The following is a 52,602-nucleotide window of genomic DNA, read 5'->3' as shown; positions in this document are numbered from 1 at the left end:
ATCCAGCATCTCCTCACAGTGAAGGTTGGAGGATATGACCTGCGCGGGGTGGCGTGGGGGACGGAGGAGTCGGGATGTGGTAGAAAATAGTAGCCTGGGGTTGTTCTTCGCCGACTTGGCCGAGGCTAGAGTGGAGCGGTAGATTTTGAGGAGGTCCAGCCAGATTTGTCGGTGGACCGTTAGGCCAGATTTGACGCAGGTGCATTCAGTGGCCCGCACCTGGCTCTTCAGTGAGCGGAGGTGGGTGGTGAACCAGGGGGAGGAGCGAGAGTAGGAGACAGTACGGGAGGTGATGGGGGCAAGAGTGTCGAGTGTGGAGGAGAGGGTGTTGTGGAGGAGGGTGAGAGGAGAAGAGGGGTCAGTGAGGGTTGAAGGCCAGAGGGAGAGGAGTTCAGAGGACTCCAAGGCAGCGGTTAGTGATTATGGGGGTAACTTCTTCCAGGGGCGGTAGAAGATGGTGGTGAGTCTGGTGGAGGTGGGGAGAGGGGTGGAGGTGGTGAAGGAGATGAAGTGGTGGTCGGAGACGGCCTTGTCGGTGATAGTGACATCCGAGACACTGAGGCCCCGGGTGATCACCAAGTCGAGTGGATGGCCGTGACTGTGAGTGGGGGAGTTGATGTGGAGGGAGAGGGTGAGCGAGGAGAGCAGGGAAGAGAAGTCTGAGGAGATGGAGCAGGTGGGGGTGAAGTGCCGGTTGAAGTCGCCCAGGATGATGAGGCGATCAGAGCAGAGGCAGAGAGATGTAAGAAGTGTCGAAATATCGGAGATGAAGGTGGGAGAGGTTTTAGGGGGCCGGTAGAGGAGGAGGATTTTGAGTGAGAGGAAGGAGGGGTGGGAGAGGGTGAGGTGCTCGAAAGAGGGGAATGAGCCAGAGGAGTAGGGGGATAGGCCAAGTGGTGTCCTTGAGATAAGGGCTACACCACCGCCACGGCGGTTGGGGGAGGGATGTGGTGGGAGGTGTAGCCAGGTGGTGTGGCCTCTCTGAGGGGGAAGGTGTCGCCTGGGGTGAGCCAGGTTTCCATTAAGGCCATGATGTCAACGCTCTCATCAAGGACCAGTATAATCAGCGCAATCTTTTAAAATTAAAATCCAAAGTGGCCTTTAGTTCCAGAATAAATGTGACACAGACACAGGTACAGAAGCAGGAAAATTAATTAATTAATAATTTTTTGGCAGTCTATTGAGAACTCTCTTAACCACAGTGATTCTGCAAATGTAATAAGGTTGCCCTTTGCAAAAAAAAAAGAAAAAAACAATTTATAGTTGAGGTCCAGTCAATAAGGTACATGGTAATCACAAACACATAAACAGCATTTCTCATTGTGTTTAGAATGGATTGCTCATTATAAACATGAAACTAAAAGTATTTTTAGTTTTAGTAACATGTATTGGACCCAAATTTTTGATTCAATATCTGTAATTCATTCAAAAGTCAGATAGGGGAATTTGCAAACATTTTCTGCAATGGACAAATGGTTTGAGGGCTGCATAGTGTGAGCTTGTAATACAATTCCTGTGTCTAAAGAGCAAGTGAAGATGCACTTATAGGGCCTACCTATAATGTTAATAAAGCCATTGGTCCCAAATTCTTCCCTCTGAGGCCGAGAACTTCCATTTCATTTGAATTCAGAGCTTTGACTCAGAGCTTGATTTTAACATGACAGTAATTATATCTTGTGGAAGATAAAGAACACAGTACCCTGAGCTGAGCAATACACTATCTGTAAAGGCAGAAGCAACTAAAATTGGAGAGATTTGATAGATTTATTGTAACTTTTTAAAAATTTTAATTGGTAGTCTTTCACCTTGTAAGGCCCATACATCCAGAGAGCAGTGACTGAAAAGAATACATGTTATTCACAATTAGGTATTGTGCTCAGCCTATTTGATTTGGAGAGGAGGAGCAGACCACTTATTTCAAATCAAAAAAAGGCGTCAATTTTTCAGTCTATGTCACATATGCTAGAATTGTCTTCATTTTTCTTTGAAATGAAATGAAATAGATTTTACTAAAAAGCTACTGTATTCCACAGTTCGAGTGGGTGATTTTAGGATGATAGTGGACACCTTGTCCTTTTGCCACATTGGAAAAATGAGCCAAAATATTAGATAAATCATGATTGCATCCAGCTTCAGATTTACGGATAACAAGAATAGGATAAATTATTTAGGATTACATGATTGGAGAGGCTGGGTCTGTTTTCCTAGGAGCAGAGAACGTTGAGAGGGGATCTGATTGAGGTGTATAAAATCAGGAGGGTTTTTGTTAGGGTAGACAGAAGTTATTTCCACTGATTGCGGAGATTAGTAACAAAGAGACACAATAATAATAAATAATAATAATATAATCCACTCACTCGTGGATTGAGTGACCAATTTTTATTGGCCCAACGTTTTGTCCTGCCCGGGAATCAAACCCAGGTCTCTTGCTTACGAGGCGAATGCTCTAACCATTAAGCTACAGGATTCCATACCGGCATAATAATACTAATAACAATAATCCTTGCATTTGATATAGTGCCTTATCATGTCTTCGAGGGCTCAAAGTGCTTCGCAGAATATATACTGTAAAGAGAATTGACTGTATATTTTATGGGAGAAATGTGGCAACCGATTTGCGCACAGCAGTGCCCCACAAACAATCGTGGATTGAAGTGACCAATTTTTTTTCTTTGTTATGGAATTATTACCCCAGGAAAAGCGATCTACCAATCGATCAACAACTGTGTTCCTACTTACTGCTACGTAAACAGAGGTGTGTGGAATAAGGAAACTTGCCCAACATTTCACCCTGCTGGGAATCAAACCCAGGTCTCTTGCTTGCGAGGTGGGTGCTCTAAGCACTGAGCCACAGGACTCCAAGACATAGAAATGAGATTGCCGCAAGAACAACAACAACAACAAGATTCCATTTATTGAGCACCTTTCACTTCGGGAGGACGTCCCAAAGCGCTGTACAGTTGGGTCAGGACCCGAGCAGGGGGGAAATGGTCAGGGTGAGGGGAGGGGAGGGAGCGAGGAGGGGGTAGAGAGTTGAGAGGGGAGCTGATGGCACGGTCAAAGAGAAAGGTCTTGAGACTGGCCTTGAAGGAGGAAAGGGAGGAGGCGGCGAAGGCACTGGGGATAGAGTTCCAGAGCCTAGGGGCTGAGAGGCTGAAGGCCCGGCCACCGATGGTAGGGCGGTTGGGGCGGGGGGTGTGGAGCAGACCGGAGCCAGAGGAACGGAGGGTACGGGCAGGTAGGTAGGGGGATAGTAGGTCGGAGAAGTAGGAGGGAGCAAGGCCGTGAATGGCCTTGTAGGTGACGGTGAGGATCTTGAATTCGATCCTCTGGGGAATGGGGAGCCAGTGGAGGCGAGCGAGGGTGGGAGTGATGTGGTCACGAAGCCTGGTGCGGGACAGTACACGAGCTGCAGAGTTCTGAATGACCTGCAGCTTGTGGAGGGAGGAGCCGGGAAGGCCGACGAGGAGAGAGTTCCCATAGTCCAGCCTTGAGGTGATAAAGGCGTGGACCAGAGTTTCAGCAGCGTGAGGGGTGAGGTAGTGCCGTAGTCTGGCGATATTCCAGAGGTGATGGAAGGCGGTGCCAGTTGTGGCGCAGATATGAGGGAGAAAGGACAGCTCAGGGTCGAACAGAACACCGAGGTTCCTGACTGGATTTGAGAGGTGGAGAGTGCAGCCTTGGATGCTGATGCTGTCAGCGCCTGAGGTGCGAGCCAATCAGGAGGGCCTCAGTTTTGCGCACATTGAGCTGGAGAAAGTTATCTCTCGTCCAGGACTCGATGTCGGACAGGCAGGCTGTCAGGACATCGGTGGTCGTGGAGTTGAGGGTAGAGGAGGAAAGGTAGAGTTGGGTGTCATTCGCATACATGTGGAAGTTAACCCCATGTCTGCGGATGATGTCACCAAGGGGGAGCATATAGAGGGTGAAGAGGAGGGGACCAAGGACAGAGCCTTGAGGGACACCGCACGAGACAGTGCGGGGGCCGGAGGAAAAACCATTTGTGGAGACAAAGTGAAGACGTTGGGAGAGGTACGACCTAAACCATTCAAGGACAGGGCCTTGAAGGTTTAGGTGGGAGGACAAGCGGTGGAGGAGGATAGCGTGGTCGACCGTATCGAATGCTGCCGATAGGTCGAGGAGGACGAGGAGGCAGAGGGAGCCCTGGTCATAGATGGTCAGGATGTCATTGATGACCTTGACCAGGGCAGTTTCTGTGCTATGGGCAGCACGGAAACCCGACTGAAGGGGTTCGAATAGTGAATGGTTGGAGAGGAAAGAGCGCAGCTGGGAGGCGACAACTCGTTCCAGGACCTTGGACAGGAAGGGGAGGTTGGAGATGGGCCGGTAGCTTGATAAGAAGAGCTAAAGGGGAATTTAGGAGAATTTTTTTCACCCAGAGTGGTTGCGATTTGGAATGCCCTGCCAAGTAGGTCGGTGGAGGTGCAAGAAGGAAGTAGACAGGTATATGAATGAGACGGTTTGAAGGATTCCTGGGCAGGGTGAAATCTTAGGCAAGTTTCCTTACTCCACACACCTCTGTTTATCTTGCAGTATGTAAGAACTCGCCTGTTAGTCAATTGGAGGATCGCTCAGAGGTAAATATATAATAATAATATATGATTGACATAATAATAATTATATGTCAATCATATTGTTTAACAGCCATGGAGATCACTATTAGGTCTACAGGAGGGGATATGGATGCTTGAAATTACATTTCAATGAAATGTGAAAAAAAATAAGATGAGAAATTCTCATCAATGCCTTAGAATATTTTTTAAAGCAAAAAAAAAATTGGTGGCTGTTGTCATGGGTTTGAGAGGATGTTTGAATAGGTTAGTTTATTCTCCTATTCACTGGTAACTGCTCGGTTACCGAGGGAACATTTATCATTTATCATTTAACATTTACTGCATGAGATTCAATGAAATGAAGGGAGGTTTTTTTAAATGAGGTTAAGTCTGCTCCCCCCACGTTAGCTCACCTCCTTTTTATATTTAAAAAATATCTTATTTTTCTTGAATATGTCGAATTCAAGATCCTCATCCTCAACTACAAGGCCATTCACGGTCTTGCTCCCTCCTACCTCACCTTGCCTCCTCCCTTTCCTCCTTCAAGGCCGGTCTTAAGACCTTTCTCTTCGACCGTGCCTTCAGCTCCCCTCTCGACTCTCTACCCCCTCCTCTCTCCCTCCCTTCCCTCCCCTCCCCCTGACCATTTCCCCCCTGCTCGGGTCCTGACCCAACTGTACAGCGCCTTGGGACATCCTCCCGACGTGAAAGGCGCTCTATAAATGAAATCTTGTTGTTGTTGTTGTTGTATTTAGTTTTTAATTGCAATTATTTTTTGGTTACATAAATACATCCCACATTGATGGTGAGGTGAAGTGTACAGAGCAGGGCATAAGGTGATAACGACCAAGCCTTACAAAGTGCTGCAGGCATGTATGGATGTTTCTATTTTGTTTTCCCACTAAGCAATTTTTGTGAGGTCATTTCAGTCTATGGGTTACTATGGAGACAATATTATTTAAAGGGAAAGCATGGACTTCAGTACCTAAGTGAGATTCTCTGAGGGCAGCAGAGCCAGTAGCAGCACTGCTAAAGGTGTCATTTACCTACATTTAACATCTCATTGAAATGACTGCATAACAGTTATGACACTGGAGTGTCACCCTAGATTAACACGGACTATTTTATCTTAGACACAAGAAACTGGTGGACATTGGTTTAAAGATTTAAATGAGACACAAACAATTGATGCTTCATTGATTAATTCCTTCAATGGATTTGATAAACTTGAGTGTATTGGAGGTTAAATAGACAGGTGCAAAACGAGAAACACCAATGTAAAAACTGCATGGGCCACAGTGATTGCAAGTTTTACATTGGTGTGATGTACCCAGAATGTTATAAGTATTTTTCCTGGATTCATTGCATTTTGATTTATATTTGGGATTAATATGAACTTCTTGGTTCAGATAAAAATCAACAACCTCACCCAGATCTGAGTATATAATGACTATGGGTAAACTCACTTAAACAGTAAACGTATTTTATATTATTAGGCAACATTCGCTATTTAAGTCAGTGTGGTCCAATAGGTGGCACGTGGGCGGCCAGCGGCTCAGAAGGTGATTTTATGCAGCCCACGACCATTTCCACCATTCCAACTTCTACTCCCTCCCTCCCTGGTGAATGTCCTCCCAGGGCAGCGGCAGGAGCCGGTGGTTGGGAGGATGTAGCTCGGAGAGCCTTTACTGCAGTATGTCAGGAAGGCAAGCGCGTCTCTTACCAACCGCGTCCTTAGCAACCAACCTCCAGCTCCTGCTGTGGCAGCCAAAAGATTGAACCACCCTGATAAGCCCACATGCAATGATTTGCCACTGAGTAACATGCCAGAGTGAAGGCAACGCCTGCTAAAAGCGAACTCCAGCAGAGCCAATGCCTTCAGCAGTGGAAAGAAAAAAAAATTGGGGGAGTCTTTCTGCTAATGAAAGCAATTATTTTAATGGACGATATCCAAATTCTATCATTAGCCTGGCTTAGATGGAAGTAGACTCACTTCTGGGTTTGTAAGATTGAAGGTTTAAGTTTCATTGTTAAATTTAAACTCATAATGTTTTTGACAGTCCAAAGCAGAACTGCGGAGTACAGCATTGTTGGATGTGCCATCTTTTGGTTGAGACGTTAAAGTGTAATCCTCTCTGCCTGTCCAGGTCATTAAAGATCCCAAAACAAATGCTTTTCCGGATAGTTATTACACTTGACGTTTGAAATGTTTTAATGAGGTAAGTAGTTGTAAAAAAAATGCAACAGCTTTCTTTATAGATTCCTCCCAGTTCAGTGTCTCCTGAATGTTACCTACAAGTAAAATTTCCAGAGAGGGAAAAGAGTGATACTTTTCACTAACTTCCAAAGGCAATAGCTGAAACCTCCAAGACATCAAGGCATATTATTATTGACATTCAAATACCAGTATAACAAACCAATGAACTGAAATCAGTGCTAGTATGATACCCTGTTCATAGTGTTGTCGGGCTGAAACAGACATCTCTGAGCCCTTCCCAGAGATGCGAGTAGGGCTGTGATCAAAAAAATTAACATAGCAAGTTTGTTCATGTGCAGTTATCTCAATGTTGCTTTGAATCCTGTCCGTAATGCAAACGGGCACATAACCTCATGCAAGTAGCCCTCAAGGATACTTCTGAGTTAATGTAATTGAACAGATTCTTTCGGCAAGATAAGTGGATCACAAGTCATCCAATGGTTCCAATTCTGTGACATATTGCCAACTAGCTGTACCTGTTGCAGCTTCGCTTGCAACCGAAGGATCCAAATGGAATGTAGATTGACACACAGACAGACATGCAGACAGAAATGTCACCTTTATCTATACTCATCTGGAAGGATTCCTGTGGGAGGAGTTTGTTCTTCAGTTTCATTTAATGGGCCTTCTCTTTTTTGTCTAGCATTTTTACTTATCCTTGAAACGTTTGATATTTGCTTAGGCATCTTTATAATGATAAGTATAAATGTATAATTTATAATCACTGGGAAATCCGCCCGACGTGAAAGGTGCTTTAAAAATGTAATTTTGTTGTTGTTCCCTAAGCTTAGCTTCGTCTGTGTTCTTTATTTTGTTCCGACCGCCGCTTGGCTACAAGCGTGCTCTGTGATGCAGGGTTTACGAGATAACAAATAGCTTTAAATATTGAACTTGTCGATAAATCTCTTCACATTTCAACAGCATAGAAACAGTCAAATTAAATGAATGGCTTTATTGAAATGTTCCAGTCACTAATTGACAGAGCAAGGACTGAAGAAATCTCCAAATAAAATTCGTCTCTCACTCCATGATTGTTTGTGGAACACTGCTGTGCACAGTTTGGCTGCTGGGTTTGCCCACAAAATACACAGACACTACACTTTACAGTATACGTAGCTCAGTGGTTAGAGCACTCGCTTTGAAAGCTAGAGTCCTGGGTTCGATTCCCGACAGGGTGAAACCTTGGGCAAGTTTCCTTACTCCACACGCCTGATAATAATCCCTCAAAAAAACATTGGTCATTTCAATCCACGATTGTTTGTGGGACACTGCTGTGCACAATTGGCTGCCGCATTTCACCCACAAATATACAGTCAATTCACTTTACAGTCTATTCTGTGAAGTGCTTTGAGACGTCTAGAAGACGTGAAAAACACTATATCAAATGCAAGGATTATTATTATTATTATTGTTATATGGGGAGAGGTGGGGAGGAGGGAAGAGATGAGGAGGAGAGGAAGGGTGGCGTAGGGTAAAGGAATAAATTAAATATATTTACAGTACCTTACAACTTTAATGTCAAGGATGTTTGGTTGTGACTCAAAGACTGTGGTAGCAATTCAGAATTCTCATGCTACTGTCCTCCTATTACAGCAGTCAGCCGTTTCTAAATGTCCAGTATCTTGACCTTAACCACCTGGTAATCTGTTCCAGTGATTAGTTATATCCTCTGTGGAAATAGTCCGAATTGTGGCTTCTGTGAGGTCTCCCACTGATACTGAACTACAAGCAAGTTCGTACATAGTTTTATCTCCACTACCCGACTGGCTGGCATAAGATAAACAAGATTTATATCAGAACCTCAACATGCTGCTTGAGAAGATATTAATCCAGGATTCAAACAGATCATACAAGGGAATAGATGTTGTGGGTGTTTTACAGTGTACAGTAATTAGATTGTAAATTGAAAAATACCTGACAAAAAATACTAACATTTAACTGTCTATGATGCCAATCTGAAAGCAACACATAATAATACAGTATGTCTATCAAGTTGGATGTTCTTTGAATCTCACTTTCTGTTGGGAGTTAGGACAAATAGTTAATATTTAAAATACCTTCCAGTTCTGGTTGCACCCCACCCAAGCAACCTTACTGCTGTAAGATAATTTCCTGGTATGAGCCTGCTTGAGAAATTCTACACGATGATTCATCAGAAGGTTGGTTCAGAACTCTCCTGAAACCTGCCCTCCCAAATTGCCGGTGATTGCAAGGTTTACGTGCTCCAGAATCATCCAAGTACAAAAGAGGGGGTGGAGCTCACATCAAGACATATCTTGTGATACCATGATGCAAATTGACTAGCAGGCAACAAAGAAATAACCCTCTCATGTCATCATACACAATTAAAACAAACTAAATGATTGTGAAGTCCCTAAATCAGTGATCTGTTAGCAGTTTGGTTCAATTCTCTAGGTATGCATTTATAGAACTTCAGGTTAGATGTAAACCACATAAATGGACTCGGTTGGTGATTGGAGACATTTTAGGTAGCCTGAGGTGCTGAAGCAGCCTTACTTTGGAGTTTCTTGTCATCATGGGCACTTATTGGCCACTGGAAACGTCTCCGCTTAGGAGATAAAATATTGGCTTTGAGTCAACTACTGTATTGATTTGTGTTGTTCACAGGAAGCAATTTTTAAAGGAATATTATAAGCAATTATTTTGATTTAGCGCTGACAAAAGTATATTCAATGATGAGAAGGTGTAATTCATATTATATCATTCACAACTGATATGTTAATCATACTATACATTACAATACAAAATTACATTTGTAGACACCTTTCACATCGGGAGGACATCCCAAGGAGCTGGCATCATTTTACAAAGATACAGACAAACACGATTGACTGGCCAGTGTATGATGAGAGACATTGACATTAAGTAGTCTTATAAAAATACCAGGTCGCCCCCTTCCCTCCCACCCCATGCAACTGAAGTCAATCAACACAGCTATTTTCTTGTTACACAAAAAACTTTCATGGCGATCTGAATGAGTTCCATACAAATAAATGAGACCAAATCCCAAATGAACCATTTGAATCTGATAGAAAAATAAAAATGTGTTGAATCATATAACTCATGGAAAATAAAATAAAAAGCTCAAATAGATTCAATATAATTTTTTGCGACATTCTTTCTGCCAGATCTTTAGCGCAACATACACATTACTGCATTCAGTAGTCATTTTCTGATTATATAGTAAAGCAAAATACATTCACAATATCAATCTCTCAAATACATTTAAGCATTAGTCATACAGACTTCTTCAGTCCTTGCTCTGTCAACAACCCGTTGACTCTCAATAAAATTTATTGAATTTGGCTTTGAAAACGTGTTGAAATTCCCCTTGAATAATGATCCACAATCCCACTGTTAATCTTGCTCTCTGACAAATAAAAAGCTCTTTTAAACATGTGAAACATATTTGTCAGCCTGGCTCAATGGTAGCATTCTTGCCTCTGAGTCAGAAGGTTCTGGGTTCAAGCCCAACGTCAGGACTTGGAATTACAAAATCTAAGCTGACACTCCAATGTATCACTAGGTATGGGGGGGTGGGGGTTTGCATTTTCAGAGATGCCATCCTTTGGATGAGGTGTTGAGCCAAGGTCCCATCTGCTTGTTCAAGTGGAAGTTAAAGACCCCATGGCACTATCTAAAAAGAGAAGGCAGTTTCTCCCAGTATCCTAGCCAACAATCAAATAAAATTGATTACTCACTCCATCGCTGTTTGTGGGACATTTGCTGTGTGTAAACTGGCTGCTGTGATTCGCCACAGAATACACGTTCAAACCACTTACCACTGTGAAGCACTTTGAGACGTCACAGCGCTGTGAAAGGGCACTTTATCAAATGCAAGGATTATTATTATTATATCAGAGGCCTGAAATTCCACCTCTTCTTAAACTATCTAAAATTTATGATAGCTCAAAATTGACACCTCATTGTACTTATTTTCCTGCAATCTTGTCCCCTTCTCTTTTGAAGGAGATTGGTGATTCAGGCAATTATACAGATGCCAACTGCCCTTTACTGCAGCCAATGGACTATTCTCCATGTGCAAGCCAAGACATAAATTATGCAAGGGTAGAAAGCATCAGACCAAAGCCCAGTCCAGTCCTGATCTGATGACCACACAGCAAGGGTTGATAGAAAGGTTTTAGGAGCAAGAGTCCGACCTGATATTTCCCATCACTAACCTTAGGGCACTGAGGCTAATTGTAATGCTATTCCCAAAATCAAAATGTAACACAAAGATGGAAATTAAATTTGGGCATGTTCCTGTGTGTCTTATTTTGTACATGCCAATTTAAGATTTAAAAGCTTGTCCAATTTACATCTCATTCACATTATTTCAGAAAGATAAATCCACATCAAATATAGTGGAAGTTTTATTTTATAAAAAACAATATGATAAGATCACATATTGAACCTCTTAAGATCTACCAAAATAGATCTCTTAAGACCTCCTAAGATCTATCTTTGGCACCTTGGGACTTGTTTGTTTTTCATAAATGCACCTGGAGGCCAATTTATTTATGATTGAATTGAATAATCTTGTTTTAGGGGGTAGGTGAAGATAATCACTAGATACATTGCTGTTTCGTTACTTTCAGTGTGGCATTTGAATGGGGAGTAAGGTACCAAACAAAGATGAGTCAAAAGCTAACAAAACACAACTAGAAATACAGTCCAAAGACAGTTCCACCCAATTAAGAAATAAACCCAAACAACACTTTTCAGAATTTCTCAGCAAAATTAACAACACATAGAGTGAAGCTTTCTTGGCCAACAAGTCCACAGACCAATCAATAAGTCAACAAAGGTGGTGACAACACACTAATGTGTTCCAAGCCACGCAGAATGTTTGGCCATATTATGAATCATGGCAGTAAAAGAAAGTGTGGCGCCAACTCAACATCCCCTTCAGTGTGTTTGCAAACTGCAGCAAAAAACACTGCTCTCAATTCTTACCTTAAATGATCAGGCAATCCTTTAGAGGCATAAAATCGAGATTATAGGTCTAATTTTTAATGAAGTAATGTTTCTCCTCTCACAAAGAGAGCCCCTCTTTCAAAAACCGTTCGACATATGCTGTTGCCAACTCTTTTTCTAACAGTAACTAAACATTGTCTGTGTTTTGTCATCTGAAAAAATGGATGGGTGTTCTCTTAATGCTCTGTATCTCTGAAGACAGGGACCACAAGGTCTCAAAATATAGTAGGACTATAAAATACCTTCAAAGAGTACGATTTGCTTATTGCAGTAGCAAATTTAGCAAAAAGGACAACAGCTTACTTTAAACGTAAGCCTCAAATCCAATTTATAAACTAATCACAAGTAAAATGGAAGAAAGAGTGGAACTTAGTCACCCCCAGCCTCCTTAAACAAAGTCAAATGTTAAGTGTGTTCTCACTCTTACACAGAGAACAAGTACCTGCAAAGAATTACAACAAATTGATAAGGCAAACTATAACAGCAAAAAATTTGCAGAAAATCAACCACTGTAGTACATCAGTTAATATTTTCATATAATGTGTGGAAATATTGTGTTATTCTCAATATGTTGCATTATACCAATATGGCAAGGGTAATTTTTTTNAAGACAAAGCTCTCCATCACCTTTTAAGTGTAACTAGGTATAGGCAATAAATGCTGGATCTACCAGCATCACGTCATCTCTAGAATCAGTGAAAATATTAATTAATTACAAGCACTTTTACAAGCCCAAAATTAGGAACACATTTTCATTTGAAAAAGCTAAACTTCAAAAGTTCAAAATGTACCATTAAATTTTATTTGGTCTCAATAAAACATCAAGCATTGGTTGTACATGTACATGAAGCATTGGCTGTAAAATGCAAAAATAGCACCTGGAGTTATTGCAACAAACAAACCACAAAGTTGTGTCACAACACAAGTTTCACCCTACTGAGATTTTAGTTCATAATACATAATATTAAATTGTAAACTATGCATTAGATGAACACTAACCATGATAGGGATGGAAGTCTTGATCTAGTACTGAAGCTTAAAAATAAATCATTTATGTCAGGAACCCAAGACACCATGCAGTTACACTTCAACATTCTTTCGATCATAGATCACCTGGGAACACCAGTGGTGAAGCTTCACATGCTCCCTTCCTCTGGAACTCTCTCCAATCTGCACAATCATCTGGATGTCTCTTGTGCACAACCCTTCGATGCAGTTATCCATACAATACAATATACATTCATATAGCACACTCACACATCGGGAGGACAGCCCTAAGCACATAAATCCATCACCTGCTGGTGCATGTATTCAGCACGTCAAAACCCTGGTTTGCCCATTGACTTATCCAGTAAAAAGTTCTTATTGCCTTTGCCTCATCTTTAAAATATAATGTCTGAGACAATTCCATGGAACATCTATAATAAATAATAATAATCCTTGCATTTGATATTGTGCTTTTCACGTCACCCAGATGTCTCAAGTCACATTGTGCCAGTCTCCAGCTACACATTTGTGAAGGATAGGTCATGTCTGATGAATCTAATTGCATTTTTTGAGGCGGTCACTAACATGGTGGATAATAGAGTATCTATGGATGTCATCTACATGGCCTTTCAGAAGGCATTTGATATGGTTCCGCACAACAGGTTATTAGCAGAAATGGAAGTGCATGGAATTGGAGGTATCTTGTGATATGGCTTGGAAATTGGTTGGGAGGCGGAAACCGAGAGAAGGGATAAAGGATTGGCAGAACGTGACAAGTGATGTTCCCCAGGGGTCTGTACTGGGGCCTTAGCTTTTATCTCAAGGGGGCTGGAATATAAAGGAGAGAAGATTATGCTTCAACTGTATAGAGCCTTGGTCAGACTCTATCTGGAGTACTGCGTTCACTTTTGGGCACTGCAAGGAAGGATATATTGGCTCTGGAGAGGGTGCAGCTCAGATTCACTAGAATGATACCAGAGTAAATTATGTGGACAAGCTGCATAAACATGATCTCTATTCCTTTGAGTTTAGAAGATTGAGGGGTGATCTGATTCAGTTTTTTTTTAAATAATAAAGGGATTCGATAGGGTAGACAAGGAGAAACAATTTCCTCTGGTGCGGGAATCCAAAACAAAGGGATATCTGAATATTAGAGCTAGGCCATTTAGGAGTGAAATCAGGAGGCAGTTTTTCACAAAAAGGGTTGTGGAAATCTGGAACTCTCTCTTCCAAAAAGGTTGTGGATGCTGGATTCATTCACATTTTCAAGACTGAGGTGGATAGCTATTTGTTAGGTCAGAGTATCAAGGGATATGGGGCAAGGCGGGTAATTGGAGTTGAGGTACAGATTAGCCATGATCTTATAGAATGGTGGAACAGGCTTGAGGGGCTGAATGGCCTACTCCTGTTTCTATGTTTTTAAACCCTAGTGTTATGGCATCTAAAAATAGACAAGCTGGACAAAATCAGGCAGATGCAGTCACCTAATGCATTGATGGTTCACCAGCCTCTATGACTTATCAATAAGGCGAGGTAGGAAACATAGTATGTTATCGATTTATGCAAGACAAAAAATCCCATGAGCTGAAATTTCTGTCAGCATTACAATCAACACCTTTAATGATGTGTGATTATAACAAGCAAATCCCATTAGTGCCCCATATTGCCAGCAGCAACAAAAACAAATTGCATTTATATAGCCAAAATGCAAAATACTGCAGATGCTGGAAATCTGAAACAAAAACAGAAGTAGCTGGGAACACTCAGCAGGTCAAGCAGCATCTATAGAGAAAGGAAGTGAGTCAATGTTTTGAGTCCACAACCGTTCGTCAGAACTGGGGCATGTTGTGAGGGAGAGGCTTTTAAGGGCTAACGGAGAGGGGAGGCAGGGCTAGGAAGACAACAGAGAAAATGGGGTAGAGAACAGGGGATGATGGGGTAGAGAACAGTGGATGATGCCAGATAAATGAGGTGCTGTTCCTCGAGTTTGCGGGGGCTCATTGGAACACCCTATGCTCCCAACATGCCCCAGTTCTGACAAAGGGTCGTGGACCCGAAACGTTGACTCACTTTCCTTTCTCCATAGATGCTGCCTGACCTGCTGAGTGTTCCCAGTGACTTCTGTTTCTGTTGCATTTATATAGTGTCTTTCATGCCAAAGGTGCTATGCATAACACTGAGTAGACTTGCAACCCTCTCTAATGGGTAGTGTGGTCCTAGCTGGTCAAGTAGTTTCCAATTGTTTGGCATCCCACAAAATATACAGTCAATCCACTTAACACATAAGCAAATCTGTGAAGGTGGCAGGACAGGTAGATAAAGCTGTTAAAAAAGCATACGGGATACTTGGTTTTATAAATAGGGGCATAGAATTCAAAAGTCAGGAGGTTATGTTGAATATTTATAAATTGCTGGTTAGGCCTCAGTTGGAGTACTGCATTCAGTTCTGGGCACCACACTTTAGGAAAGATTTTAGGGCATTGGAGGGTGCAAAAGAGGTTTACCAGGATGGTACCAGGAATGAAGGACCTTAGTTATGAGGAGAGTTTAGCGAAACTAGGATTATTCTCCCTAGAGCAGAGAAAATTAAGAGGGGATTTAATAGAGGTTTTCAAGATCATGAGAGGATTTGATAGGTTGAACCGGGAAAAACTGTTTCCACTGGTGGGTGAGTCAGTAACCCGAGGACACCGATTTAAGATAGTTGTTAAAAGAAACAGAGGGGAGGTTAGGAAGAATATTTTCACCCAGCAAGTTGTTCGGATCTGAAATACATTACCTGAAAGGGTGGTGGAAGCCGATTCAACAACAACTTTTAAGAGAGAAGCAGATGGGTATTTGGAGAGGACAGGATTGCAGGGCTATGGAGAGAAAGCGGGCCAGTGGGATTGAGTTGGATAGCTCTTTTCAGAGCTGGCGCAGACACGATGGGCCGAATGGCCTCTTTCTGTGCTGTATGATTCTATGATTCTAACAGTATATTCTGTGAAGCACTTCGAGACATCTCAATGACATGATAAGGTGTTATTTCAAATGCAAGGATTATTATTATCATTATCCCAATATCCAAAAAGGCAATTTTGACACTGTGGGCAGAGTAAAAATCGATTTTGTAGTTGGCGACAGAAGTTATCAGTTAAGCCTCAATACTTACCAATATTTTGAAACAAATAGCATTGAACATAGACTTGTGCTTTAATGTTTTAATTCTTGTATAGGTAAAAACTGCTAAAAAAAATATCTTTAGGCAGCGAAATGAGACCATAAATTTGGCTGACCGGTGAGGTCACTTGCCCAGTCTCTAAGGTTCTAGACTGGAAATTATAAATGTGTTCCTGCATTTTGCAATTTGTTTACCTTCATTGGTTCATGCCAAATAGCAGACAGATAGTCACTTGGACACGTCAGATGCTGACATCTGTCCAAAGTAAACACAGGAGAAGCCCAGTGTGTTTCCACTAAACGCATTACGTATTAATAAATAAAACACTGGAAGAACACAATGGACTCACCGACTTTCCCATGTAGCACATACAGTGTGTGTGGCTGTCAACACACAGGATCGATGACCCAAAACCCCGGAATTGGCATCCATTCAGCCCAAACACAGCGAGTGTTTGCTTAACCCGAGACGTCCAGAGCGGATCCACAAAACGTTGCAACAATTTTGAATGAATGACTCTCCTTATCCCAACACAGAGACCAGGTCTGTCTGTCTGTCTCTCGCACTCACTCTCACACACACACACACACACTCACACACACACACGCCACTCTTGGAAAGGGGAGGGGTGGATTCTATATTTTAAATCATTGCATCGTATTTCTCTGCCAAACGTGCATCAGATCTACCTCTGCACTCCATATGTGCTGTGCTATATTCCAATATCCCGGAACTACGGTCGGTGTAAATTATTCACCAGAGGTAATGTTGGAGCTGCTACTACTGTACTACCATTTGAACGAAGGCTTTTGATCAATATTCCCTGTGTTGACGAGAGATCTCTTCTCTTCACCAGTCCCACACCAGAACTGAACTGCAGTTCGATCTTCTGGAAGAACTGGTCACATTACACAGTATTTCAATTGGTAATGAATTTGCGCGTTAGCCCCTTACCTGGGGGGAGCCTTGTGCCGATTGTAGGTGTGGATCCCGATGGCAGTGACTGGGAATGAGGTTTTCGGGCTATTTGTACCAGCCGCAGATTAACCTTTCTCTCCTCCGTGGCTCTGGCTTCAGGCGGGTCTGAAAATAAACCTCGGGTTTGCCTGAAAGGGGCGGATCTTCACTCTAACGTGGAGAAGCTGAGACGTGCATGAAAATGGCAAACCCTTTAGTCACGAAACTTTCGCCTCTACTGTACTCGTTCGTGCATTTGAGGGAATGCTGTTCACACCGAACGTTTTAACGTAAACCGAGGATGCATTCCCTGAAACAGGCACGAAATTCCACTTCTGAATGTCCCAGGGAAGGCAATGCACTCCAACTGGGTTATGATTTCTCTCTTTGCAATCAAGTGTATGAGAAAACTGCTGCTTCTCTGTTGAGTTATTTTACAATGCTGCGATTATACGCTGATGGGGTCCCAGTTGCACACGAGTCATCATCATTTTGTTTCGCCATTTCAAAGAAGGCATGGGACTGAAATGTACACGTACCCTATTTACTTTGAGTTTTGCATAACAACTGGGAGGGACGAGACAGTCAACTTGAATGATTACTGACTGTACTGACTCAAGTTGGATCAACTTGTCCCAACACATTGCTTCAAAAGAAAGTCCCTTTGCTGGTGCCGTTCTCCAATCACTGATGACTGGTGCTGTCTTTGTGTCTATTGAGGGACAGATCGATTTTTTAACTTTAAAAAGACATTGGCTTTTATAAAGTTTCATTGTCGAAGCTCATAACCCTATTTTGTGAACATACAAAGGCACTGATGTACATACACTATGATGTTTCAATGTTCCTCCTCCCCCGTGAAGTGGCAATGATCATCCCCTAAATTAATACAGTTGCTTAATAACCATCCCAGGTGCTGTTTTTTTAAATTAATAGTACAGCATCATGATATTTGGTCCAGTGTTTAAGTCAATTCACTTTACAGTGTGTTCTGTGAAGCGCTTTGGGACGTCCTCCCGACATGAAAAGCGCTATATCAAATGCAAGGATTATTATTATAGGTTACAGCTCATTGAACATGGATTTCAGGGCGTTGACCATTCTATCATCTTTTCTGGCTGTAAAGATTGAGTCAGGAAACTCCCTTTCAAATCATTTAATCATTTCTGCAGAATTATACCAAGAGGAGCCTCCAATCCTCTAAACATTGCACTGGTTTCTTAACTGAAAATCTATAATGCAAATTGAGCATTTTATGTCCAGTAATTACTGTTATGTGCAGGTAGACTGATTTTTGTAGGCAAACATAGTGGCCATTTACACCATCAAGGTCACACCAACATCTTATAAAGTTTATAACTTTAAAAATACATTATAAAGTTTAATTGTCAAACCTCTTAACTCTATTTTGTAAACATACAAAGGCACTGATGTACATACACTATGACACGGGCCGCACAGTTTCAATATTCCTCTTCCCTCCATGAAAGTGGCAATAATCATCCTCTAAAAGATCATTGTTTACCAAGGAACCAAGAGCTGTTCCCTTTTCAAATAGTGTCATAGGAGCTTTAATATGCACTGGAAGAGGCAGTTGGAACCTTGATCCTGGTTTGACTATGTCGATGCCCTGCTCGCCAGACTTTGCAGCTCTTCCCTATACAAGCTGTACTATATCCAGACCTCTGCACCCCGGATCTCTGCTGCACTAGCCTCTGCAAACCTATCATCCTCATCCTTGCTCGGCTCAACTGGATCTTCACACCCAGTGGATTAAATTCAAGATTCTCACCTTAAAATTCCCCAAGGTACCTCTATGACCATCTACCAACTCCCCATCTCGCCACTTCATCCACTCAAGTCAACACTGGCCTATGTATGTGTGAATGCATATCCTTCTCTGTCTGTGCAATGTACAGAACTCAGTTTTGAGGTTTTAGTGACAGAAAGTGCATTTGTCTCCCTCTGATGGTGTTGGACTAAAATCACAGGTGAGAGCTACAAGGAATATTCATTGGCTTGTGGAATTTATTTTGGGGTGAAATTTCATTTTTCCAGTTCTATTTTTCTTATTAACATTCAAGTTTTTGCGTTTTAAAAAAGTTACAGTTAAATGTGCCAGGTTTCAATAATAATAATCCTTGCATTTAATATAGAATCTTATCACATCATTGAGATGTTTCAAAGAGCTTCAAAGAATATATTGTAAAGTGAACTGAGTGTCCCACAAACAGACATGGATTGAGTGACCACATTTTTTGAGCGGATTATTACCCCCAGAAAGCAATCCACCACCATCAACAACAACAACTTGCAATTACATAGCGTCCTCCACGCAGGATAGTGTCTCAGAGTGCTTAATAGTGGCAGGGCCTGACTCTGAGCTGGGGTGGGGTTGAGGGGAGATGGCCGTAAGACGGTCAAAGAGAAGGGTTTTCAGGAGGGACTTGAAAAAGGGGAGAGTGGGGGCAAGTGGAAGGATTCAGGGAGAGTGTTCCAAACCAATCAATTAAAACAGAGGCGGTATTGGAAATGGTATTTCAGATGATGGATAGCAGTGGTCCTGGAGTCGAGGGTGGAGGCAGAGATAGAGTTGGGTGTCATTCACATACTGTAAAGTGGATTGACAGAGTATTTTGTGGGTGAAACAGTGCAATAAATGAATAATAAACTATTATTATAAATTATTAATACCTAGCTGTGCCTGTTGCAACTATGCTTACAACCAGTTTCATTTAATCTGCCTTCTCTCTGGCATTTTTATTTGTCCTTGAGAGGCTTGATCTTCACTTCTTCGTCATTTTTGTCCCTTAAGATTAAGAAAATGTGCTATTGCATTCGTTAGCATCCCTTGCTCACATATTTGCGCACATATCTTTTTGGGAAGCCTCCTGTTGGGAGGACTCAGTGAGAAGACTTAGTGGGAGGACTCCTGTTGAGAAGACTCATTGAGAAGACTTAGTGGGAGGACTCCTGTTGAGAAGACTCATTGAGAAGACTTAGTGGGAGGACTCCTGTTGAGAGGACTCAGTGGGAGGACTCCAGTGGGAGGACTCCTGGTTGGAGTCCATCCATTTGTGATAAGCCTGTTTTGGTCCCCATAGGGAAAAAAAATGCCCACAGGACACTCCTCCATACAAAAAGTCGTTCAGTTCCAAAGGGCTTCACAGGATTTACTGTTAGGGAATAAGTATCTGTCGATGTTGTGGAGAATGAAACATCACAGCAAACCCGAAACCTGCAATGCAACGGTGATCTCCTCCTTCACCACAATGAACCGCTCATTAAGTTGTGAACTTCTGGCGTTCAGAATCGGACGTAACCAAATTCGATCCTAATCTACACATCTCTGGGCCTGGAAGTGAAACAGTCAGTCAGTTAGTGCCGGATCAGTCCTGGCTCTGCCCACAGACAGCAACTCTCCAGGGACCCAGCCCTAAAAATGCAATTTAAAGGAGGCACCACAGCCCTGCAGGCGGCGCTGTGCTGGGCTGAGAGCGCTCCTCCCGCCTGCAGGCGGCGCTGTGCTGGGCTGAGAGCGCTCCTCCCGCCTGCAGGCGGCGCTGTGCTGGGCTGAGAGCGCTCCTCCCGCCTGCAGGCGGCGCTGCGCTGGGCTGAGAGCGCTCCTCCCGCCTGCAGGCGGCGCTGCGCTGGGCTGAGAGCGCTCCTCCCGCCTGCAGGCGGCGCTGCGCTGGGCTGAGAGCGCTCCTCCCGCCTGCAGGCGGCGCTGTGCTGGGCTGAGAGCGCTCCTCCCGCCTGCAGGCGGCGCTGCGCTGGGCTGAGAGCGCTCCTCCCGCCTGCAGGCGGCGCTGCGCTGGGCTGAGAGCGCTCCTCCCGCCTGCAGGCGGCGCTGTGCTGGGCTGAGAGCGCTCCTCCCGCCTGCAGGCGGCGCTGTGCTGGGCTGAGAGCGCTCCTCCCGCCTGCAGGCGGCGCTGTGCTGGGCTGAGAGCGCTCCTCCCGCCTGCAGGCGGCGCTGTGCTGGGCTGAGAGCGCTCCTCCCGCCTGCAGGCGGCGCTGCGCTGGGCTGAGAGCGCTCCTCCCGCCTGCAGGCGGCGCTGTGCTGGGCTGGGAGCGCTCCTCCCGCCTGCAGGCGGCGCTGTGCTGGGCTGAGAGCGCTCCTCCCGCCTGCAGGCGGCGCTCGGCCGCTCTCGGTTTCCGCTCATTCACGGGCTGAGTCGGGGAGTTTGGTTGACGTCGGGCGGCGGGAGATGGAGGAGTATCAGCACAGTACCGACGAGGTGGGTGAGCGAGATGGCGCTGGCGGTGTGGAGGGCGCGAGGAGAGAGGCTCTGACCCTGATGGGATGGGATGGGATGGGCTGTGACCGCAGCAAAGCCAAGTGGGGTGTCAGCCTCTGGGCTCGAGGCCGAGCCCTGTCTGTGTGTGTGTGTGTGTGTGTGTGTCTGTCTGTGTGTGTCTGTCTGTGTGTGTGTGTGTGTCTGTCTGTGTGTGTGTGTCTGTCTGTGTGTGTGTGTGTGTGTCTGTCTGTGTGTGTGTCTGTGTGTGTGTGTCTGTCTGTGTGTGTGTGTCTGTCTGTCTGTGTCTGTGTGTCTGTGTGTGTGTCTGTCTGTCTGTGTGTCTGTGTGTGTGTGTGTCTGTCTGTGTGTGTGTCTGTCTGTGTCTGTGTGTCTGTGTGTGTGTCTGTGTGTCTGTGTGTGTGTGTGTCTGTCTGTGTGTGTGTGTCTGTCTGTGTGTGTGTGTGTGTCTGTCTGTGTGTGTGTGTGTGTCTGTCTGTGTGTGTCTGTGTGTGTGTGTCTGTCTGTGTGTGTGTGTGTGTCTGTCTGTGTGTGTGTGTGTCTGTCTGTGTGTGTGTGTGTCTGTGTGTGTGTCTGTCTGTGTGTGTGTGTCTGTCTGTGTGTGTGTGTGTGTGTGTCTGTCTGTGTGTGTGTGTCTGTGTGTGTGTCTGTCTGTCTGTGTGTGTGTGTGTCTGTCTGTGTGTGTGTCTGTCTGTGTGTGTGTGTGTGTCTGTGTGTGTGTCTGTCTGTGTGTGTGTGTCTGTGTGTCTGTGTGTGTGTTGTCTGTGTGTGTGTGTCTGTCTGTGTGTGTGTCTGTCTGTGTGTGTGTGTCTGTCTGTGTGTCTGTGTGTGTGTGTCTGTGTGTGTGTGTGTGTCTGTGTGTGTGGCGTTGGTTGATACCCCCCTCCCTCTCCTGCCCCGCGGGCATCTCCCGCTACCGGTTGTGGGGGTAACGAGGAGCTCTCTAACTGCTCCCCCCCCCCCCGGTGCATGTAAACACAGTCGGGCTGTGGCGCCCCCTCCCGCGGGCCTGAGGTCAGGTGACATAACTTCTGGGTCACTGCATCGCACAGCTGCTCTCACTGCTGAACCGCGCCCCCGCCCCGCCCCCGCCCCCGCCCCGCGCCCCCGCCCCCGCCCCCGCCCCGCGCCCCCGCCCCGCCCCGCGCCCCGCCCCCGCCCCGCCCCGCGCCCCGCCCCCGCCCCCGCCCGCGCCCCGCCCCGCGGGAGCATTAACGCCCATCTGAATCACAGGGCTCTCTCAAGAACATAACATTCATAACAGAAAGAATGAGATGATTGTCGGGAACGAATGCTAAAATTGTGCATTACAGCGCCCCCCCCCCCCCTCCCACTCCCCCCCACTCCCCCCTCCCCTCACTCCCCCACTCCCACTCCCCCCCACTCCCCTCACTCCCCCACTCCCCCCCACTCTCCCCCACTCCCCCCATAGCGTTGCCCTACTTAGAGCACACGAGTCTGATGTGGACACATTCTAAACTTGAAGAGCGGTACACTTGGCTTCGGGCACTGACGCGCTGGTATCTGGTGCTATGCCTGGCACAGGGTGGCTGGTGTGTGGGTTTTGTCGTCTGATTGCTCGTGATGTTACTCCTGGGCTCTCTCCGCCTCCTCGTCCTTCTTGACCTCTCTGCAGCCTCCGACGTTGTCGACCACTCTTCTTCTCCACCCCCTCTCCTCGCAGCTCCACCTTCAGAGTTCTGGCCTTGCCTGGTTTCACTCCAGCCTTTACCAATGTCTCCACTTTGTAACTGCTTCTCTTCCAGCCCTCACGTCACGTGCGGCTTGGACCTCTCTTTAATATTTACATGCTCCTGCTCGGTGATGTCGTCTGGAGGTATGAGGTTAACTTCCACATGTATGCGGATGGCACCCAGTTCTGTTTCTCTGCTTCCACCCTCAACTCAAGGACCACTGCTGTGCTGGCGAATTGTATGACAGACGTCAAATCCTGATTGAGAACCAATTGTCTCCAAATGAATGTCGTCAAGACCGAGGCCCTCCTGTTTGGCTCCCATCACAGCGCCTTCTCACCTCAGCCGCTGAGAGCTAGTACCAAACCTTGGTGTCTTCTTCAACTCTCAACTGTCTTTTAACCCCCAAATTCCATGACTCATTCTGCCCTCCCCCCAACATTGACCGCCTCCGCTACTACTTCTTCCTCAGGCTGCCAGGAACCTCATCCATGCTTTTGTTATGTCCAAGCATGACTATGCTAACTCCCTGCTCGCCACTCTTCCCAGCTCTTACCACCACAACCTGCAGATTATCCAGAACCCTGCAGCTCGTGTCCTCTCCCACACCATGAACTGATCACCCATATATAGTGAGGGGTTCCCGTATAGAATGTAATGTGGGCAAACATGGAGTCTAATCTGCACTAGCAAAGGCACACATACAAGTGAAATTGAAATTGAGAAGGAACAAAACGAGGAAAAAGAAAACAAAAAATAATAAATAAAAGGGAAGACAGAGGTGGGAGCTTTGGTTAGCATGGTAACCAATACTTGTACATAGAGCAGTTAGAGATCAGGCACAGTCTTGCCATAGTTTCTCTGCAACTTTTGCTGTCCTTCAGGATGGGAGAAGTGTACATATGTGAGGATGCCACTGCCCTTTCATGTTTTTGGGTGGGTTGCAATTGCACTCAGATGGGAAGTGAACATACTTGCTTTAAAGTGAATTTACTTTTAAGACACAAGGAATCATTAATATGGATCTACAGTTTTGTGAAGTTGCCGTGAAACCTGCTGCCGGATGCAGGCCCTCCAAATACTGGAAGAGTCCATTGCCATTTCTAATGTTCAAGTTACAATCGACATTTCAGAAATAATCTGTTTATGTAAGCATTCATTGATTTCATGATGGTAAACATACTGTGACACTTTTAAAAGCTGAGGATGGAGCTGGAAGAGATTGTGATTTATCTGAGTCGTACAGTGAGATTATAGTCTCTTGAATTTACTCCCAATTATCCGTTACCTTTTAAGTGGCCTATTGGAAGTTAATGGACAGGATTTCCTAGATGTTTGCTATTTTAATGCAAGTCGTTGTTATTTTTATGCCCCCACCCCATGTTTTCCTGACCATGGATGTTACTCCTTATGACTAAAACTCATCTCCTCATCATTGGGATTAGTATTTGTGATGTATTCTCCTCCAGTTTATCAAGTGATCAACTTGATGATGATGATCAGCCAAATTGGCAGTCAGTATTTTGAGGCTACATTATGAGAACTTGTTGGGTACAATTTTCTGTCACCATGGTCAGTGCTACACATGGAGAAGTAAATCAGATTCCTCCAGCTTTGTAACCTATTCATATTTTGTGTAGAAAACTGCTTGGTATAAAGAAGAATGTGTTTTAGTCAAATGCATGTTGGTAGATTCAGATATATTTTTGTGTAAGACAAAAGCATTGTGAATGTTCAATCTGTTATTTAATGGGCAATTCAAATGTCAAGGCTTGAAACATTCTCTTACATATGTCTCACCTGGTTCAGCCTAACAGTTGTTAACAAAAGCTGTACAGAGAAGCTGTTTCTTGATGGATGGCCAAATATAATTTATAATTTAAACCCAGTTCCTGATGCTCTTTCTAGGGTGATTGGAAAGATGTGTTACCTTGCTGTTCAGACCAAGCAAAATCTTATGAGTATCAGTTATAGATTGGCTTGTTTCATATGTTACTCAAATTATTCTTTTGTGGTCAACAGGTTAAATGCTTTAACATTTTTGCTGGGGGAATAATTTTGATTTACCAGAATGAGACTACTCAGCAGTGTAGGAAATTGAACCTGTGACCTGCCACTTCGTCATGCTATTCATATTCCTGTATCTCCCTTATTAAGCATTGATAGGTACTCCATGGTTATATTGATTATTTAATTGTAATTTCACATTGTGTTTAATGATGGAGAAACTCCTGGCTCACAGTTCCCAAATGTTTACAACAGCTTAAGTGTTTCAGCGATGGTTACTTTCCCAGCTTCTTATAGTCTCTCTTACATGCTCCGTTCTGTCACTCCACCCATATTTACTCGGCGATGCCGGCACTCTCAATGCAATTGAATCCTGCTATGATTTGTCATAATTGGTCATTACTGCAACTTTATATAATAGAACAATAAGTCACCTAAGCAAGTAAAGTGAAATGCCAATGGTTTTTTTTGTTGTTGTTTTTAAAAAAGGAACAAACTCTTCCCCTGAGCAAAGTGTTAATACTATATAAAGAAGAAGTTGTGAGGTGAATGGCAACTGTTGGTTACAATTTTTGACGACGACAACAACTTGCATTTATATTGCACCCTTCTCGCAGGAAGCATCTCAGTGAAAATGACCTGGGTCAACTGTTTAACTATTCTGAAAATGTACAAATTTGTTGTATTCTGAATTTGTTCTTGTACTTCATCCTGAAATCTTTCATAGGCCCCTCAACATTAATAATTTGAATGCTATTTCTTATTTACTTTATAGGTTGCAACCTTCAGTGTGGATGAAACCAGCAATGTTGTCAAAGAGGTATGTAAAGGAAAGGAATGCTTTATAAATGTGTAAATGTTTAGATGACTGTTGTAATTGATAAAAAAAAACCTGTTTAAATACCATAGAAGTGCAGCATGTTAGACACTGATTGTGTAAGCAGCAGGGTTGTCTTGATTCATTTGTGCAGATATTAACACTAATTGTAGTACAAAGTGCTCTTTATTTCTTTGTCGTATTTCTTTCTTCTCATCTTGAAATGTAATCATCTTTGACAAGAAAATAGCAGATGCCTGTCTCTAAATTTAGTTTAAGCGATCTAGTTTGATTCATAATTGCACTAAAAAAATTAGCAGAATGCTATATCACTAATGAGCTTACTTTATTAACCCTACATGTAAAATGTTACTTCTTTATATTTCTTTCAGTGCATTGAGAACATAATAGGTGGTGGGATTGATTATAATCACAGTAAGATCAATCAGTGGACTGCTACCATCGTTGAACAATCCCTGATGCATTTGGTCAAAATGGGAAAACCATTTAAATATATTGGTAAGTACTTATTTAGTAATGATGAAATGAACAAGACTATTCTAGGAATGGGCACTGAGGTGCTGCTTGCATCTTAACTCTTTTAAAATTATTTAGATTGATTTGTAATTGCAAGAGAATGGATATTGTAATCTCTTGCCAAATGTTATTTTTGGATTTGAGAATTTTTAACACAAAATTCTGAAATCCCCAAATAACATTTGGCAAGGGATTACTGTTACCCTAGCTAAAATCTCCACATGGAGAATAATGTAGGATGTTATGCATCTATATGTCTCAGTTTCACACTATACTGTGAATTTATCAGCTGAGCTATAGAAACATGAGGGGGCTGACGCTATGGTCTGGCTCATTTCCCACACTATTAGACCAGATAGTGTTGGATGGAAATCATACTGATGGTATTCAATGAATATATTCTTTACTACTGTCTGCAAAATATGTACAAGCAGCTTTGGTATTTTTATTGTTCAACATTGAGAGATATAAGTAGCTATCTAGTTTGATAGACATTGGGGGTAGTTTTTATGATCTTTGATGTTGTGTTGGTACAGGATCATCTTTATCATTTTATTTTCACTTTCAAGTCAATATTAACTTTAGAGAAGCTTGACTATGGAAAGAAAGATCTTTCAGTTTTCCAAAGTCAAAATAAAATTGTACAAATGGTTTGTAAGCTTTCCAAATGTACAGTGAGTACCTGGCAGCTCCAAATGTACAGGTTGAGATATCAACCCAGCTGTTAGTACAATCTAAGCATGTTGGCTTTCTTTAGATTGTGTTTGTTTTCCCCAAACTGTTCCTTGTAACATTTTACCAATTTACACCTTAATGTATTGGTAATTTTAGTGACCTGTGCAGTAATGCAGAAGAGTGGAGCCGGCCTCCATACAGCCAGCTCCTGTTATTGGGACAGCAGCACTGATGGTAAGTCTCTCCATTGCATTTATTTCTCTGTCTCATTTATTTGTTAAAGAAGAAGGGTTAAATTATATTTTTCAATGATAAAAGTCAGTCTGGTCCCGTTGGTGGCATTCTTGCCTCTGGCACAGAAGATTTGGGTTCTATCACCACACTAGAGCTTGAGCTCAGAATCCAGGCTGACCGATCAGTGTGGTTCTTTGGAAAAACTGCAAGATTTGAAACGCAGCCATTCAGATGAGATATTTAAACCAAGGTCCCTGCCTGCCTGCTCTGGATGTTAAAGCAGAAGGTTCTTTGGTCCATTTCACCTCATTCTGTCAGAATACCAATTCTGTCATATTCCTTTTTTTTCCTGTGCAGCTGAGGAAGAGGAATGCTAGCCTGCTAGACAGGCTCTCAGTATAGCTGTAGTGGTATATCGGCAATTCTGCAAAAATATTGCCCCTTTATTGGAGCGGCACTTATTGTGTTCTATTGCTTCAGGTCAACCATGAGTTGTATTGCATTACCTCGGCATTCTGTTCGACCCTGAGCTGTCCTTTCTTCCTCATATCCGCGCCACAACTGGCACCGCCTTCCATCACCTCCGAAACATCGCCAGACTACGGCACTACCTCATCCCTCACGCTGCTGAAACTCTGGTCCACGCCTTTATCACCTCAAGGCTGGACTATGGGAACTCTCTCTTCGCCGGCCTTCCCCTCCACAAGCTGCAGGTCATTCAGAACTCTGCAGCTCGTGTACTGTCCCGCACCAGGCTTCGCGACCACATCACTCCCACCCTCGCTTGCCTCCACTGGCTCCCCATCCCCCAGAGGATCGAATTCAAGATCTTCATCCTCACCTACAAGGCCATTCACGGCCTTACACCCTCCTACCTCTCTGCCTGTACCCTCCGTTCCTCTGGCTCCGGTCTGCTCACATCCCCCGCCCTAACCGCCCTACCATCAGTGGTCGGGCCTTCAGCCTCTCAGCCCCGAGGCTCTGGAACTCTATCCCCCAGTGCCTTCGCCGCCTCCTCCCTTTCCTCCTTCAAAGCCGGTCTCAAGACCTTTCTCTTTGACCGTGCCTTCAGCTCCCCTCTCGACTCTCTACCCCCTCCTCACTCCCTCCCTTCCTTCCCCTCACCCTGACCATTTCCCCCCTGCTCAGGTCCCAACCCAATTGTCCAGCGCCCGACGTGAAAGGCGCTCTATAAATAAAATCTTGTTGTTGTTGTTCTTATTAATTTAATTCCCACCCTATTTTTATCCAGTCTCAATTTCATCATCAATCAGAAAAATGTGCAACTCCCATTTATAAGTAGTCATATCCCCCAAGGGATAGAGTTTAAAATTCTTGTGTTTGGAAATTCCCCAATAGTTTCAAACATATTCATTCATCTTTTAGACTAATCTTAAAACTTCTCCATTTGGTTTCCTTATAGGTTGATGGTTTATCCAGTTTAGTGCAGGTTCATTTATAGAGCAGTTGTATTGTGAACCTGTCCTGTACTTTACTGAAAGCACAGTACACCTGGCTTCTGACACTCCCTAGCTGGTTTCCCACTCAAAAAATGCCGGTCTTACAGGTTGTCAGATCACGTCTGACATTACTTGCAGCACGCTATGTGCCTAAATTTTAATTTGTAAAAATAGCAATTCATTAAATGCCACAACATTAATTGTGCTTAATTACTATTTTGTTTAGTAAAAATGCTGCTGTTGCCATGTAAGTTGAGTAGAGAAACCCCTAATTTCATTGCAACAACATTCAGTCTGTAGAGGAATTAATGTAGTAGTTGTGCATCATAATTATAGTCATTGAAATTAGAGCACAGAGGAAGCCATTAGACACACCGAGCCTATGCTGGTGCTGCTTCTCCACTGAAGCTAATTTTTCTAATTCCAATTCCCTGCTTACTCCCCATAACCAGTTTCATTGTTCCTCATCAAATGGATATTCAATTTTAAATGTTATGCTCTTAGCAGTCAATAACTGCTTGTGGCAAACCATTCATGTTCTTTGCATCTAAACATTTCTCCCCTTCTGATCACAATCCTGACCTTTTTTTCCTGGTGACCTCTTAGTATTTTTAACATGTAGTAATTTTAATAATTAGCTGATAACAACAACGTGCATTTTTTTATATATTGCTGATATTTTTGAAACCTGTCACTCAAATGCTTAGGGTGATACTATGATGTTGTAATGTATAACTACAAGGCAACATCAAACAAATGTAATGATGATATCTAAATCCTTTCCTTTGTTGCTTTTGCAGGAAGCTGTACTGTGAGATGGGAAAACAAGTCCATGTACTGCGTTGTTAGTGTGTTTGCAGTCGCCATTCTGTAGCACCAAGGGAATCGTATATGCACAGCCATTCCAAAGCACCAACTACTCTTATTTAAACAAAGTTTTAAAAAATATATTTAAGTGATTTAGGGTTAGCATGCATTGTTTGTGAATAAAGCACATTTGGATACATTTGGGCATGAGATTCAAAAGCTATAATCAGGCAATATCTTGCTTATCTAACATTTCAGTATAATTTGCTTATTCATGTCCATGGACAATTCTGGGTTCTAATCTCCTTTCCATTTCCCTTGCACTTACAATTGAGGACACCTGATAACTATTGCTCCTTGCATGTTGCTAGCCAGAGGTGATACACAGGGTTGTAAACCACAAATACAACTAATTTCTTAATTTAAGTCACTTTTTCACCTTGAAGATTTGCTTAAATAAATTGCAATATTCTATGGATTGCACTACAGCAGATAATTCAAGCAAAGAACTATTTGAAGGACTAACTTCTGATATTGCTTTTCAATAAACTATCAAATTCTCAATTTACACTTGCACTCTTATTACATTAAAATAATTGTCTAACATCATAATTCCACTAAAGATTAAACCCAAAAAGAAAACTTAGTCAACACGAGTCCATTTTTAAGTTATCTGTTGCTAAACATTACAGTTTCGTAAGATGAGCAAATACATTGTTGTTAGGTACGCTTGATACTTGTGCCAAACCCTTTATATTCAGTTCAATACTGTATTTAACAAAGATATTGATTCAAAATTCTGAATGGTTTGCATATCATGGTTTCAAAACTAAATTGATTGTCAGGATTGAAAAAATATTCTATTACTGTAAAATTCAGTGACCGAGTTGAACCTTAAAATGCATCTTCATGACCTATAAAGCCATAGTGCGATTGATGTACCATTGTAACTGCTCTTTTAACACCATGTGTAACATCACTTACTTTCATACTTTTTTTCTTCTAATGTGGCAGTTGGTCATGGGAGTTTTACTATTACAGTAGCCAGGATACAGTTTCTTTTGGAAATGACTCAGCTGTTGAATTTTGATGTGGGGTATTCTCTAAACTCTTTAGAGCTGCTCTGTGTTGCTTCTTATAAAAAGGTTAATGTTGCCTTTTAAGGTACTTGCTAAGTACTCTACACAATATGCTTTAGGCAAGCAACTAACTTTTGTTGCTGAAGCTTTTAGGAAATGTGCTGCTGTAAGCAGTCAATTAACAAATGCAGGCAAAACACGTTTCAGGAATAGAGTATAAAGTAGATTAAAGGTCTTTGTTTTATTAAATGAAAGATTATAAGTAGCAGTAATTAGACACAATATACACATTTCTGATAATAAACAAATAATGACTGAATGTGGGTGGAAAGCCAGTGTATCTAATTTTATTATGAAACATTGAATCGTGAACTTCTTGGCACTTTGAAGAACCCAAAACAAGCTTCTCTATGCCAGATCTACAGGATTGCTAAATTATGTTAAATATTATATTAAGAAATGTGATTGATTGTGAATAGTTTGATTAAATGTGGTTGAGGAAGACAGGAATTTGAATTCAAAATAAGAGGATTTTGCTGCAACTAATTATGTAAATGTTTATTTGAATGGTATCAAAGAAAATATGCACTCTTGAAAGTCTGAGTAGTGGAAAATGATGTTCGGTTTCTGTAAGCCTCTTTGTTAGATGTCTGTGCATCAGACTCTGGCAAAGAATCATGTCTGGACAAAAGAAAAAACGTAAAACATTAAATGGAGAATTAATTAATTAGTTGTTTGTTTATTTTTTTAAAAATACTAATCTAAAATGTGATGGCTATGGCTACAAAAGAATGTAGGAAGTTGGTCGCAGTAATGGAATATAGCCTCTCAAGGTGCATTATTTGGAAACCATTCTAGGATGGATCTCTTTGCTGCTTTGAGTCGGAAACAGAAAGATCTTTGTTAATTGTAAAATATTAAAACAATACAATGCAATACAAAATTACATTTGTATAGCGCCTTTCTTGTCAGGAGGATGTCCCAAGGGACTGGATTTGATTTTGCACTTGGATTTGAAATGAATTAGACATTCATGTCAAATTTATTTCAATCCCAAGTGCAGAATGTTTAAAAACAAATTTCAGTTTGTAAGGCTTATTTTATGAAGAATGGCAAATTGTGGATTTTATATTCTGTTCAATGAAGACTAGGTTTTCTTAGAGTCTATAGATAATTTATATTAAGTCATTATGCTTCTCTTAACACTGTTGATATAAATCTTGATTAATAGTTTTCTTGAGCGCAGGTATTGGTTTAGCACTATTTTCGCTACTTTATTTGAGATTATAATTAACATAGTTCTTCTGGCATCTCTGACCTGATGACATTTTTTAATTCCAGTACTTTTCCTGAGCTAATAGGATTTCTGTGGCCTTCAAGACTTTTGAGTACAGCTACTGTTTATGCAGCTACTCTTGAAACCACTGTAGCATTTTTGTCAGGCCTCTGAATAGTGGATGTATTAATAATATGTTAATACTATACCGGGGAATAGGTTTAAATATGTTACCTAATCTTAGGGCTCATTGTATTCTTTGCAATTTTGATTAGTCACCTTACTCCCAGCTAAGTGTTATTCTGTATACAAGTTAGTTCTATTTGTGTTGTTTGTTTAACACAATAAGAATTAAATGTGATTGATTTGTTGCTGTCAGTAGTGCTTTTGGCAATTTGAAAGGAATATATACAGTATATTTTTTGTATGGTCTTTTGGGTGACAGCTTGGTATGAATATCTTACAGAGTTTGAAATGAGGCTTGAAAGATGTTTTTCTTTCATTCCTTGTTGAGGTTTAGAAGCATCGCACCATGCATGTTTGGGCAAGGTGCAGCTAACCTCTATCAATGACACTCTTCAACTAACCAGTACAAGACCTGTCAACCTCTCTCCATTTTTCCTCTACAATCGCATCCTCCACATGTGGAGAGACTAACTGGAGGCCAGATACCTCCTTCAGAGTAGGGAAGGGATTGGACCTTTCATCCATGGAGCTGCAATAGTGGTACAACAACATTCTACATTACTCACCAACAAGCAAAGCTGTAAATCATTAACAGTTTGCATTCATGAAATTTGATAGTATGAATTGATGAGGACTTTCTATTTGTGAACAAAATGCTCTTAAAATAAATAATTACTTGTACAGTTCTTGTGTCATTAATCAACTGCAAAAACCTTGTCTAGTATTTCATAGTTTCCTTCAACTTTTGGAACATTTAAAAGTGACAATACAAATTAGAAGTAACATAAGGCAAGCAAAGCATCTATTTAACATTATAATCACCACCCAATGCACTACATACAGTATATTATTAACTTTAGGTAACCTATCCAGTATATTTAACTAAAATCATCCTTTTATATAGCAAAGTATTGTTTGTTTTCCAATTGAAGGAAAATTGAAACATCCCACACCCTGCTAGCAATAGTTAGTAGCAGTGAGAATAAACATTATGATGGTAATAAAAGAGAAAGACTCCAATAGCAATAGCAAAACACAGAATTATAAATCTAAATACAGTAACATAAACTGACGGCATCTTCAAGGGTGTAAGTTCCAGCATGTGATACCTGGAATTTTGACATCTATAAAGTGTTGGTTCTCATGAGCAAGGTATTGAAACCTATAACAAAGAATGGAATGTATAATTAAAAACAATGGGTTTATGTAAGGAAAATCATGTTTTTTGATATAATCTTTGAAGAAATAACTGAGAAATACAGTGCATGTGGACTCCCCCCCCCCCCCCCCCCCCCCCGTCTTGCTCGCCCTACCATTGGCGGGCGGGCCTTCTGCCACTCTGTCCTCACCCTCTGGAACTCCATCCTGCAATCCCTCTGCCTCGCCCCCTCCCCTCCCATCTCAAGACCCTCCTCTTTAACCGTGCTTTCAATTTCTCTGATTTCCCACCCTGCCCTCCACCCTCTCAGACCCTGACCAGCTTGGGTCCGTATCTGTCCAGCGCCTTGGGACATCTTCCCCACGTGAAAGACGCTTTACAAGTGTAATTTTCTTGTTGTTCCATCAAGCCTTTGTTAAGGTGCCACATGCAAGACTAGTAGCTATAAACGGAATAGGGAGTCATGGGAGAGGTAGCAGAATTGATTGAGAATTGGCTAGAAAATGGAAAATAAAGGCCAGCTTCCCAGACTAGCAAGAAGTAGGTGCTTCATGGGGATCCGGATTAGGACCACTGCTGTTTACCAAGTAGATAAATGATTTGGACTTGGATATAAGAGGTTTGGTGTTGAAATTTACCAGTGGTAAATAATGAAGAGCATTGCAAGATACAGGAAAATAAAAAACACGATTGCAGAATGGGCAGGAAATGGCAGATGGAAGTTTAATATAAAGTGATTCACTTTGGGAGGAAGAATAAAGAAGTCGACTGTACCCTGGGTAGTAAGACGCTAAGGGGTAGAGGAGCAAAGGGATTTATGGATTCCTAATCACAAGACTTCAAAATACAGCATAGGTCAAGAAGGCCATAATGAATGTAAGAATGCCTTTCTAACCACAGAAATAGAGTAAGGATTGATGTTGCATTGTATATAAAACCTTGATTAGACCACATTTGGAATATTGTGTACAGTATTAGTCCCTACATGACAGAAATGATTGTAGTAATGAGTACAGCATAAATTTACTAGAATGTTACCAGGGATGAGTGGATGATAACAATCCCTACATTTGGTCTGGCACCTTTCACGTTGGAAGGATGCCCCAAAGTGTTTCACAGGATATATTGTAAAATGCAGTAATTGTGTGTTTTGTGGGCATACGGGGCAACCAATTTGCACAAACAATGTCCCATAAACAGTCCTGAAGTGAATGACCAATTTAAATTTGATAGATTGTTGGCCAGGACACCGTGAGAAACTACCTTCTCTTTGAATAATGCCGCAGGATTGTTAATGGCCATCTGATCAGGCAGGAGGGGTCTCGGTTTAACATCTCATCCGAATGAGGGCATAATAAAATTATGAAAGGATTCGATAAGATGAACATTACAGCTTCCTCACAGTAACCTTTCAGCTAGGACATTGGTCATGACTCTGTACACGCCAACTGTGTTAATTGACATATTGGAAAATACCTTCCAACCAATTCCTCAAATGAGTATTCTAGATAAACCCAAAGCAAAGTTCCCAAACCTTCAGGTTTTTTAACCAAGACCTAAAGATCTTACCTTCCTCTTTTGTGGCTTACTGTCTGCGAGTGCCTGCAGTGTCAGTCTGGCTAAATTAAGCCATGTGGGTTTCAAACCTCTCATTGAAACTTAAGACTCAAAATCAGCACATATGGAGTACTCCATTGTAGGAGGTGCATCGTTCAGCTGAGATCCCATCTGTTTTACAGCTGTACGCCAAAGATCCCATTGAAACGACAAGTTTCTTCTGATGTTCTGGCTGACAATCCTCCAGTTAAAATTGGTCATTTACTCCATTGCTATGTACAAATTGACTGCCGCATTTGTCTAAAATATACACAGTCACTGCATTTAATAGTCACCGCTGTAAAACTCTTTGAGATGTTTTGATGTTATAAGTGCTATATCAACTACAAGGATTATTACTCCTATTACTATACCGAGATACTAATCCTCTGGCATTCTTGTGCAATAATCAACATCTTGTTTACAGTAGGAGCTCTAAATAAGGCTTTGAGAGGTGTAGATACAAACAACTCAACCCCCTGTCGTATTTTTNGTAGGAAAACATTGAATGTATGATTTTTCCTTAACAATCAACCATTGGGGATAATATCTATTGTTTTCCTGTTATTGAGGTTTCTTCAGAATGACCTGACCGCCTTCAGGGAAGGAATGGAACCAGCAATTCAATGGAAACAATCAACGGAATAGGAGTGCCGTAACCGATTAACACGCCATCTATCTGACCCTCTCCTCTACCATCACCTTTCCAACATACCAAAGATCCTTGATCCTTGAATGAACATGAAGCACATGGTCCACTCCCACTTCCCCCACACCCCCCACACACACCAAAAAGGACATCAGCACACAATGGATTGTTGAAATACTGTTATTAAAAAAAATGATTACACTGAATATTCAAAATGTATAGTTTCCTCTTGCAGCTGAAGGCCATGAGCATTGGAGTGAAATATTCAGACTTTTAACATGGTGGCAGAATAATTTATTGAAATACAGATTTGTTAAATCATCAATAAGTATTACACTACTTAGAATGGATAAGGTTTATGGAAAAGCTGATACCTCATCTCACAGTGCAACACATGCAAGTGCTGTGTGAACCCATTCAGTAAAGAAACAGGTTTATTAATCGAGCATTAGCATAATTATTTAAAAGGGAAACATTTAAGAGGAAACATCCTTTACAATAGAAATGGACTAATAGAACCAAACTGAATTCTCATTAATTTTTAAATACCTGAGCATAATCTATAATTTTGCCGATATGTATTGAATGAGGACAGGATCTTCATTTTTAGTGCTGTGTTCATTAGATTGCACTCTTAGATTTTGTGTGCAATGGCCTGCAGCTATGCAACCTCACATAGTCTAGAACTGGAGATGGTTGGGTGGCAATATTAGATTTTTGTATATGCCCTCTGGGAAGCTGGGCAGTTCAGATCCTATCACAGTATCCATTAATGCAGCAAGGACATTTCTATTGTCACTGACCGTGGAGGCCAATGGATGAGTTGCTGATGTATTCTCTCCTCCTCTTAGGAGGCCAGAAGTAGGTAGGGTTAAAAGCAGAAATAATCTCAACCTGACAAATGTGTTGGTGTTTTATAAATTTGTCATACTGTAGAAAAAGTAAAAAATACTGAAACTAAATGAAAGTGACAGTAACAGCATTCAAAAGTTTTCCTTGTTGAATATAAAGTGCACTCCTCTTGGGTCAGCAGATGAGTGATCGATGCACATTTTGTTCAGGGTTTTAGCCAGAGCTTGTGGTCCACAGAGGAAGACTCCCACATTGGAGCTGCAAAAGAAAATAGGTTTACTTTCACTAAAAGAAGCATCCTTCATTATATATTCGCTCCTCACCTTGTTTGCTCAGTAGATCATTTTTTCTCTCACTAGATTTCCCTTCAGCTAGAAAGTTGAGATGGTTTGGGTGTAACATAACCCCAGGGGCATACTAAAAAACGAAATGTGAGTGGCAAACTGAAAGAGTGTTTCTGGAGGGAGAACTGATTCTATGGGAAACAACTGCACTGAGGTAGAGAGCAGACCCTGCTGCTGTAAAATCTGCTTGAGATCTTACTTGAGTTTCAAACTTAGGCTATGTAACGTCCGAGTGGATTATAATATGATACTAAAATTCCATACAGCTTCAGTGCTACACTTTCAGTGTTTAGTTTTGCTGTGCATAATTCATTTCCTATTGATCATTTGTATATTTAGTGTATATTAGGGTTAGCTCAATTGGTTCTCTTCTATAAAAACGGTCACCCGAGTTTCAAAAAATTATACAGCCAGGAAGTGAATTATCAATTTAACTGAAAGTTAGTGTCGACTGATACACCAATCCAGTAATGGGGGAATGGTGCATTGTCAAAGATGATGTCTTTCAGTTGAGGTGTTAACTGTTCAAGTGGTCAGATCCAAATGGTCGTATTTGAAAAGAGAAGGGAGTTTCTCCCAGTATCCTGACCAACAATGCTCCAGATAAAATTGGGCATTCACTTTATTGTTGTTTGTGGGACATTCTTGACTCAAAGTGGTTGCTTTATTTGCCCTCAAAGACACAGTCACTAAACTTTACAGTTATTCCTGTGAAGCTCTATGAGGCATATCAACAACATGATAAGGCACTTTATCAATTGCAAAGATTATTATGTTATTTTTATTATTGGCCAGGATACTGGGAGAATGTTATCTTGTCAAAGAGTCCTGAGAGATCTTTAACGTCCACCAAAAAGGCAGACCTCAATTTGAAATCTCATCTGAAGGACAGCACTGTACAGCAAACTACCAACACTGCACTGGAGTATCAGCCTAGACGACAAGCTCAGAGTCCCTGAAGCAGGATTTGAAAGCACAATTTTTTGACCCAGAGACAAAAGCCAAGATGAGTATATTTGAATATTTTCTTTAACGTCACTATATGTGAGCTGATAACTCACCAGATTAGCTAGGAAGGAGATTGGAACTTCTCTGGATTTAACAATAATAATGATTACTTTGGGAATATGAAACGAGACAAGCTCAAAATAAAAAAAATTAAAAATGAAAAAGTAGATGTAACCAACAAGATTGTTTCATGAACATAATTTTGATGTTTTTAAAATGTTGTAATATACATTCTGTGAAGGCAAAAGGCAATATTGATAACCAAACATTCCAGGTTTATACAGTGCTTTCAGAAAGCCTTACTTTGGATAGTTGGTTGCTATGTCTTTAAATTCATGGTCCCAGTTTGGTCTCCCATAAAATGTCTTTTGTTTGAGTCCAGTAATGACGTCGGTTTGTTCTTCGTGATGCATGGCAAAGTGAGTGGCCTACAAACAGGGAAAGAACAATTTAATATTGACACTAGTCTTGTATGAAAAACGAACAGGTCTTCAAAGACCCAACGCTGATACACTGCAGCATCACAGCTAACAGGCGATATAACTAATGTTTTTTTCATGGAAATATATAACACTTCCATGAAAAAACGTTAGTTATATCTCCTGTTAGCTGTGATGCTGCAGTGTATGCTAATTTGACATGTTTTGAGATGTGACTTTCAGGCATTCTGCCCCAGCTCTTTCAAATTCAATACGGAGTCTCTCCACCTTTCTGCTTCCCCCCCATCTTCAAAATCCATTTTAAGATCTGTCATAATAATAATCCTTGCATTTGATATAGCGCCATATCACATCTTCGACACGTCTCAAAGCGGTTCACAGAATATACCGTAAAGTGAACTGACTGTATATTTTGTGGGCGAAATGTGGCAGCCAATTGTGCATAGCAGTGTCCCACAAACAGACGTGGATTGAGTGACCAAATTATTATTTTATTTTGAAGAGATTATTACCCCCGGAAAATCGATCCAAAATCGATCCACCATTCGACTAACAACCGGGTTTCTACTGACTGCTCGGTAAACAAAGGCGTGTGAAGTAAGGAAACTTGCCCAATGTTTTGCCCTGCTAGGGAATCAAACTTGGGTCCACTTGCTTACAAAAACCGTCGTCAATGCAATAATCATAATCTTTAACTAAATCTAGGAAACAGCATAACCCAGTTCAGCAGTTTGATCATTTTGATAACTAAGTACCTGTTTTTCATCCCATCCAGTCAGATGGATATTATAAGTCAGAAAATTAGCGTTGCCTCCTTCCTGCATTTGTGACTCGAGTGACTGGAGCAGGTCAGTGAACCATTCAAAGGCGCTGGTTTCTCGGCAGAGCCAGTAAAAGAAGATCTAAGACAAGAAAACAGCAGCACGATATTTCAGCATATTATTGCATACACAACTCATCTGTGCATTGTTGCATAATTTAACTCTTATTCCTTCCCTTTTCATTTTGTCAATAGCAGTTTTGTTCCCACTTCCTTTTTGTGCAACTGTTAAAAAGTAGAGTTGAGCAACTGTTTCCAAAATGAGCAGTTCTAATGCCCCTCTCTTCCTGTTGCCTTTAGAATGCTACAGCAATGGCTTTTACTGTTAGTGCTATATTTGCCTACATAACTAAAATCTAAATTAAATACAAATTTATTATTTAATTATTTCCAAGTTATCATCCCTTCTTCAATTGAGTCCTTAATTTAAGTATTGCCTGCTTTGTAATTCAGTTGGTTGCTAAGAAACCATCTATTCGGCAATCCTCGTCCTTGCCCCTCCCTACCTCTGCGACCTTCTGACCCCATATAAACCTGTCCGCTCCCACCGTTCAGCAGGCTCTGGCCTGCTCCATGTCCCCCACCCAGCCCACCCCACCATCGGCAATCGTGCCTTCAGCCTTTCTGCCCCACCCTATGAAATCCCATCCCACATTCCTTTTGCCTCGCTCCCTTGCCTCCTTCAAGGCACATCTCAAAACCCTTCTCTTCGACCGAGCCGTCGCGCACCTTCTTACGTCCTCACAACGTGAAAGGCGCTATTTAAATGTAATTTTGTATTGTACTGTCTGTAACTGGCTTAACAGTTCAAGTCAACCTTGTGCACTGACATGCTCCACCTTGCAGTGGGTGGGGGGATGCAGCAATAATTGTAGTAGCTTCAGGCCAAACCACTGTGCTGAAGTCAGGGAATGGGGTTTACACCCAACCTATCCAATAATTACAAACTGTTTTGGACTGCAATTATCAGCGATCTGATAATCATTTACCACAACTTGATTCGATAACTACTTTTAAAAACACGGTGAATGGATATTTGAGGAGGATGGGTTTGCAGATTTATGGGGAAAGGGCTGGGGAGTGGGATTGACATTACATTGCTCTTTTCAAAGAGCCGGCACAAACTTGATGGGCCGAATGGCCTCTTTTTGTGCTGTACGATTCGAAAAAAATATTATACCACATCTCATTATTATCTAGTTTGTGTAGTTTCTAATGACAGCTAATTTGTGCACAATAATGTTCCACAAATAGTCGTGAAATTAATGACCAATTTTATCTATATCAATGGAACGTGATAGTTTGTGGTTTGTATGAACTCTTATCTGAAATATTTGTTACATTATACTAATTCATGCTTGAAAGATAACCAAATCTGCCCAGATAAATGTCCATTGCTCTGTTGCATTCATTGTGTCATACCTTCTTAAGCTTTAGATTTGGATTAGAGTGGGTGTACTTGTACCAGATTGATTTGAGAATAGACGCAAATGGAGTGACCCCAATTCCAGCACCAACCAGCACAACAGTTTCATACAGAAAGACATCCTCACTTGCTGTACCGAAAGGACCATCCACTGCAATCCTGAAAAAAAGTCAATATTAGAAGCTGGGGTCTCATCCCTACTGCAAGAACCTCAGAGTTATGTCAGTCGGTAGGTTTCCCGAAGCACAGCACAAAACACACATAGATTTGCAATTTCAATTTGATTATTCTTTAGCTTTTTCATGAGACAATTTTTTTTTCTGAGTTTCTCTGCTCTAACCATTTTATGCGATTTTTGTTAGAATTTTAGTGTTATCTTCAGCTTATTAAATGCTTTTTATAATCACATTGTTTCAGAGCCAACTCCCTTTCAGACATATTCATGAATGAGATTCTCTTGCCCTCGTATGATACTCGCTGATTTTTACAAGTATAAATGACAGCCTAAATCTGGTTCAGACAATGAAAGCTAGATAGTTTTACTCTCGGTCTTAGGAGATGAAATATCGATAATCACACAGATGGTAAAGTTTTGTTAATATCAGAATTGTTTAACTTTACAAATAAATGACCAAACTATGCATTCAGTTTCTTTCAATAGGAACAACATGTTCCTATTAATTTGGATTCCATTTTGGGCAGAGAAAAATTGAAATGATGATTTGAACCGAATCGTGATGATTCCACTTTGCCTACCTGGGGAGTTTCCATGCTTCCTGGAATTCTGTCTGATCTCCACCACAAACTTTGAACAGACTATCGGTCCAGTCTCCCATTATTCGCACATGAATACTGAAGTGATCTTCCTCAGGGGCAGAGGTCAATGTGAAAGGGTGCCACTCCAGCCTTGAAATCTTTGAGCACTGAACAGAAATATACTGGCCAACTTCCATCTTAAACCCTCGCTTCTTCATTTGTAGCTCAATCACTTTGGAAGGATGAGTAACAACCTGCAAACAGAGATACGCTGAACTAACAAATGGCACAAATAATCTGAAATGTTAAGATAATAGACTTAAGGCTAGAACCATGTGAAATTTCAGACTTCTGACTTCCATTCAGCTCCTCTCTATGGCATCTTAAGTAGGACTGAGCAGACAAATGGGCTGTAAACTTGAGTTCTGATACTTTGTGGCTCCAGCCTACTGAACAATACATTTTTTTGGTAACATTCAATATATTTCTTAGACTGGAGACAAAAGAAGCATAGATTTCACAACCTTTACACAGAACTACTAGTGACCTTCAGATGCAGAAGGTCTTCCAGATCTTTGCATTATTTGGCAAATTCCTCACACGACTAATATTTAGTCAAACTGTAAGCTTACCTTGGTAATGACAACCTTCTGGTGGGAACGCCACAATCGGACCAATCTCTCACAGACATATAAAATCATTGGGCCGACCACCCATCTCCAGGTCTAGAAGAGGAATAATCTGATTACTGCATGTGGGCAGGAAGTGTGAACATATTCAGTTTACTAATGCTGAACAAGTCTCATAGAAGTATAAGTGTTTGAATAGAGAGCAAAAGTCAAACCTACCTTTGGGGAACTCCCTGTAAACTCAGGATAAGGGCATTTAGGATAGTTGCCCCAGTCATCGAATTTGTCTTTGCAAAAGGTTGCGTTGTGATTTTTCACACTTTGGGCTGTTTGTCCACGTACAATTTGGCTGGAAATTTAAAATAAAGATTTTTTTTAGTGCTCAAGCTTTTTAGGAAGACATTGGGTTTAAATTTTAAATAAAGCGCATCATGACTAAAAACCTTTAAGTCTTATTCCCTATTTTAAAATATTTCACTGCAGAACTGCCTGGCATTGGGCACTTAATTTTTCCAACAGGGAGTAAACCTGACTGAGAAATCACTTTGTTTTAAAAGCAGAGCATTTTACAGCATCCTTCCCGTTTAAATACACCCATACCACTTAACTAACAATAAAAATTATTTTTAAAAATATCTAACCTCATATCTCTGGAGTAATATTTATGAAAAAATCGTAATTACATACCCAGCTCCATGGATAACAAGCCCGGCAAAAAAAATCACAAAAAGGTGGTGAATGTACCAGAAGACCTCAAAATAAGACCTCCTGATTATTTCTGTCGATGAAGTTATTATCAGTATCAGAGCTAGAGTGCTGGCAACCCCAGTTAGACCAGCCAGAGTTGTGAATGCCACTCTTGTAGGATTCTAGAAAGGAAAAGCAATGACAGTATAAAAAACATATTGATCCGTTCTTCGGCAGAGCTCTGCATGGAGAGGTGGGACTTTTTTTACATAAAGTGTAAAAAGAAAGCATTGATCTAGTGTGACTTCAGCACTAACCAACTGGAAAACATTTGACGTCTACTGGCTGAAAGGTAGAATAAGTAAAATGCGCTTACAGAGAGCCCTGGCCCAATTCCTCCTGGATGAGAGTTTATAGAACAACAATCATTTGACACATTAATAATATTGTGCCCGAGATAATTATCAACATTATATGAATTTTGTCCATACCGTATTCATTTTGCCACTTTTGTATAGATGCACTAGGAGATCAAAGTTAGTTAATAGTTATCTTTGTTTATAGGAATAATGAACCCAGGTGCCATTGCTGTAGCATTTCCATAATGCTACACAAAATGCCATCCTAAAATTAAACTTCTTCATCTGCATTTCTCTTGTAATCTTTGATTTTCAATTCTTTAATGATGTAAACAGGCTTCTAGCATATATTTTACTGCAGTGAATATGTCAGTTCTTTTAGATTGCACAATTATCATGGGCATTTCAAACAATTGTCATGAATTGTATAATATAATAAGCAATAATCTAGTTATTACATATCAGTAAAAATAAACAAAGATTACCGTTGCACGGGTTTGAATTGGATTCAGAAATGCTCTGGCTTTATCATTCTCATTTCCCACTTGAGACAAAGCATCGTTAAGGGGTCCGTTCTCACCCAGCTGACTATTCATAAATCGCTCAAAGTTGAATAAATGTGCTACAATATGAATGACTGGAAAGGAAATGGTGCACAGTCTGTTACATCTTCATTCATGTAATAACACATAGGACAGTCAACATGATGAGCCTCTAAATGTATTCATTTGTTGTTCAGTGATTTGCAGTGACCATTCCTTGGGCAATAATGAAACAGGTGGTCATTTTCAATCAGCTTAACCAAAAATGCATAGCCATAATCTTGAATCCATTCTAACATCATTATATACGTACTGCACTAGAATCAGTGTGCGTGTACCTTTGACAATATACCACTGTTTCAGCACTTCTCTATAATGTCAGCCAAGATTATAAGACTACATCCTGCCATTGGGGCTTGAACATATTTATAGCTGAACAGATGCACAGCAAGACCAACAAGTCAATGTTTCCACTCTAGAAGTTGCTGAAGGTGCCCTTTCCTTCAATGGAAGATGAATTAGCTTAAAAACGCTTGAAAAAATACTGCCGAGGAACTATTTGGGTCAATACCAATCATTGATAGAAATATCTTCCTCTTTAGCATGAAATTATTTTATGAATCACAAAAGTATTGTAAAATATTCTAATGAATGACGAGGATATTTATCTTAAAGCATATTAAAGCCATTTGAATAATATCCATTGAGTGTTGTGACTTACTGGACAACCATGATTACACAGGTACACTCTGTTGAGTATTAATAAGAATAACCTGACTTTATATCGCACCAATTTCTTTATTAATTACTAATGCATATTTAATAATTTTTGAAAATTTTAACCATGATTATACACAATTTACTGATGAATTTTCTGCTTGTGTCACAAAACTGTCATACGTGCTTCTCATAAGTGAATTAGCAAAACTATTGGAAAGCTACTAATTAAATAGTTTTTTTTAAACTGTTCAAAAATAAACATAGGTTTGTACCAGTACAGCCGTTGAATTGGTTTTGCAACAGTGTTTTCTCAAGCTAGCAAATTGGGAAGTTACATTAGAGGAACTTCTGCTTTCTTTGTTTTTTTTTGTTTTTAGGCAACGTACTGAAAAATTGCAAAGTAGTTTTACATTTAATAATAATCCTTGCGTTTGATATAGTGCCCTAACACAACGTTTAGATGTCTCAAAACACTTCACAGAATATGTTGTAAAATGGAGTCATGTAGCTCAGTGGTTAGAGCACTCGCTTTGCAAGTGAGAGACCTGAGTTCAATTCCAGGCAGGGCGAAACCTTGGGCAAGTTTCCTTACTCCACACGCCTAATAATAATCCCTCCAAAACCAAAAACAATAATAAATTGGTCATTTTCAATCTACGACTGTTTGTGGGACATTGCTATGCGCAATTGGCTGCCACATTTCGCCCATAAATATATAGTCAATTCACTTTACAGTGTGTTCTGTGAAGCGCTTTGGGACGTCCTCCCGACGTGAAAAGCGCTATATCAAATGCAAGGATTATTATTATTATTATCAAATGCAAGGATTATTATTATTATTATTAAAATGGATTGCCTGTGTATTTTGTGGGCGAAATGCGGCAGCCAATTGTACACAGAAATGTTCCTGTCGTGAATTGAGTGACTTTTTTTAAAAATCTAAAATTACGAGAGCAAAAAAAATCATCAGAATTTATACAAGAGGCAATTGTCATTTTCTTTTCATTTCAGGCTTATAAAAAATAAGAAAGATTATTTTAACTGCCAGATTTTGTGCCCCATCAAAGTGCCATTAAATACCGTTTCTAGACTGAGAAAAGAGCAACATTTGACAACAGCTATACTTGATTTCACCTGTCGAATAATGTTATCACAGTCTTTTACGTTTTCTCTGCATCCCTCCCTGCATCATTGTGGCAACCAAAGAGTAGAATTAGTTGCTTGAATATTATGATCTACTCTTTGTTGTAATGTACAAAGGTAACTGCACTGATCTCTTCAGTTTACCTGTATGCAATGCAATCATATAAGCCAATAGCTTGTGGAAGGCGATGTTTCTGTCCAGCTGTCTTCTGAGAATTCCTCTGCAACACTTTCAATTAAAACAGATATTACTGATGTTACTCTTCCACCAGTTTCCTCAGTCCGTATGTCCATCACCCCAGTCCACACTCTCTCTGCTCTCAGTGATTTCAAGGTCCTCACTTTCACCTACAAATCCCTTCATACTCCCTATCTCTCCTACACTATTCCTCCGTTTGTCCCCTCCATTGGCCAACTTGGGCTTGCTGAGTGTACCCTGGCCTACGTGCATCACCCAGTTTTCGAATTCAAACCCCTAATCTCTGGAAATCCACCTTGGCCCCTCCATCTCCATAGGCCGTAGGTGGCTAGGGCCAGGAAGAGCTCAATCCCCCACCCCTCTCGCCCAATCTATATACAGCTCAGCTCTCTAAAGGGAGTTGGGAGGGGAAGCCTGAGGAGGACCACAGCCATTCTTCCGAGCAGCCCTTACTTGGGGCTCCTACTTGCTACTCTCCCAACTCATTGGCAGTGCCCGTTTGCTTCCAACTGGCAGGCTGCTCATTGGCACGTAATAGAAACATATAAAAAGAGAAACAGGAGTGGGCTATTCAGCCCCTCAAGCTTGTTCCACCATTTTATAAGATCATGGCTGATCTGTAGCTCGAGTCCAATTACCCGCCCTTACCCCATATCCCTTACTACCTGGACCTAACAAATATATATCTATCTCAGTCTTGAAAATGTGAATGGATCCAGCATCCGCAGCCTTTTGGAGAAGAGAGTTCCAAATTACCACTACCCTTTGGGTGAAAAACTGCCTCCTAATTTCACTCCTGAATCTTTCACCCAGGAATATTTTCAACCCCCACCTATGTCCAACTCGCCCCCTCTCTATCTGTCTTCAAGACCCGCCTTAAAACCTACCTCTTTGACTCTATCTCCAGTCACCTGCTCCCCCACACTCCTATCTCCTGCCCCCCACCCCCCCATATACTTGTTTGAAGTATGTGAACATGGTTACCAAGGTTTTCAGGCAGGACTTGAACAAGGGGAGAGAAAGGGTAAGGCAGAGGGATTGAGGGAGAGGGTTCCAGAGTTTCGAGGTGTAGTGGTTGGAAGCGCGACCTTCGATGGTGGGGTGGAGGGTGCGAGGGACAAGCAGGAGGCCTGTGCCAGTTGAGCAGATTTTCCAGCACAGGATTTCCATGCAGTGTTCGTGTGGAGTCGACTAAGCCAAAAAAGTGTACATCAACAAAATGCAACAAGCATTGGCATTGCTGTTTGAGAATCAGTTTATTTCAATATTATTTTCAGTAGAGACCATTCCAGTGGTGCTGACAATGAATGGCACACCAAAATGGGGTCTAAATGTGCGATATTTTCACACTCGATATTTTGTGTTAGTTGCAACTTTCAGTTTGCAAGGCTGGATTGTAATGTGCTAAACAATAGTCAACCTACAAATTGTAAATTAGCAAATCTGAAAGAAAAGGCGGGGAACAAAACTAACAGTGAGTTGAAAAGAACAAGGTTAATAATAGCACTACTTACCCCACATGATCCTCTCAAGAGTGACAACAGATTTCGACACACTGGCAGCAAGATCAGCAAACAGTTAAAGTTCAAACACGCAGCGGGTGCTCTGGCCCATGCCAGAGCAGACTAAATAAGTCAAACAAAAAGAAATGTGAAATGCTTTCACAGGGAGAGGAGTGGAAAAAATATGACTTTTAATGTCTTAATTATCATTGCAAACCCTGAAACAAAAGCAGACAGGATTTATATAGCGGGTGGAAAAGAAGACAGAACATGTGGCGAATTGTACAACAATGTGAACATTTTGACATTCAATGTCGCATTTTCACCCCATAGGCCTGTGAAATTTAACATGCAGCAGATAAAATATAATTCAATAGTGCTATGATCATCAAGGTCCATACTCACACCAACAAGTTCCCTTGTGTAAAAATATGATTGGCCATCCTCGTACACAAAATAATAATGCACGAAGAGGAAACCATTTATTCCAAGCCATACCAGCTGTAAAACAAACAGAAAGAAAATCAATGAGATTCACAGTAAATAGGATAGAGTTTCTAGTCTTCAACCCTCTATGGTTGCCCATACTGCACTTTAATCTTTATGAGTAAACTTCGGTTTACATGAAATAAATAATTTCCATTTGACTTTTTTTTCTAACTCAAACCTTATTTTTTTTTAAAAATGATGGTAATTTCAGACAATGTGAAAATGAAATACAGAGTCTCATAGTATTTGCTTTGATCGTGCAGATCCATTTTTTTTAGAGTTTCCTGATGGCCTGTTAAGTAAAGCCATTATCCAGTGCTGGACCATTCAAGCCAAATAGTTGTAAATTCAAATCCTTGCCTGTGTTACATTAGCTGACTTCAACTGAAGCAATTTATGGGGAGCTGCAACTGGATTAGGGAGGTTCTTATTTGTGACTGCTCTCCAGACACTCCTGTTGGTGCTCATTTGTAGACATTGGGTGAGGGCAGGATTCAGTTTCCCTTTGATACCTCCTATGGTTGAGTACTCAACATCATGCATCACACATGAATAATAGCCACTTGGACAAGGTGCATGAAGTCACTTGGCGCCAAAGATTAATATCCCAGTAGTAAAGAAGAAAGAATTATGAATTCTTTCAGGTACAGAGAAAATTAGAGGAAGAAACATATAACTCTTTTAGAAATACAGTAAAACTAGCATAAGGCGTATATGTTGTGGACCATAACATTTAATATGACTGATGAGGTATGAGGTTCCAGGCAAACTTGTATCAGTTATATGGTAAGTATAATTCAGATTGTGTACGACTAACACATAACAAATACAATAAACAAGTACAAGGTCCTTTTCACTAACTTGCATTTAGTTGTACCTCATTTTCCAGGCTTATTTCAATGGAGTACACTGTACTGTGCATGCGGTACTTCATCACTAAAACTGATAAGTGCGCATGCAGTGACGGGTCAAGTCTTTGTTTCCTGCATTTGTTTCAAACAGAACATAGCACAAGCGTACTTCAATGCAGCAGGTAAGTGCTGTAGTTGTGTTACAAATTAGGAGATTGCCTGAGTTAGGAGAAGCTGATCCTTTTTTCTCTCTAATGTGACCAGACTAACAAAGTGAAGGTACCACCACTCTCTGAACTTGTTCTTTGGGGCCAGCTTTATGGGAGTCTAACAGTTCTTCTTTGTATTTCTTTGAACATGAGGAGGGAGGGAGCTCGACTATGGAAACTCCATCCTTGTCGGCCTCCCCAACTCTTCCCTTCACAAGCTGCAGATCATCCAGAACTCTACAGCGTATTTCCTCTCCCGCACAGGCTCGTGACCCCATCACACCCATCCTCTCCCATCTCCACTAGCTCCCCATCACTCAGAGAACAGAATTCAAAATCCTCATCCTTACTTTCAAGGCCCTCCATGGCCTTTCCCCCTCCAACATCTCTGACCTGCTGATCCCCTATCGATCTGTCCGCTCCCTCCGTTCAGCAGGCTCTGGTCAGCTCCAGGTCTCCCACCCTACCATCGGTGGCTGGGCTTTCAGCCTCTCTGCCCCCACTCTTTGGAACTCCATTTCATAATCCCTTCGCCTTGCTGCCTCTCTTGCCTCCTTCAAGGCACAACTCGTGGAGTCCTGTAGCTCAGTGGTTAGAGCACTCGCTTTGCAAGTGAGAGACCCGAGTTCAATTCCAGGCAGGGCGGAACCTTGGGCAAGTTTCCTTACTCCACACGCCTAATAATATTCCCTCCAAAAAAAAAACAATAATTAAATTGGTCATTTTCAATCTACGACTGTTTGTGGGACATTGCTGTGCGCAATTGGCTGCCGCGTTCGCCCACAAATATAGTCAATTCACTTTACAGTGTGTTCTGTGAAGTGCTTTGGGACGTCCTCCCGACGTGAAAAGCGCTATATCAAATGCAAGGATTATTATTATTATTATTATTATTATTATAACTCAAGACCCTCCTTTTTGACTGTACCTTCAGCCACCCTTTGCCCTCCCTCATCCCAACCCTGCCCCCCAAGCTTGGGTCCTGATCCCTGACTGTTCAGCGCCTTGGGATGTCCTCCCAACGTGAAAGGTGCTTTACAAATGTAATTTTGTTGTTGTTCTTTCAGTTTATCCTGGTTTATGTTCCTCATTCAAATTACATGAAATAGATGGTTAGTGGTTAGAGTGGTTAGAGCACTTGCTTTGCAAGCGAGACACCCGGGTTCAATTCCAGACAGGGCGAAACCTTGGGTAAGTTTCCTTGCTCCACACGCCTGATAATAATCCCTCCAAAAAAAACAATTATAAATTGGTCATTTCAATCCACGACTGTTTGTGGGACACTGCTGTGCGCAATTGGCTGCCACATTTCGCCCATAAATATATAGTCAATTCACTTTACAGTCTATTCTGTGAAGTGCTTTGAGACGTCTAGAAGACGTGAAAAGCGTTATATCAAATGCAAGGATTATTATTATTATTAAATAAAAATGACAATAATTTTATTGTGATTTGTTGTTCTTGGACATTGCTAACACATATTAGTTGCCACATCGCATTCATTAATTTCAAATTAATTATAAGTCGTTTTAGATGTTTATTTGATGTCAATAGTGTTTTTTTATCAGTTGTATGTCTCACAAATATGGAAATCCAGTTTCATCATCCTTAATGCATCCACACCAGACTGAGAGTGCTATGTATGGCATCTATACTTGTAAATCTCTGTGTCTGGAATAGAACATTCTCTCCCCAGAGGTACAATCCCTGCTTTGGTAATTCCAAAGTATATTGCATATAGTTTGGCAAAAGCCAAAGCTTGGAGACCCCCAGAGTATGCATTAGTTTATTGCTAGAGTCTAACCAGCTAAAACTTGAAAACGCTGTCTGCAAGCTTCCAGCTGCTTGTTCAGCTAGAATCACCCTATCCATTGGGGTTTTGGCTTGCGAGGTTAACTGGAGCTGCATGAGAAAAATCTGCTCCAAGTGACTGGTCTACTTGCTCAAGTTCTGGTTATGAACCAGCTGAACCAGCTGATGGCCAATCATCAGCAGCGCCATAGTCTCTGCATCCAGACTACCAACACCATCACAAATATTGACTCGATTCTTATATACTGTTGCCTAGCTTGTCACCTTGGAGCTAGTATAACTCCAAGGACATTCCACTTATTGCCCTTCCCTCATAAGTTTTTTCTCAACCATTATTTAAACTTAATATCTAATTATATAAAAATATCATCAGAAAACACACATTAAAAGAGGAATTGAAATTGTTCACATGCTTTAAAACGTATATTCCAAAAATATTCACTTATTTTGTTTTCAAGTATGAATAGATTACAGATTTGAAAGTGGGGTAAGAAGAAAAGTAATCCAGAATTGTTTGAGTGTTATTACATCTAAAATAATTTTTTTGAGAAAATTAACTTGTGAATATGTTCAATATACATATGTTTTTAAATCATATCTGTTGCGTATCTGCTTGTTTTCAAAACAAGTATGAATAGAAGTTTTTTTTATGAAATACATAAAATACATTTAAAAATTGGCTGCCGCGTTTCACCCACAAAATATACAGTCATTTCACTTTGCAGAATATCCTGTGAAGCGCTTTGAGACGTCTTGAAGACGTGATAAGGCACTATTTCAAATGCAAGAATTATATTTGTTATTATTACATCAATGATGAATGCAATGTGTTGAATGTTCTTTCATTTTCTTGTTAAGAAAGGCATTTTCATAAGAATAATGGATTAAAATTCTGTACCATAGTTTTATTAAATTCAATTCATAATACCTCTATTGAACCAAGCCGTCTGAGTTAGATGTCAAAATCAAAAATCGGAGGAAGTTTTACTTCTCAAAGTATTTGTTTTTTCTCTTAAATGTAGCAAAATCAGATTTTAACAAATAAATATACTCGATACTCGCCAATGTATATGTTTATGATGCCTTCACTGACCTCCGGCCACTGACAAAGATTTAAATACAATAGGTTCATAGCAATGTACATTCCATATGAGCTTTAAGAGTAGCTTTACTGCATTGCTTGTTATTTGACCAGATAAACAACAATAATTTGCATTTATATAGCGCCCCTCACACAGGGTAGCTTGACAGTGGCGGAGCACAAAGCCAAGTTGGGGGAAAGTGACCATAGCCATGGTCAAAGCAGAAGGTCTTCAGGCGCTATCTGAAGATGGGAAAGGAAGGGACAAGGCGCAAGGATAGAGGACGAGTGTTTCAGAGTTTCAGTGCGTAGTGGCTAAAAGCACCAGTGCAATGGAGGGCACAAAGGACATGTAGGAGCCCAGAGCCAGTCGAACGGAGGCAGCGGGTTGTGGATTGTTGGGTTAGCAGATTAGAGAGGTAGGGAGGTACCAGGGCATGAAGGGATTTGAAAACAAGTGTGAGAATCTTGAAATTGATCCATTTGGCGATGGTGAGCCAATGGAGCCTGGCTAGGACTGGTCTGATAGGGGTACGGAGTTTAGCGTGGGTAAGCATGTGCGTTGCGGAGTTTGGGATCAGCTGGATTTTGTTGATGGCGGAGCTGGGGAGACTGGCGAGGAGGGCATTTGAATATAAAATAAACAGTTGCACCTGAATATTTTTGAGTGCATCTACGTTTTAAACAACTCGTTTTTTGCTGAAAGAGAAGTGATCTTCATGTTCAAGGTAATATTTTTAACCACAGATAAACTGTTCAAAGTAAAAAATAATTTAAAGAATTAAACAGGAAACAGCATAAATAAAATTATTAGTAACATGGAGATGTGACATTTCTTTGTTTCTTTACATTCACAGTACTGTACTTACAATTACAAAGATGGAAACTCCCTCATTCACCACCCAGTTACCCATGCTTGAAGCGACCACTATATGTGGGCTATTGAGATATCTTACACAGATGTAAGTGGAACCACACGTATACGGAAATGAGAATTTCATCAGTGTTTTGCAATATCCTTCCTTTCTGCTGGATATTAATCATAATTAAATGGCATGAAAGTCTTACAATGCCACAAACATATTCAACAACTACAGTTACTGGTCTCAGGCAATGGGCATACATCTTCTTTCAACATCCCTTGAAGTAATCTTAAAAAATCTCAGTTTTCTTCCATTTGTTTGCCTGTTCTAATGCCTGTCCTAATTCCCCTCATACGTTTCTTCAGAGTTCCATTCAGTTGCTCCAAACTTTTGATTAATCACATTTAATCAAATTAGTTTTGACCTTAATTACAATAATGATTCAAACAATAATTAGAGTTGCCATCTTCTGGAATTAAAAAGTACAAGTTCAAGCCACAAA

The 52,602-nt window shown here is 41.3% G+C and overlaps 2 protein-coding genes across 4 annotated transcripts; one reads left to right on the top strand and one right to left on the bottom strand.

Moving 5' to 3' along the window:
- The first annotated feature begins 21,069 nt into the window (after positions 1–21,069).
- On the top strand, positions 21,070–35,524 carry dynlt3 (dynein light chain Tctex-type 3). 3 transcript variants are annotated; one of them, XM_042333942.1, is made up of 5 exons: positions 21,070–21,174; positions 25,669–25,713; positions 26,103–26,229; positions 27,079–27,156; positions 35,292–35,524. In XM_042333942.1, exons 1-5 carry the CDS (start codon positions 21,145–21,147, stop codon positions 35,309–35,311), a joined length of 300 nt encoding a protein of 99 aa, XP_042189876.1. In that variant the 5' UTR covers positions 21,070–21,144; the 3' UTR covers positions 35,312–35,524. The 3 variants fall into 3 exon arrangements, with proteins under 3 accessions (XP_042189876.1, XP_007899589.1, XP_007899582.1); XM_007901398.2 differs by having other exon boundaries at positions 35,302–35,523; XM_007901391.2 differs by lacking the exon at positions 35,292–35,524 and adding an exon at positions 29,417–31,229 and having other exon boundaries at positions 21,073–21,174.
- Positions 35,525–35,534: 10 nt separating this feature from the next.
- On the bottom strand, positions 35,535–52,189 carry LOC103183733 (cytochrome b-245 heavy chain). Its single transcript, XM_007901380.2, has 13 exons — positions 52,107–52,189; positions 47,201–47,296; positions 46,808–46,918; positions 45,239–45,323; positions 43,175–43,326; positions 42,331–42,512; positions 41,863–41,992; positions 41,647–41,739; positions 41,015–41,268; positions 40,255–40,417; positions 38,768–38,914; positions 37,876–38,000; positions 35,535–36,478 (listed from the first exon to the last, which is right to left on the bottom strand). The coding sequence occupies exons 1-13, from the start codon at positions 52,149–52,151 to the stop codon at positions 36,352–36,354; spliced, it is 1,710 nt and encodes a 569-aa protein (XP_007899571.1). The 5' UTR covers positions 52,152–52,189; the 3' UTR covers positions 35,535–36,351.
- Between the last annotated feature and the right edge of the window lie 413 nt (positions 52,190–52,602).

This window comes from Callorhinchus milii, unplaced genomic scaffold (assembly GCF_018977255.1).
Source record: "Callorhinchus milii isolate IMCB2004 unplaced genomic scaffold, IMCB_Cmil_1.0 Scaffold4, whole genome shotgun sequence".
In the NCBI taxonomy this organism is placed as follows: Eukaryota; Metazoa; Chordata; class Chondrichthyes; order Chimaeriformes; family Callorhinchidae; genus Callorhinchus; species Callorhinchus milii.
Note: the sequence above shows the minus strand (reverse complement) of the source record. Positions and strands in the feature narration are given on the sequence as shown.

Coding starts and splice junctions, on each gene's coding strand:
- dynlt3 (XM_007901391.2), top strand. CDS start 21,145: ATGGAGGAGTATCAGCACAGTACCGACGAG. Junction 21,175..25,668: donor ATCAGCACAGTACCGACGAG/GTGGGTGAGCGA, acceptor TTTACTTTATAG/GTTGCAACCTTCAGTGTGGA. Junction 27,157..29,416: donor TTGGGACAGCAGCACTGATG/GTAAGTCTCTCC, acceptor TTGCTTTTGCAG/GAAGCTGTACTGTGAGATGG.
- LOC103183733 (XM_007901380.2), bottom strand. CDS start 52,151: ATGGGTAACTGGGTGGTGAATGAGGGAGTTTCCATCTTTGTAATT. Junction 47,297..52,106: donor GAGTTTCCATCTTTGTAATT/GTAAGTACAGTA, acceptor TTTGTTTTACAG/CTGGTATGGCTTGGAATAAA. Junction 41,740..41,862: donor TTACAGGGAGTTCCCCAAAG/GTAGGTTTGACT, acceptor TTCCTCTTCTAG/ACCTGGAGATGGGTGGTCGG.